At 44.0% G+C, this 72089-nt stretch overlaps 3 protein-coding genes and 1 pseudogene across 6 annotated transcripts in view; all 4 read right to left on the reverse strand.

Moving 5' to 3' along the window:
- Positions 1 to 14048: 14048 nt before the first annotated feature.
- On the reverse strand, positions 14049 to 14897 carry LOC103716991 (thiamine thiazole synthase, chloroplastic pseudogene; annotated as a pseudogene).
- Positions 14898 to 32308: 17411 nt separating this feature from the next.
- Positions 32309 to 46685, reverse strand: LOC103721234 (serine--tRNA ligase-like). Its single transcript, XM_008811356.4, has 10 exons — positions 46454 to 46685; positions 46281 to 46351; positions 46030 to 46191; positions 45824 to 45929; positions 44968 to 45161; positions 33562 to 33665; positions 33275 to 33458; positions 33006 to 33185; positions 32640 to 32843; positions 32309 to 32552 (listed from the first exon to the last, which is right to left on the reverse strand). Exons 1-10 carry the CDS (start codon positions 46584 to 46586, stop codon positions 32535 to 32537), a joined length of 1356 nt encoding a protein of 451 aa, XP_008809578.3. The 5' UTR covers positions 46587 to 46685; the 3' UTR covers positions 32309 to 32534.
- A 13885-nt stretch (positions 46686 to 60570) lies between these two features.
- On the reverse strand, positions 60571 to 61413 carry LOC148703430 (uncharacterized). Its single transcript, XM_088722977.2, has one exon. It carries the CDS (start codon positions 61411 to 61413, stop codon positions 60571 to 60573), a length of 843 nt encoding a protein of 280 aa, XP_088579103.1.
- Positions 61414 to 61684: 271 nt separating this feature from the next.
- The window catches only part of JAC1 (J-domain protein required for chloroplast accumulation response 1), a 20964-nt gene continuing 10559 nt past the window's right edge, over positions 61685 to 72089 (reverse strand). For 2 of the 4 annotated variants that reach the window (XM_039116079.2, XM_039116078.2), the window contains exons 6-10: positions 69057 to 69133; positions 64275 to 64340; positions 64111 to 64188; positions 63461 to 63637; positions 61685 to 61932 (exon numbers count right to left, since the gene is read on the reverse strand). In XM_039116079.2, coding sequence (XP_038972007.2) covers positions 61894 to 61932; positions 63461 to 63637; positions 64111 to 64188; positions 64275 to 64340; positions 69057 to 69133 — 437 coding nt within the window. In that variant the 3' untranslated portion in view covers positions 61685 to 61893. Of the gene's footprint in view, positions 61933 to 63457; positions 63659 to 64110; positions 64189 to 64274; positions 64341 to 69056; positions 69134 to 72089 lie in introns of those variants that run through there. The other 2 variants (XR_015987036.1, XM_088721735.1) reach the window with 2 other exon arrangements.

Genomic DNA, 72089 nt, shown 5'->3' on the forward strand with positions numbered 1-72089 from the left:
CTGTGCCAATCGTTCTCGGTTTGGACCACCAGCAACAATAGTATTTTGGATAAGTTAAGAAGTCTGCATGAACCAATGTCTGAGACTCGAGTCGACTCCCGAGTATCACGAGTCGACTCCAAGCATATCAAGTTCACTGGCACGAGCTCGAGTCGACTCCAGACTAGTACGAGTCGACTCCGACTGAGAACAGAAAGAAGAACAGAAAGCCTCATCTCAGAACCTGTCAACGAGTCGACTCCTGAAGTGCGCGAGTCGACTCCAATGTTCAACGAGTCGACTCCAGGGTAGTAAGAGTCGACTCCAAGAGGTACACAAAGAAAAGTCAGAGAGCAGTTTTCGGGTCTGAGATTCGAGTCGACTCCAGTGGAATGCGAGTCGACTCCGATGGTTGGCAGGTCGACTCCAAAGAAGGTAAGAGTCGACTCTCAGCGGAACACAAGGAAAAAGTCAGAGAGCATTTTTGGGACTCTGATATTCGAGTCGACTTCCGCAGTACATGAGTCGACTCCGAGACTGAGCGACCATCAACAGACAGAAGACCATGTTACTGCCTCTGAGATTCGAGTCGACTCACAGACAGCTCGAGTCGACTCCAAGACAAGCTTCACGTCAAAAGGCAGAAGACCAACTTTCGGAAACTGAGAGCCGAGTCGACTCCAAGGAGGTTCGAGTCGACTCCAAGACTGGATGAGCCAAACGACAGAGAATCGAGAGTTCGGGCTCTGAGATTCGAGTCGACTCCCAGGACAGTCGAGTCGACTCGAGTGGACAAAATTCAAATTTGGATCCACGGACTTCAGTGGATGAGCCGACTCCAAAAATTGCCAGGTCAACTCCAGAAGTTGGCGAGTCGACTCCAGGTCAAGACGAGTCGACTCCCAGTCAAGACGGCAACTTTAATTCAAATTTGGAACAGTTGCCGAGTCGACTCCGGAAAAGCGTGAGTCGACTCCTGCTACAGACGAGTCGACTCCTGATCGCGCGAGTCGACTCCAACCCACCAACGGTCATATTGTCAGGCTGCGCAGAGTGTGCAGAACGGCCAGAAAAAGCAGAGTAACGGCTAGTTTCCGTGGGGGTTGGCATAAATAGCCACAGAGGACTGTAGCAAGGTAGAGAACAGATATTCCACTCCAAGCATTCAAGTTTTCAAGCTCTCCAAGTGCACTTAAACGAAAAAGGGGAGATCTGCATTTACTGCTCCAACAACTTCTTCCCAACAATCAAAGCTTCCTCCTCCTGCATTCAAGTCGACCACTCTTTCAAGAGGAGACCGGAGTTCCAGAAGCCATACCTCTTCACCAGCTTAAAAGCGTTTGAGGGCTTCTAACTCCTTTACGATTATATTGTCTTAAATCTGCTTTTTGAGAAGCTATTTTCTGTTTTCTTCTATCTCTTGTATTTACTTGATTCAATCGGGGGATTGAATCAAGGGGTTTAAGGTTGGTTGGTGAGCCAAGTTAAAACCAACGTGTGTAAGGGTTTGATTGTGAGCCCGGAAAAACAATCGGGGTTGGTTCTAGTCGGTGAGCCTGGGAAAACCGACCGAGTTCGTTGTGAGCTCGTAAAACAACAAGTTTGGTTGTGAGCTTGCAAAACAACCGGCTGTAATCCAAGGGGGTTATAGTGAAATTCCCAAGTGAGACTTGGGGAGTGGACGTAGGAGCAAGGGTTAGCTCCGAACCACTATAAAACTTTGTGTTTGTAGTGCATTGTCTCTCATCTTCTTCCCCGCACATTACTCACATCACTAGGCTTTAATTAAATAACTTGCTATAGTTTTTAATTAATCATCCACAAAGTTTTAATTAGCCAAGTTATATTAAAAACCCAATTCACCCCCCCTCTTGGGTTGTCTATCTGGGCAACAAGTGGTATCAGAGCCAAAAACTCTTCCACTCAAGAGTTAAAAGATCAAAATGACAACCCCATTTGGATCTTCTCACATTGAGGGTCAGTCCACCCAAAGACCCCCTTTCTTCAATGGATCCGACTACTCATACTGGAAGGCTAGGATGAGAATATTCATCCAAGCCCAAGACTATGAGATGTGGACCATTGTAGTGAATGGCCCATACATCCCATCCACATATGTAGAGGGTGTTAAGGTACCCAAATTAGAAAAGGATTGGGATGAACATGACATGAGGAAGGCACAATTAAACTCTAAAGCTATGAATGTGCTATATTGTGCCTTAGACCGTAATGAATTCAATAGGGTCTCTACTTGCAATTCTGCAAAAGAGATTTGGGACAGACTTGAAGTGACCCATGAGGGCACGAATCAAGTGAAAGAGTCCAAAATAAATATTTTGGTTCATAAATATGAACTATTTAAAATGGACTCTAACGAAACAATTACATGCATGTTCACTAGGTTTACTGATATTGTCAATGGCCTAAAAAGCCTTGGCAAGAACTATACTAACAGTGAACTTGTCAGGAAAATCCTTCGGTGTCTACCAAGGTCGTGGGAAGCTAAAGTGACGGCAATCCAAGAAGCTAAAGACTTGAACAAGCTTCCACTTGAAGAGCTCCTTGGATCCCTTATGACGCATGAGCTTACCATGAAACAACACAACGAGGAAGAGTCCTCCCATAAGAAAAAGGTAATAGCTTTAAAATCTACTTCTTCTAACAAGGACTTGTCTTGCAGCAGCAGCAGTGAAGAAGAAGAAGATGAGGAAGATGGTGGTGAGGCTCTTCTTGTGCGCAAGTTCAAGAAATTCATCAACCACAAGAAGTCTTATCATCAAAGGAGAGGCCCCTCAAATTCCTACCGCAAGGACAAAGGTAAGGAAAGGGAAAGTGAGGGGATCGGATGCTATGAGTGCAAAAAGCCGGGACACATCCGAGCTGAGTGTCCCTTACTAAAGAAGAGCAGCAAGTACAAGAAGAAGAAGAAAGCCCTTGTCACCACCCTATCGGACTCCGACGCATCATCTTCATCATCGGATGAAGAACAAGAAGAGAAGGCCAATTTTTGTTTCATGGCCAACGAAAATGAGGTAACTTCCGATACACACTATGATTTTTCACTTGATGAACTTTATGATGCGTTTAACGAACTAATGATTGAATATAAGGATGTTAATGTTAAAAATAGGGAACTAAAAGTAACTAACCAAACTTATATCCGTAAGTATGATTCATTAATTAAGGATAAAGATAATCTTACCAAAGAAAATCTAGAACTTAAGACAAGCAACCAACTCTTAATTAAGAAGACTAACAACTTAACGAAAGATAATGAAAAACTAACTAAGGAACTTTCAGAACTTAAAAACCATAAACAAATCTTAAACAAGGATCTCACAAAAGAACTAAATGATTTAAAAGCAGAAAATCAAACATTAACTAAAGAACTTGGAAGATACAAACCTTTAGTTGAAAGGTTTACATATAGTTCTGAAAAGTTAAATATGATACTTAATAATCAACGAGCCGTATTTAATAAAGCGGGTTTAGGATATAAACCAAGAAATAAACAAAAACTTCTCAGTAACTTCTTTGTTAAAGCTGGGAAAACTAAAATTAAGAAAATAACTTGCTTTTGTTGTGGTACAGTAGGTCATAAAGCAAATGTGTGTAATTTTAGGAAAAGTAAAACTAAAAGAAAAATTAAAAAGGTATGGGTTCCAAAAGGAACCAACTTGACTAACCATGAAGGACCCAAGAAAACTTGGGTACCTAAGATGACATGATTTGCTTGTGTAGGAGTGTCTTGCAGCCAAGGTCAACAAGAACTGCTGGTATTTGGATAGTGGCTGCTCAAGGCACATGACGGGTGATAAAGACCAATTTTTCACCCTTGAAGCTAAGAAGGGAGGTGCTGTGACGTTTGGAGACAACAACCAAGGTCACATCATTGGTATTGGTAAAGTTCAAATCACCCCTTCTACTTTTATAGATAATGTTAGATATGTTGATGGTCTTAAGCATAACTTGTTAAGCATTAGTCAATTATGTGACAAAGGATATGATGTTATGTTTAAACCATCACTATGCATTATAACAAATACTAATGATAATAGTTTAGTTTTTAAAGGGATTAGACGTGGAAATGTATATGTGGTAGACCTAGAAGACCTTGCAAAACATAACCAATGTTTAGTTGTTAATGAAACTAAAGATAATGATGCTAGTTGGTTATGGCACCGTAAGTTAGGTCATGCAAGCATGGACACAATAACTAAATTAGTTAAAAGAGATTCCGTGATAGGTTTGCCAAAGTTAAAATTTGAAAAGAACAAAATCTGTGAAGCATGTCAATTTGGCAAACAATCTAGGAATTCTTTTAAACCCATAAAATGTGTCTCTACCTCTAGGCCTCTAGAATTATTACACATGGACCTATTTGGTCCAACTAGAACAACAAGCCTAGGTGGAAATAAATATGGTCTAGTCATAGTAGATGATTACTCTAGGTACACATGGGTCATGTTTCTAGCACATAAGGACCAAGCATTTTTCATGTTTAAAAAGTTCCATAAGGAAGTAACAAATGCTAGAGAGTCTTCAGTCATAGCCATTAGAAGTGACCATGGTACCGAATTCGAAAATCAATTATTTGATGAATTTTGTAGTAAAAAGGGGATAATCCATAATTTTTCTGCACCTAGGACACCACAACAAAATGGAGTTGTGGAAAGGAAAAATAGAACACTAGAGGAAATGGCTAGAACGATGTTATGTGAAAGTAACCTCCCTAAGTACTTTTGGGGAGAAGCCATTAATACTTCTTGCCATATATTAAATAGAGTTCTATTAAGACCCATCATAAAGAAAACACCTTATGAACTGTGGAAAAACAGAAAACCAAAGGTTAACTATTTTCATGTTTTTGGATGTAGGTGTTTTGTACATAATAATGGAAAAGATAATCTAGGGAAATTTGACCCTAAATCTGATGAAGGAATATTCTTAGGTTATTCTACAACTAGTAAAGCCTATAGAATCTTTAATAAAAGAGCACTAGTTATAGAAGAATCTATACATGTTGTATTTGATGACTCTAGTGACATCTCCTCTAGTAAGAAAGCCAATCTTGATGATGATATTGAAATACTTGAAGAAAAGATAGATGAGGTGGGATTACAAGATGGTAATCAAAAGTTGATTGAAGGAGAATCGTCAAACCAAGGCCTATAGTGGATCATGGGCTTGCTAAAGCTTGGAGGTATGCTCACGGGCATCCTAAGGAACTAATTCTAGATGATCCATCACAACCGGTTAGGACTAGAGCATCCCTTAGGAATTTGAATAATCATCTAGCTTTTGTTTCACACTTTGAGCCCAAACATATAGAAGAAGCCGAAAATGATGTAAATTGGATAAATGCAATGCAAGAAGAACTAAATCAATTTACTAGAAACAAGGTTTGGGATCTAGTGGAGAGACCTTCTGAATATCCAATTATAGGTACTAAATGGATATATAAAAATAAGCTAGATGAAAATGGAATTGTTATAAGGAATAAGGCTAGACTAGTAGCAAAGGGTTATAATCAAGAAGAAGGCATAGATTTTGATGAAACCTTTGCTCCCGTAGCTAGACTTGAGGCGATTAGACTTCTATTAGCATATGCATGCTCTAAGGACTTCAAGCTATATCAAATGGATGTAAAAAGTGCTTTTCTAAATGGGTTTATTAATGAGGAGGTGTATGTAGAACAACCTCCTGGTTTTGAAAATCATCAATATCCTAATCATGTGTATAAACTGAACAAAGCGCTTTATGGACTAAAACAAGCACCTAGAGCATGGTATGAGAGACTTAGTAAATTCCTATTAGAACATGAATTCTCTAGGGGAAATGTAGATACAACATTATTTCTGAAAAAGAAAAATAAGGATATGTTATTAGTACAGATTTATGTTGATGATATCATTTTCGGTGCTACTAACAATCGCCTCTGCGAGGAATTTGCTGATTTGATGCAGAGTGAGTTTGAGATGAGCATGATGGGAGAGCTGAACTATTTCCTCGGGCTTCAAATCAAACAATCTGAAGGAGGCATCTTCGTCAATCAAGCAAAATATATCAAGGAGATGCTCAAGAAGTTTGATATGGAGGGAAACAAGTCAATCAGCACCCCCATGAGCTCATCATGCAAGTTAGACCAAGATGAATCAGGTAAATCTGTAGATCAAAAACTTTATAGAGGTATGATAGGTTCTTTACTGTATCTTACTGCAAGTAGGCCTGATATTATGTTTAGTGTGTGCATGTGTGCTAGATATCAGGCTAATCCTAAAGAATCACACCTAGCTGCAGTTAAGAGAATCTTTAAATACTTAATTGGAACTAAGAACATAGGGCTGTGGTACTCTAAAGAATCTAGCCTAAACTTAATAGGGTACACAGATTCAGACTTCGCTGGATGTAAGCTTGATAGAAAAAGTACCAGCGGGTCTTGTCAATTTCTAGGAGAAAACCTAATCTCATGGTTTAGCAAGAAACAAAACTCGGTTGCATTATCCACTGCAGAAGCTGAATATGTTGCAGCCGGGAGTTGTTGTGCTCAAATCTTATGGATTAAACAACAATTAGAAGATTATGGCATTAAACAAGATAAAATTTCCATTAATTGTGATAACACAAGTGCCATAAATCTAACTAAAAAATCCAATTCAACACTCAAGAACTAAACACATTGAGATAAGACATCACTTCATAAGAGATCATGTATTGAATGGTGATGTGTCACTCCAATTTGTGTGTACTGATAATAAATTAGCAGACATTTTTACAAAACCCCTAAGTGAAGAGAGGTTTAGTGTGCTTAGAAGGGGATTAGGAGTGATTGATCCATCCTAGTGGGAGTTTCCACTAGATTAATTGATTTTGATGATTAGAATGTGGTTAAAATAGAGTTTCTATTCAATGATCATCAAATCAGATCCCAATTAGGTGATTTTCCCTCATTTGGCACGGTTATAGCATGATTTTTAGGTGCGTGCCAAGGTTAGAGACGACTCGAGTAAGTTTCAGAGCCGGCTCCTAAGGGGGAGTCGACTCGCGCATTTGCGGGAGTCGACTCGCAAAGATGGCAGCTGAGGGGGAGTCGACTCGCACACTGTCGGGAGTCGACTCGAAGTCTATATGCGCTAACAGAGAGTCGACTCGCGCATATTCTGGAGTCGACTCGAGGTCGAGTCGACTCGCGACTCAGGGGAGTCGACTCGCAGTCGGGATCCGACTTTTTAACCCTAGGTTTGTCGTTTCGCAAACACTTTTCCTCAAGCCGCCACTGTTCACAAAGCCCTAGAGCCGACTCCTAGGTCATCCCCGATCGTCTCCAAGCCCTTTTCCCGTCGATTCTTCGCCGGACATTGAGTTTCCGTCCGTTCCTAGGTCATTTCCGGTCCGTCCCGAGCTTCCTCTGTCGGTTCTTCACCATCCTCAGGTATTTTTCTTCCCGTTTAAGTCAAGATGCCTCATAAGACCGTCGTTAGGAAGAGGTCCCGTCCCGACGCCGGTCCCGAGCGACGCTCCAAGGCGCGGCACGATCCCGCGAGGCAACCACCTCCGGATCGTTCCCCGCCTAGGGTGGTTCTCGTTAGGCCGTTGGCCGGGAAGGCCGTCACCTCCGGGAGGTTTGTCGATTTCGACTATCTCTCCCGGGAGGGGTTCACCATAGGCGATAGGCTTAGAGCCCAGGGCCTAGAGTACTTCCTCACCTTGGACCTTCCCACCTATCCTGGCCTAGTTCAAGAGTTTTACAGTACCGTCCATCGGGGAGATGGAGGTATCGAGGGTACGGTAGTAGGTGTCCCGTTGCGTGTCACAGAGGACCTCATTGCCCATATCCTTCGCCTTCCATTAGTAGGGGTGGCTCCCGCACACCCTGAGGATAGAGTTGCGGCCCTTACGGTCGTCTTAGGGCATCCACCTCAGTCCCCCCTAGATGAGGTATCTGCTAGCTCACTTCCTATTGAAGTGAGAATCCTTTTGAGCATTCTGTCCAGGTCCATCTTCCCTAAGACAGGGAGATTTGATTTTGTGAATGAGAGGGACTTAGCTATTATGTCTTATATCCTTCAGGACACCCCGATCAACTTCCCAAAGCTCATTTATAGGTATATGTGTGAGCCCCTAGATAGACCTAGGCTCTCACTCCCATACGGGATGTTATTCACTCTTCTTTTTAGGCAGTACGAGATTCCCATTCCTGAGAGGGAACCCTCTCGTGCCTTGCGATGGACTGATCGCTTGTGTACGGGGACTATGCACAGGATGGGATTTCGGAAGAGAGAAGGGATCTGGGTTAGAAAGTCTACTCTCACTGCTCAGACCACCAGACCATCACCTAGTCCTGAGCCAGATTCAGACTACCCAGACCTTCCAGACCATCCAGACCTCCCATCCTCTCCTCCTGCTCCTACCACCTTTCCCGGACCTTCCTCCTCAGCTACACCATCTATGGAGGTTCGGATTGATCCAGAGCAGCTCCGGGAGCTGCGGCAGGAGATCGTCCGAGATCTGAGGGACGAGCTGCTTCGGGAGCTCCGAGGTACGGTGCCTGCTCCCACTCCTGCATCCGTATCTTCTCAGTTGGTCCCTTTCTTGACAGCCGTGACTGACATGACGGCTCATGTACGGGAAGAGATCTACAATATCCGGAGTTTGGTCCAGGCCCAGTTCCAAAGCATGAATGAGGTCACGAGCTCCACTCGACAGATGCGAGAGGAGATAGGTCGTGACATGCACACCACCACCGAGGGGGCCGAGCGCTTGTCGAATGTACTCATCGACAAGCTGGACGCACTACAGACATCGGTGACTAGGCTTCAAGCGTCGGTGACAGAGCTCTCCACTACACATAGCAGAGCCACCACGTCTATTATCACGCAGCTCGGACATGTGACAGATGCAGTCACCCTCCTCATGGAGCAGAGCCAATTGAGAGGAGGAGCCACATCCTCGAGAGGAGGAGCCACATCCTCCAGAGGAGGAGATGCATCCTCGAGAGGGGGAGCCTCATCCTCGAGGAGGCCATAGATGTTTTTGTGTGATGTATTGTTTTACCTTACTTATTGTATGCTCAAATGTGTTCACATTCATATCAATACAATGAGTAGACATTTTATCTTCAATTATGTGCCATTTGATGTGCCATTTGTTGATTGTGCCATTGATTGTGTGTGATTACCTCCTTTTTGGTATGATGACAAAAAGGGGAAGAAATATGTATAAAATATGGTAAAATATGTAAAAGGGAGAAATATGTATAAAATGTGTAAAAGGGGAGAAATATGAAAAAATATGTAAAAGAAATCAATGGAAATAAGTAAAAAGATAAACTCTTAAAAACACACTCAAATTTGTTCTAAGTGGATTCGGTACCTCGAGGCTCATTATCTCTCTTTTGGGGCTCCTAATGGAGTAATCTCCAGAATCTATTCAAGAGATATTCGGAGATTAGCTGAATCCTACTCAAGAACAAATTGACAGATTTTCCCTCTAAAAAGATAAAATTCAGTTCAAAAACTTCAAAGCATTAAAAGGAAATTCAGAGAATCAAAACATAGTTGAATGCATATGTTGAGGGGGAGAATCTGAATTTTAATCAAGCTAAATCATTAATGACATATAAGCCAAACAATTGATTGCATAATATGAAGGCTTATATAATTCCCAATGAAAGGGGGAGCTTTAACTCCGAAATTTAATGTTTCACTCCTTTCAAACTTGGATAAATTAAATTATCAGACATTTGAATTCATTTATGGATTTTACTTCATTGTTTTATGAGCAATTCATTTTACATATACTCAAAGTTTTGTCATCATCAAAAAGGGGGAGATTGTGGAGTGATTGATTAAAACCCCATTTGATTTTGATGAGCTCAAAGCATTTGAGTATATCTTGTGATTACTAATGAATTCAATTGAGTGTTTCAGTGAAAAACCTGTCCAAGTGTTTCTAGACTTGGTTCATAGTATTTTGGATAAGTTAAGAAGTCTGCATGAACCAATGTCTGAGACTCGAGTCGACTCCCGAGTATCACGAGTCGACTCCAAGCATATCAAGTTCACTGGCACGAGCTCGAGTCGACTCCAGACTAGTACGAGTCGACTCCGACTGAGAACAGAAAGAAGAACAGAAAGCCTCATCTCAGAACCTGTCAACGAGTCGACTCCTGAAGTGCGCGAGTCGACTCGAATGTTCAACGAGTCGACTCCAGGGTAGTAAGAGTCGACTCCAAGAGGTACACAAAGAAAAGTCAGAGAGCAGTTTTCGGGTCTGAGATTCGAGTCGACTCCAGTGGAACGCGAGTCGACTCCGATGGTTGGCAGGTCGACTCCAAAGAAGGTAAGAGTCGACTCTCAGCGGAACACAAGAAAAAAGTCAGAGAGCATTTTTGGGACTCTGAGATTCGAGTCGACTCCCGCAGTACACGAGTCGACTCCGAGACTGAGCGACCATCAACAGACAGAAGACCATGTTACTGCCTCTGAGATTCGAGTCGACTCACAGACAGCTCGAGTCGACTCCAAGACAAGCTTCACGTCAAAAGGCAGAAGACCAACTTTCGGAAACTGAGAGCCGAGTCGACTCCAAGGAGGTTCGAGTCGACTCCAAGACTGGATGAGCCAAACGACAGAGAATCGAGAGTTCGGGCTCTGAGATTCGAGTCGACTCCCAGGACAGTCGAGTCGACTCGAGTGGACAAAATTCAAATTTGGATCCACGGACTTCAGTGGATGAGCCGACTCCAAAAATTGCCAGGTCAACTCCAGAAGTTGGCGAGTCGACTCCAGGTCAAGACGAGTCGACTCCCAGTCAAGACGGCAACTTTAATTCAAATTTGGAACAGTTGCCGAGTCGACTCCGGAAAAGCGTGAGTCGACTCCTGCTACAGACGAGTCGACTCCTGATCGCGCGAGTCGACTCCAACCCACCAACGGTCATATTGTCAGGCTGCGCAGAGTGTGCAGAACGGCCAGAAAAAGCAGAGTAACGGCTAGTTTCCGTGGGGGTTGGCATAAATAGCCACAGAGGACTGTAGCAAGGTAGAGAACAGATATTCCACTCCAAGCATTCAAGTTTTCAAGCTCTCCAAGTGCACTTAAACGAAAAAGGGGAGATCTGCATTTACTGCTCCAACAACTTCTTCCCAACAATCAAAGCTTCCTCCTCCTGCATTCAAGTCGACCACTCTTTCAAGAGGAGACCGGAGTTCCAGAAGCCATACCTCTTCACCAGCTTAAAAGCGTTTGAGGGCTTCTAACTCCTTTACGATTATATTGTCTTAAATCTGCTTTTTGAGAAGCTATTTTCTGTTTTCTTCTATCTCTTGTATTTACTTGATTCAATCGGGGGATTGAATCAAGGGGTTTAAGGTTGGTTGGTGAGCCAAGTTAAAACCAACGTGTGTAAGGGTTTGATTGTGAGCCCGGAAAAACAATCGGGGTTGGTTCTAGTCGGTGAGCCTGGGAAAACCGACCGAGTTCGTTGTGAGCTCGTAAAACAACAAGTTTGGTTGTGAGCTTGCAAAACAACCGGCTGTAATCCAAGGGGGTTATAGTGAAATTCCCAAGTGAGACTTGGGGAGTGGACGTAGGAGCAAGGGTTAGCTCCGAACCACTATAAAACTTTGTGTTTGTAGTGCATTGTCTCTCATCTTCTTCCCCGCACATTACTCACATCACTAGGCTTTAATTAAATAACTTCCTATAGTTTTTAATTAATCATCCACAAAGTTTTAATTAGCCAAGTTATATTAAAAACCCAATTCACCCCCTCCCCCCTCTTGGGTTGTCTATCTGGGCAACAGAGGATCCAATTCTCCTTACTATCAAAAGCTTACTCATTGAGAGCAAGGGCTCAGGTTGCATCTACATGATCATTAAAAACGATGAGGATAGTGTAAATACAATGCTCGATGATATGAAGCGACTCCTTGAGGAGTTTGATAATTTGTTACCTGAAGAGCTTCTTGTTGTTCAGCCCCTTATGCTTCAGATCCAGCATGTGATAGACCTCGCATCTAGTGCCAACTTGCCAAATATGTCGAGTTGGATAATAACAGTGCGGAGTTCCTCCTTCACTAAGCAAGAGCTTGTGCTAACACCAGGGTGTGCTATCACACTAAACGGTCTACACTAGCAAGCCACCTTATAAGCACTATCAGGGATAGAGATATGAATCACGTGTATGATGTGAATCAGATGTATCAGCTTACAAGTGATCCCTTGACCTAAATGGCAGGATATACTACAAGATTCAAAGGCCTTTAAATTTTTTTTATAGCCAAACCCATGTATTAACCATAATATCCTGGATTCTATCACTAATAACGAATATAGTAGTTTACTGGATTCAAATATGAGTATAGGTCAAGTTGTCCAATATGAAAGCGATCATCATAGCATAGGGTCTGCATTAGAACAAAGGCATTTTTGGGCATCCCACACATATAACTTGAAAGAATTTTTAAAATAATTATTTAACAAATTATTATAATGAATAATTAATTATTTTTAAAAATAAAGTTTTGTGGGAGTAAGCTTCATAAAAGGATGTTTGATATGATCTAGGGTTCTAATGGGCCATGAAATTATATGACTAGATGTCTGACAATGTTATATTCAATGGTTATATGGGGACATTAAAATGATGGGGGCCGAAATTGCAGAAGGTGAGATGAACTAGTTTCATTTTACTAACCAAATAATGCGATACAGACTCCATGCTCTCATGTTGAACCATGCGGATGATGTATAACTAAGCGGATCTAAAAGGAGTAGTCTTTGGTGAGTAGGAACTTTAGTTGCCTTATCCCAACAATGGATCTAAATTTGTCATTTGTCTCCTATTCAATTGGAATTAGATTCCAATCCAGAATTCTCTCATTAAGATACAGATTTGATTGAAGAAGAAATAGGATGAAGGTATTAATCTGAATATAAGAATCGAGCTTGGTTAGATCAAGAAATACCTACCCTAAGCTAATCAAGATCAACTAGTTTGTACCCAAGTGCAAGCCGACCAACTTAGGCCGACTTGCCCCTGCCTAATGGGTTACCTATAGCTGGGGCACCATCTTCTAAAGAAGGGAGTGGCCATCGTTATCAAGCTGCCACCCACCCCTTTCCTCCCTAAACTCTAAGTCCTATAAGGACTTAAGAAAGGGGGCGGCTAAGATAAGGATGCTACTCTCTCCATTCTTGTCTCCTCCTAGCTAGAGTTCGAATAGGACTTTGGGGAAGAAGGCATGAGCATGATCCTCTTCTATATAAGGGGGTATATGCCTCCTCTTTGAAATTCAAGGTTTCTATTTAGGGTGTGCCACACTCACAAGAGGAGAGATAGAGAGAGAAGAACAGGGTAGGTTCTTCTCCAATAAAGAAGAGAGAGAGAGAGGAGAAAAGTTTGTTAGACAAGTCTTTCCAATGGTGCATTCTCTTGGTTTGTGATTTATGAAAAGGAGCCCGGTAGAGCTTTGAAAGACAATCAAGTAGACTAAAGTAACACAAATAGTAATTATTAGAGAGTCATATGCTTTCGCAACCTCGCTAACTCCTCAAAATGCAAAGATCAGCCACAAATCATCACCATAGGTAGGTATAATATGTTTTAACCCTTTTACATATTTCTTTGTATGGTGATATCATGAGCAAAAATTCTTATATTCCATCAAGTATTCTAATAATTCCAAAGAGTCCATCAATCTCCATAGGGTTATTCTGATGATTCCCAAGAGTCCATCAATCCATAGAAGATTTTTAGTCAAAATGAAAAATTAGGATTCTAAATAACATTGCATGCTTGATTTTTCTATGATTTTTTTCCAATTTTTTCTTAAATTTTGGAGAGGGTAGAGTTTTCTCCCTCCTATCCTTTTTAATAGGTGTAGAGGGTTGAAAATTTCTTAATCCATTTTTCTTTTCCTTTTTAAACTTTCAAAGCTAGAAATATGAATATATGTATCTGACATATCATTTATGTACATATATGTACATAGAGAGGAATAAATATAAATATATTAAGCATCAAAATTTCATGATATATATAAGATGAATAAACATATTTAGATGTTAATTAAGTAAAACACCATCCGATGAGGCCAGTAGCATTTCCAGGTGGACCCTCTCCGCCCAAATGGTCTTGTCCACTGGATTTGGTTTTCCCAACACCTTCAAAACTAGGTATGTTGCCAGAGTCTTGATATCACCATCACCACAAATGTCGACCCTTGTAATGTAAAACCACATCAAGAACGCTTAGATCCACTCACCCTTCAATAATCCTACCTCTATAAACAAGAACAATAAGAAGCAGAGTACAAAGAGAAATAATCAATTTTTTCCAAATTTTGAGAGCGCCATCAATCTTGGTGACCTCCATGTCAATGACGATCATCTCGAGGACAATCTCCTTTGTGAGGCGGACAATTGCATCCACCATCGAGTTCATGTTGAGCGCCTTCATCTCGGGGACTGAGTCAATCATCCCAATGTCCTTCAATCGCTTCACTCTAGTGGCTACAAATAGTTCATCATGCTCGCAAGAGCCCACCACTGACTTGGCCTCCATCGGGTTCGGATGCATGCATGATTGAGTATTATGGTTGATCGACACCAAGGCCTAGTTAGTCACCATGCCAGCAACTCTCTTTCACTATGAGGTCCTCCACCACAATGGCATTGAAGAGCTTAACATTCGGAGGGTGAGGAGGTGACTCATGATGGTGGAGGTGAGGAGCATAGCATGCTTGATGACGACCAAAGTGTCTTGCTTGACATAGGAAATGCCGAGCTCGTTGAGGAAGAGGACGACATGGTGAAGAAGAGCTGCCCAATAAGCCAAACCACCACCAGGGGAGACCGGGAGATGGACTGCTCCACAACAGCAATTTGGACAGAGGAGTCATTGGAGATCTCATATGTGCAATATTTATGAGTATTATAATGATATTATTATGGCACTATTAATTTTATAATACAACATATAATAGCTTAGTAATATGTTATATCATGTTATCATGCAATTAGTATTATCATTTGCCGTATGTGCAATATTTATGAGTATTATAGTGTGTTGTGGTTAAAATTTGGCCTGAGGGTGACCACGCCGAAGGAAAACAAGAAGCCTTAGCCAAGACGGAGAAAGAGAGCTACCTCCTGCGCTCCAAGGTACCTACACTAAAGATTAGGTTCGGGATTATTAGAAGAATTTTTTATGGAAGAAGAACAAGTTGTTTCTTTGATCTTCCCAAAAACAACTTCTTTTTCGGCTGGAAATTCTGGCGAAGGCCCTCTGATGGCTAAGTTAGCAGAGTTTTTGGAGTGCCCTTTTCGAAAAAAAGTTTCTGAGTGTTTTTGATATGGCTTATTTATAGTTCTCAAAAGGGTGCCCAGGTGGCTGCGGTATGGTCCATCCTCATCATGGGAGGAGATGGCCTCGGCCAAGTAGCATGTGGCCAAGACCAGGGCTCGCTTAAGGCACACGGTTTGGGCAGTCCTTGTGCACGGCATGGTATTAGCCAGTGTGGTAGGGTATGGCCCTTGGCAGGTATGGCAGGGTATGGCCCTTGACAGCAAGCATATCCTGGCGTGGCCAGCAAGCAATGGTTCGTGGAAAGGGGCTGGCTGGGCTGGGATGTTCGGCCACATGTGCAGGTGTGGGGGGGCGCGCGAGTGCGGCTGCGGGCGAGATCAGCTCAGCCTTTGGCGGGAGTTGAGGTTGGTCTGGCCTCTGGTCGAGGTCGGCTCGGCCTTCGGCGGGGACTGAGGTCGGTCTGTCTCTCAGCGGGACCGAGGCCTAGTCTGCTCGGCTCTGAGGTCTGCTCGGCAAGAATTAAGTGGTTCCATGCTAGAGCAGGACGATCCATTTTGCCTCCTATCATAGTGATATTACTATGACATTATTAGTTTTATAACACAACATATAGTAGTTTAGTAATATGCTATCAAGTTATCATGCAATTATTATTATCATTTTTACCAATATAGCATATATAATAAAAAATATTATTTGAGTTTTCTATTTCAACATATATTCATAATATAATGTGCAAACAATACATAGTATATCTTTTTGTTATTAATTATACTATTATTGAAAAACAATGCATACTATTATGGTATTATGGAATTTATGATATAGTATATTAGCATAATATAATGAAAAAGTATAATGATATATAACTATGTATTATAATGATAATATGTTGTATATATTCTTTGATAAATGTTAATGATGTTATGTACATAAAAGTTGATGCATATTGTAATGGCATAGCTGTCTCAATTATTTGTAAAAGGGCAACTTTACTAGAGCAGTTGCGGGCCTCCTGAAACCGCAATGGCACTTACAATTGTTAATTGCAGGCGTCCAAATGAAAAAATAGTTTCCATTATCTGCAATTGCAGGCAAACCAAATAAATACCAACAAAAAGAAATATGATACTTTCACTCAGCAAATTCTGTTGAGACAAGTGGAATCACAAGCAATTAAACAACCTCTAAACACACAGAAAGAGCTGGTACTGACCCTGTGAATTATAAAATTGTATACATCTTAGCAATCCTCACATTATTTCTCCATCATTTTGTTTTAGATAGCACTTCCACACCTTTATTGTTCGAGTTTTAACTTAAAAAAAAATAATTTTAAAAATTAAATATGCTAGCTTTATCTTCTAAATTTTAGATGGTTTAAAAACTTTAAAACTCTTATCCTTTTCCTCAGACGCTTCTTTCAAAAAAGTTACAACTCTTTTGAAAAAAATATTAGTTCTAGTTTCCATAGAGATACAATATTTCTGAAACATCGCAACTTCAAAAATACCGTATCATATCGGTCACTGAACAGAACCTATAAATAGGCTCTCGGTCCAGTGGTTTCAAAAAAACTCAATACACATTACTACTTCTCTACTTTCTGAGACGAAATAGAAAATTCTTCTTTTCTCTTTTTTTTCTCTTCTTCCAAACCATTTTCAAGTTTTCCTTTTCATATCGGCAACTGAAAGAGTCAGTCGGGTTAAGCCTCTCCAGCGATCGTGCTCGTTAGAGAAGGATCGAGCTGAGCTGAGTTGTTGTACCTTGAGGACGAGTTCGCCGCAAACCTACACGTATGGAGTGAATCACGCTCTTAGGATAATGAATATCATACGCCTTGATCTAAGCAAGCTCTTTTCAATTTTCTAATTTTATTTTAGTAGATTATTCCTTTATAATACTTCTATAAAATAAAGATATAGCAATTTGTAGGCAAAATATTTCCAACAGTCTAAAAACGTAAGCTTGATTATAGTAAAACTTGTTATATATATATATAGTTATTTATCAAAATTTGATTTGATAGCATAGAATTAGATTTAATTTTAGTGTATAGAAACTTTAAAAGCTTTAACTTCATTCGGAAGGTTGTTTTTTTCACAAAAAACAGTCTTTTAAAAAAGTCATATTGCTCTGAAAATTATGCAAACAAATTTCTGCAATTTTAAAAACCATATATCAAATTTTCTGCATAATTAAAATCTTTGCAGAATTTTCTGAATCTTTAAAAATAGTGCAGCAATTTTCTGCAGACAAAATGAGTATAGAAAAATACTGGAGCTTTAAAATCCATATAGATTTTCTACTGTGCAATCTATTTTCTACAATCTTTAATTTCTGTGCAGAATTTTCTACATCTTTAAAATTTATGCAGAAAACTTCTATATTTTAAAAGTTGTGTGGAAATTATTGTTGCTTTAAAAGCTATGCATATTATTAGTTGTTCTCAAAATAGATATTGTTGCTTTGAAAAACATGCAGAAATTACAAAGTTATGTTACTCGTTATATTTTTTAGTATGATTTTTTAATTGTATTGATATCATTGCTCTTTATTGTACTTATTTCAAAATCCAGAATCTAATTCAAAATCTAACGAATCAAAATAGTACTAAGAAAAAGATAAATCGAAATATCCAAATTCATCATAAATTTGTAAGACAACTTTAAAAGAGTAATATCATTTTCTTGAAATTTGTCAAGTATGTCATGTACGAGAAAAACTTGGCAAATAAATTAACCAGAAGTTTGTCTAGGAGTGAAGTCCTAGAATTATCAAGGGAATGGAGCTTAAGCCCACTATTTGGTCATCGACTGTGGATACCCAACCTTTGTGATTGGAGATCTCCTGAAGAAGGTTCAATGTGATAGAAATGAAACCGACTGAGCGATCGTGTTAAAACATATTTTTCGGAGTATATCTCCTTCCATTCCTATGATGAGTGCTATTATCAATCTAGAAAGGTTGAGTTATACTCTTAATAAGTCCAAAATAAAATATCTACAAGGTATTAGGTCACAAAGACCCCCGGAGGACTTACCTATATGGGATTTGTCATATAGGCTATGACTAGGGTTTTGGGCTAACCTTAATAAAATTCTCATAAAAAATCAAGGCACTAAGTGCGAGGCCATTAAATGGCGCTGACCGCATAAAAACCCAATTAATCCATACAGTCTAAGTCAAAGGACCTAGTTCAAGGTCTAATCTATTGTGGTTCTTTCAGACAGATACTATGAACACTAAGTGAGGTTCAAGTCTACGAGACACCTCACCCATTGCACAATATAAGTTGCCCAGATTTTCTTCCATATAATTTTTCTAAATTTAAATCTTTTGTGGAAGATTGTTAGAGTTTTAACTTAAAAAATAATAATTTTAAAAAATAAATGTACCGGCTTTATCTTCTATATTTTAAATGATTTGAAAACTTTAAAACTTTTATCATTTTCCTCCCACGCTTCTTTCAAACGAGTTGCGACTCTTTTGAAAAGAATATTGGTTTCGATTTCTATTAGAATGCTGTTACGGGGGAACTTAGCCACCATGCCCCACGTGACCGGCACGCGCGCCCAGGAAGACTACGGCTGCCCCTTGATCCAGCAATCCGACCTCGGGTCGGATATCTTCGGCTCCGCAGCCCGACCCCGAGTCGGCTGCCCCTTGATCCAGCAATCCGACCTCGGGTCGGATATCTTCGGCTCCGCAGCCCGACCCCGAGTCGGCTGTCCCTTGATCCAGCAATCCGACCTCGGGTCGGATATCTTCGGCTCCGCAGCCCGACCCCGAGTCGGCTGCCCCTTGATCCAGCAATCCGACCTCGGGTCGGATATCTTCGGCTCCGCAGCCCGACCCCGAGTCGGCTGCCCCTTGATCCAGCAATCCGACCTCGGGTCGGATATCTTCGGCTCCGCAGCCCGACCCCGAGTCGGCTGTCCCTTGATCCAGCAATCCGACCCCGAGTCGGCAATCTCTCAACAACAACAGACTGTTCCTCTGAGGCACGCCGCGGCCCCCTGCTCCACTACTCCCTGCAACGGCCGTATCCGGCGCTGCCCCACGATCCCCTGTAACAGCCGTACAAAGCGGAGCTCCACTATGCCCTGCCATGGCTGTACCCAGCGCTGCCCCACGACGCCCTGTAACGGCCATGTCAGTGGCAGCCCCATCGTGCCACACGATGACGAATCCCCGAAAAAACCCCCCAGCCTGATATATATGAGGCTGGGGGGGAAGGGGGAGGGTAAGATATATCTTCCAGAGTATCATCTCACCTGCTACCTTCTCTTTCTCCTTCTCCTTCGATCTCCTCTGACTTGATCGTCGGAGGGCCCCCACTACCCCGGTGGTGGTGCGAGGCTTGCTTGCAGGTTTCACGGCGGAGGGCGGAGCGCAACCAAAGCAACTCAAAGGGAACCCCGTTCACACCGCTGTGCCAATCGTTCTCGGTTTGGACCACCAGCAACAGTTGGCGCTAGAAGGAGGGCCGGATCTCAGAGCGATCGTAATGGCACGGCGAGGTGGTCGTGGAGCTTCCAATGCTTCTGGTCGCGGAGCCTCTCGCGCCTCCGGCCGGGAGGCCGCTGCATCTCCAACACACTCTCAGCAACACTCCACCACCCCACCGCCCATTCAGACGGTCGAAGCCGCCCAGTTCGACCAGCTAGCCCAGCAGGTTCGCACCCTCGCGGAGGCGGTGCAGAATCTGCAGGGTGCGATGTCCCGGGCGCCGCAGCGGGCTCAGGAGCCACTGCTCCCTGAGCGCTCGCCTGTCCTCCTCAACCCGCGCTCCTTCCTCTCCCATGGGGAGGAGCGCCGGCGCGAGGAGGATTCTCGAGCACGGTCTATTCTGCCGGGACCTTCCCATCGGAGCTGCGCGGGATACGAGAGGCGGGCCCGGGCGCGTTCCCAGACCCCCCAGTCCTCGAGGAACCCGCGCTCCAGTCGGTCCCCCACTCGCCGCTCCTTGTCTCCCACCCACCGGTCGCGTTCCCTGGACCGGCGGGTGGACGATCTCCACCGACAACTCCAGGTCCTGAAGGGCCATTCCAAAGATCCCTCGCCGACTTAGAGATCTCCTCCCAGCCGGCGCTTGCCTCGAGGATCCTGCGGACCCCGAATCCCCCGGGGTTCAAAATGCCGGCGATCGAGCCCTATGACGGGGCGGCAGACCCGCGGGATCACGTCGAGAGTTTCAGGACCCTTATGCTCCTCCACGGAGCATCAGATCCCCTTCTCTGCAAGGCCTTCCCGGCAACCCTCCGTGGCCCGGCGAGGGCGTGGTTCGCCGGGCTGGAGGCTGACTCAATCCGGTCTTTCGACCAGTTCACTCGCCTCTTCATCACTCATTTCGCCGTCAGTAGCCGGCGGCGACTGGTCTCCGACTCCCTCTTTGACGTCCGGCAAAACGAGGGAGAAAGCCTGCGGGATTATCTTACCCGCTTCAACAGGGCTACGCTGGAGGTCCGGAACCTGAGTCAGGAGGTAGCTCTTTCAGCCCTGAAGCGTGGCTTCCGGAAGGGCAGGCTCACCTTCTCCCTAGACAAACGCCTGCCGCGGAGCTTCCCAGAGCTGTTGTCCCGGGCGAACCAGTATGCGGACGCCGAGGAGGCGGCCGCCCACCGGAGCAAGGAGGCTGCCGAGATCCCTCCAAAGCTTGGGAAGAAAAGGCGGAAAGAGGCACGCCAGAGGAGGAGCCCGACGCCCCAGCGTCGGCGCAGAAGCCCGTCGCCGGCGAAGAACCACGGCGCCCCACGCCCTCGTTCTCCGCCCCGACGTTTCAACCGGTACACCCCTCTCCTGACTCCCCGGGCCCAGATCCTTATGGAGATCAAGGGGCGGGAGGACCTCCCGGCCCCGAGACAGATACGAAGGATCCCTGGAAAGATGCCCTCCCGGGCGTACTGTGAGTACCACCGAGACCACGGCCACGACACAGAGGACTGCTTCCAGCTTCGGGACGAGATCGAGGCTCTTATTCGTCGGGGGCGTCTCGGTCGATATGTGAGCGACCGACGTCCCCCCGCAGACCCGCATCCGGCCGACCCGGCTCCTCCGGAGCCTCGGGAGCAGAATCGACCCATTGAGGGCGTGATCCACACTATCACTGGGGGCTGCTCTCGGCCCGTGAGGAACGCAGGGGGCTCGACGGAAGCGTCAGGGACGGCCGTCGTAAAGAGGCAGAGGGTCGGCAATGTAATCACCTTTTCTGATGAGGATGTAAAGGGGGTTCAGACTCCCCACGATGACGCCATGGTGATCTCCCTCACTATGGCAAACTATGATGTAAGGCGTGTTCTTGTGGATAGTGGAAGCTCAGCTGATATTTTGTTTTACGAGGCCTTCCAAAAGATGAGCTTGTCCAGACAGTTGTTGCACAAAATGTCCACCCCCCTCGTAGGATTCACCGGTGACGCTGTCCCGGCGGAAGGTGTCGTTGAGCTGCCTGTGACTGCGGGCGTCGCACCCGCAGAAGCCACGGTGCGACTCGGGTTCTTGGTCGTCCGTGTTCCCTCGGCCTACAACGCTATCCTCGGGCGACCCGGGCTGAACGCCCTTCGCGCGGTGGTCTCCACGTACCACTTGCTCATGCGGTTCCCCACGGCGGTCGGGATCGGAGAGGTCCGAGGTGACCAACCGACCGAACGGCAATGTTTTCTAGCAACCCTCAAAGGGAAGAAGCCCGTGGAAGCCCTAAGCGTCGAGTCCCTTGATGCCAGAGACGAGGTGGCCTTGCGGCAGGGGGAGCCGGCCGAGGGTGTGGTCGAAGTCCCCCTCGAGGAAGGCCGCCCCGACCGGGCGGTCCAGGTCGGCGCCAATCTCGATCCGGGAGCTCGGGCCCGGTTGGTGGAATTCCTCCGAGCCAATACCGATGTATTTGCCTGGTCGGCGGCCGATGTACCTGGGATCGACCCGGAGGTCATTTCTCACGCCCTCAACGTCGACCCGACCCACCGACCAATAAAGCAGAAGAAGAGACACTGTGCCCCGGATCGGATCCGGGTGGTCGACCAGGAGGTAGACAAGCTCTTGGAGGCAGGATTCATAAGGGAGGTAAGCTACCCCGAGTGGCTGGCAAATGTTGTACTTGTCCGGAAGGCGAGCGGGAAGTGGAGGATGTGCGTCGACTATACCGACCTGAACAAGGCGTGCCCTAAGGATAGCTTTCCGCTTCCGCGAATAGACCAACTGGTCGACGCGACTTCCGGATATCAGCTGCTGTCTTTCATGGACGCCTTCTCCGGTTACAACCAGATGATGATGGCCCCACAGGACGAGGAGAAAACTGCCTTTATAACAGACCGGGGGCTGTACTGCTACAAGGTAATGCCCTTCGGTCTGAAGAATGCTGGCGCTACTTACCAGCGCCTCGTCAACAAAATCTTCAAAGAGCAAATCGGCCGGAACATGGAGGTGTACGTGGACGATATGCTGGTGAAGAGCCGCCATGCAGACCAGCACATCGCGGATTTGGAGGAGACTTTCACCACCTTGCGGAAGTTTCGCATGAAGCTGAACCCAGTGAAGTGCGCCTTCGGCGCTTCGGCCGGGAGGTTCCTCGGTTTCATTGTCAACCAGCGGGGTATCGAAGCCAACCCGGACAAAATCAAGGCCATCCAAGGTATGTCCCCTCCGACCAAAGTAAAGGAGGTTCAGGAGCTCGCTGGAAGGGTCGCCGCGCTTGAACGATTTGTGGCAAAATCGGCCGAACGCTGCCAACCATTCTTCAAGGTGTTAAAACGCCCGAAAGACTTCCTCTGGACGGCCGAATGTCAAGCAGCATTCGACCAGCTCAAGGAATACCTGGCGTCTCCTCCCCTACTGTCCAAGCCGCAAGAAGGGGAGATGCTCTACCTCTATCTGGCGGTCTCCCCAACCGCGGTCAGTGCGGTGCTGGTTCGGGAAGAGGCAAAGCTCCAGAAGCCCGTGTACTACATCAGCCGGGTCCTACGGGATGCCGAGACGCGGTATACGAAGGCTGAGAAGATCGCCTTCGCGCTGCTGACCGCGACCAGGAGACTCCGCCCCTATTTCCAGGCCCATTCTGTCACCCTCTTAACTGATCAACCACTACGACAGATCCTCAGCAACCCCGGAAATGCGGGACGGCTGGTGAAGTGGGCAATAGAACTCGGTGAGTTCGACATCCGCTACCAGCCTCGACCCGCCATCAAGGCCCAGGTGCTCGCGGATTTCCTCGCTGAGTGCACGGTGCAGGAGGCGGAACCTAGACCGCCGGAAACGCCCAGCCTCGACCTCCCGACCTGGACGCTTCACATCGATGGGTCGTCGAACCCCGAGGGTGGAGGAGCCGGGCTGGTCCTTACCAGTCCTGATGGAGTGATAGCCGAGTATGCCTTGAGATTTGGATTTCCAGTGACCAACAACGAGGCGGAGTACGAGGCCCTAGTCACGGGACTCAAACTCACCAGGAAGCTCGGCATCCGGCGTTTGAAGGTCTTCACCGACTCCCAGCTGGTGGTCGGGCAGGTCCGTGGGGAGTTCGAGGCCCGGAGCCCGACCATGCAGAACTACGTCCGGAAGGTGCAAGCACTCATTTCCGATCTCGGCAGTGTCGACATCCAGCAGGTCCCCAGAAGCGAAAATGCTAGGGCCGACAGGTTGTCCCGCTTGGTGAGCGCAGAGGCGCACAACTTGTCGAGGGCAACTACCTGGAGACCCTGGAGGCCCCGAGCATCGGCGAGGCTAGAGCGGTGATGGCGATTGATCCGGAGCCGTCTTGGAGGGACCCGCTCGTCGCCTACCTCGCCGAAGGGATCCTCCCTGAAGACGAAGATCAAGCTCGGCGACTTGTCAAGAAGTCCGCCCACTACGTACTCTATGAAGGGAGGCTGTATCGGTTCTCGTTTACCGCCCCCCTCTTAAGGTGCCTCCGCCCCTCGGAGGCGGCCTACGTCCTCGGCGAAGTCCACGAGGGCGTTTGCGGATCGCACTTGGGGGCTAGGTCCTTGGCGCACAAGATCATGAGGCAAGGCTATTATTGGCCTACCTTGTTGGAGGACTCAAAGGATCATGTACGGAAATGCGACGCCTGCCAGCGCCACGCCAACGTCCAGAGAGTCCCTCCTGTCCCCTTGGCACCAATCACCGCACCCTGGCCCTTCGCACAGTGGGGAATGGATATCCTCGGACCATTCCCCGTCGCTTCAGCCCAGCGGAAATTCTTGATTGTTGCAATCGACTACTTCACCAAGTGGGTGGAGGCAGAGCCGCTGGCCACTATCACGGAGGCGCAAGTCCGGAAGTTCGTGAAGAAAAACATCATTGTCCGATTTGGGGTACCCCGAGTCCTCATCTCGGATAATGGTCGACAGTTCGACAACAAGCATTTCCGTGATTTCTGCGAGGAGTTCGGGATCGAGCATCGGTTCACATCTGTGTCGCATCCCCAAACCAACGGTGAGGCCGAGGTCACAAATCGGACAATCCTCCAAGGAATTAAGGCGCGAATCGGTCGGACGGGGCAAGCTTGGGTCGAAGAACTCGAGAATGTCCTTTGGGCGTATCGGACCACGCATCGGACCCCTACCGGGGAGACACCTTTCAGCCTAACCTATGGCACGGAAGCGGTTGTTCCCGTGGAGCTCGGACTCCCCTCGCCCCGGGTGGCCGCGCACCGACCCGAGGCCAATTCGGAGCAACTCCGAGGGAACCTGGACCTCTTGGAAGAAGCAAGAGAAATGGCGCAGGTTCGGATGGCGATGTATCAGCGGAGGGTGGCCCGATATTATAACTCCAAGGTCCGACCGAAACTTTTCAGAATCGGAGATCTGGTGCTAAGGCGAGCCAAAGCATCTCAACCCGCGGAAGGTGGGAAGCTGGCGCCAAATTGGGAAGGCCCGTATAGGGTTCGCTGGGTAAACCGACCTGGCTCCTACCAGTTGGAGGCCCTAGATGGTCGAGAAATTCCGAGGAGCTGGAATTCCGCTAACCTGCGGGCGTATTACCAGTAGAACGACAAAGCCAGGAAGACAGTTCGAAAAATGTACAATTCTTTTCATTTCAATAATTCCTGGTTACAACGGTGTGTTCGTGTGATTACAAAGAATTCCCAGAGGGGAATTGGGGATTAAAGAAAACAAGGAAGAGGTGGAGACTCCGTGGAGCTGAAGATCTGGGATCCCGAACCCTCCATCCGAAGCAGCTGCAATCCCACCGGGCGTGGGTGCTTCCCCCCGGAGGCGCCATCGACGCCTCACGAAAAAGATGAGGAGCCGCCGCAGAAGAAGTTCCCGCTGCCTCCAGAGGAACGCCACCTCCAAGAGATATTCCGGTCCTCCCCAGGAGAAGGGGAGGGAAGGAATACAAGGGAGAAGAGCGCGAGGAGGCGCGATCCCGGATGAAGCGTCTGGCGCAGAGCTCAATCGGGAGGCGGGGCTGAAAGGAGGGGGGATGTGATCCCGGATGAAACGCCTAGAGCGGAGTTCCGCCGGGGAGAACCTCCTTGTTGATCCCAGATGAAACGGCTAGTTGGCGGAAGTCGCGAGGGGCGCACCTCCCGTTCCTCCGGCAGGAGTTTCCCAGCCACACGCCGGAGAGGAGGTCCACGATCCATGGCAACCTGAATAGCTCCGGCTTGGGAGGCTCCACCGCACCTGCACTTATATTTATAGCCAAACTGTGGCCCCCCGGTCGTTCCGATGCGGGTGGCTCCAATAAAGGCGGGCGCACCGGATCCGGAGCCGTTCCAGCTCTCGAGGCGTATCCTCCCACGATCTCCTAAGCATCGTTCTCCTTAATTGCATTCTTCATGCAGGACACTCCGGGCGGTGTGTATCCCACGGCCCACGTATCTCCGCTCGCGCCCAGGCCGCATCCGCCTCGAAGAGCGCGCGTATCGCGGCCGCTTAACTGACACTCCTTGCAAGCAGCAACTGGCGATCCGATTTTCCAGGTAACGCCTCAATTAGCATTTAATACCCTTCTGGTGTTCCCCAGGCGACGCTTGGAGAATAGGAGAAACACGATCGTAGCTGGCCACGGAGAAATCCCGTCGAGCGGCAAGCGACAGGCGCGTGGCCAACTAGCGGAATTTCTCGAGGCTCGGCCCTCGGATGCCAGGCTAATCCGATGATCATCCCGGGAGCAGACTAGCCTGAAGCCCCGACCGGTCACCTCGGCTTGCGCCAGCCTTGGCCGACCAACGAGCGGAATTTCTCGAGGCTCAGCCCTCGGATGCCAGGCTAACCCGATGATCATCCCGGGAGCAGACTAGCCTGAAGCCCCGACCGGTCGTCTCGGCTTGCGCCAGCCTTGGCCGACCAACGAGCGGAATTTCCCGAGGCTCGGCCCTCGGATGCCAGGCTAACCCGATGATCATCCCGGGAGCAGACTAGCCTGAAGCCCCGACCGGTCACCTCAGCTTGCACCAGCCTTGGCAGACCAACGAGCGGAATTTTTCGAGGCTCGGCCCTCGGATGCCAGGCTAACCCGATGATCATCCCGGGAGCAGACTAGCCTGAAGCCCCGACCGGTCACCTCGGCTTGCGCCAGCCTTGGCCGACCAACGAGCGGAATTTCCCGAGGCTCAGCCCTCGGATGCCAGGCTAACCCGATGATCATCCCGGGAGCAGACTAGCCTGAAGCCCCGACCGGTCGCCTCGGCTTGCGCCAGCCTTGGCCGACCAACGAGCGGAATTTCCCGAGGCTCGGCCCTCGGATGCCAGGCTAACCCGATGATCATCCCGGGAGCAGACTAGCCTGAAGCCCCGACCGGTCACCTCGGCTTGCGCCAGCCTTGGCCGACCAACGAGCGGAATTTCCCGAGGCTCGGCCCTCGGATGCCAGGCTAACCCGATGATCATCCCGGGAGCAGACTAGCCTGAAGCCCCGACCGGTCGCCTCGGCTTGCGCCAGCCTTGGCCGACCAACGAGCGAAATTTCCCGAGGCTCGGCCCTCGGATGCCAGGCTAACCCGATGATCATCCCGGGAGCAGACTAGCCTGAAGCCCCGACCGGTCACCTCGGCTTGCACCAGCCTTGGCCGACCAACGAGCGGAATTTTCCGAGGCTCGGCCCTCGGATGCCAGGCTAACCCGATGATCATCCCGGGAGCAGACTAGCCTGAAGCCCCGACCGGTCGCCTCGGCTTGCGCCAGCCTTGGCCGACCAATGAGCGGAATTCCCCGAGGCTCGGCCCTCGGATGCCAGGCTAACCCGATGACCATCCCGGGGGCAGACTAGCCTGAAGCCCCGACCGGTCGCCTCGGCTTGCGCCAGCCTTGGCCGACCAACGAGCAGAATTTCCTGAGGCCTAACCCTCGGATGCCTGGCCTAGCGCCGGAAGAATTTCCTGAGGCCTAACCCTCGGATGCCCGGCCTAGTGCCGGAAGAATTTCCTGAGGCCTAACCCTCGGATGCCTGGCCTAGCGCCGGAAGAATTTTCTGAGGCCTAACCCTCGGATGCCTGGCCTAGTGCCGGAAGAATTTCCTGAGGCCTAATCCTCGGATGCCTGGCCTAGCGCCGGATGAATTTCCTGAGGCCTAACCCTCGGATGCCTGGCCTAGCACCGGAAGAATTTCCTGAGGCCTAACCCTCGGATGCCTGGCCTAGCGCCGGATGAATTTCCTGAGGCCTAATCCTCGGATGCCTGGCCTAGCGCCGGATGAATTTCCTGAGGCCTAACCCTCGGATGCCTGGCCTAGCGCCAGAAGAATTTCCTGAGGCCTAACCCTCGGATGCCTGGCCTAGCGCCGGATGAATTTCCTGAGGCCTAACCCTCGGATGCCTGGCCTAGCGCCGGAAGAATTTCCTGAGGCCTAATCCTCGGATGCCTGGCCTAGTGCCGGAAGAATTTCCTGAGGCCTAACCCTCGGATGCCTGGCCTAGCGCCGGAAGAATTTCCTGAGGCCTAACCCTCGGATGCCCGGCCTAGTGCCGGAAGAATTTCCTGAGGCCTAACCCTCGGATGCCTGGCCTAGCGCCGGAAGAATTTCCTGAGGCCTAACCCTCGGATGCCTGGCCTAGTGCCGGAAGAATTTCCTGAGGCCTAATCCTCGGATGCCTGGCCTAGCGCCGGATGAATTTCCTGAGGCCTAACCCTCGGATGCCTGGCCTAGCGCCGGAAGAATTTCCTGAGGCCTAACCCTCGGATGCCTGGCCTAGCGCCGGAAGAATTTCCTGAGGCCTAATCCTCGGATGCCTGGCCTAGCGCCGGATGAATTTCCTGAGGCCTAACCCTCGGATGCCTGGCCTAGCGCCGGAAGAATTTCCTGAGGCCTAACCCTCGGATGCCTGTCCTAGCGCCGGATGAATTTCCTGAGGCCTAACCCTCGGATGCCTGGCCTAGCGCCGGAAGAATTTCCTGAGGCCTAATCCTCGGATGCCTGGCCTAGTGCCGGAAGAATTTCCTGAGGCCTAATCCTCGGATGCCTGGCCTAGCGCCGGATGAATTTCCTGAGGCCTAACCCTCGGATGCCTGGCCTAGCGCCGGAAGAATTTTCTGAGGCCTAACCCTCGGATGCCTGGCCTAGCGCCGGAAGAATTTCCTGAGGCCTAATCCTCGGATGCCTGGCCTAGCGCCGGATGAATTTCCTGAGGCCTAACTCTCGGATGCCTGGCCTAGCGCCGGAGGAACTTCAAGAGTCAGGAGTCGGCGAGGCGCTACCGAGAGTTAAAAAGAGGAAGGATGAAAGTGAAATGAGGAAACACTCTATTTGCATTAACTTTCGTTGCACCAGGACCGAGCTCAGACCGACGTTCACCAAGGCATCCTCGGAAATAAGGCGGGCCACCGGGGGAAGCCGGCCCTCGGCAACCAGCCCCCTCAAGACGGCAACGCCATCGGACTCCTCCCTCGACAACCTCGATAAGCCGATCGGGGACTTCATCGGCGTCTCCCAGGTTGTCCCGATTCCCCAAGAGGGATCTACGTCAATGAAAAAGAAATGCTCCTTCCAGCCGTGAATGGAGGAAGGAGCATCCTTGACGAGGCCGCACCCTCGCCGCGCCGCGAAGCACCACCACCCTCTGTCCCGGGGGTGGCCGTTCAGGCCGTAGCATTCCCAAAAGACATTCAGGGTGGCGGGAACCTCATGCATGCGGCAGAGAACCTGGAAGGCCGTCAGGGTGCGCCATGAGTTCGGCACCAGTTGCGTCGGCGCCACTCTTAAACCCCGAAGCACCTGCACAACTAAGTCCGAGGGGGGAAAGCGGAACCCAGCCCGAAGGATGTCCTCATTGATGGCGACCTTCCCTGGAGGAGGATGGGACATCCTCTCCTCAGGCCCCGGGAGCGTAATGTTGCAGGCTTCGGAAAGGTGGTACCGGGCCACGAACCTATCTAGGTCTTCAGGGACCAGCTCCGACTGAATGCGGTCCGCCCTTACTTCGTCCATCCCTAATGGCCAGTGAACCTACGGTCAGGACGGGGTCAAGAGGGGGGAAGGCACCGGAACGACTGGAGTACACTAACACGAAAGGAGAAAGTACGGAGAGCCCTAAATTGAAGAGTGGGGCAACTCACCGGAAAGGAAGGAAGAACGGCTCCGAGAGCGTCAAAGGAGGAGCGAACGAACAGTTCGGCGGCAACGGCAGCGGCACAAGGGAGAAACTTGAAGATGCCTGTGAAGAGAAAGGCGGACGGGGGAGGGCCCCCGGTTAAATAGGCGGAAAGGCGGGTGACGCCTCGGTGACGCCAGAGGACGCCTGGCTGCCGAAAGTTTGTTCGCGCCCCAAAGGCGAATCGACGCCATTAAGGAAGGATGTCCGCCGAAATCCGCAGACCGCCAGATCAGCGACAACTGCCATACGCCATAAAGAAGGCGGGAAGCTCGGAGCGCGCGCGCCTTTCCGAGGGATGGCGGCAATCTCGAAGCATCACTCCCTTCACCCGTTCCCCTCCTGGTTCCAGGCTCGGGAGTGGGGGGCTACTGTTACGGGGGAACTTAGCCACCATGCCCCACGTGACCGGCACGCGCGCCCAGGAAGACTACGGCTGCCCCTTGATCCAGCAATCCGACCTCGGGTCGGATATCTTCGGCTCCGCAGCCCGACCCCGAGTCGGCTGCCCCTTGATCCAGCAATCCGACCTCGGGTCGGATATCTTCGGCTCCGCAGCCCGACCCCGAGTCGGTTGCCCCTTGATCCAGCAATCCGACCCCGAGTCGGCAATCTCTCGACAACAACAGACTGTTCCTCTGAGGCACGCCGCGGCCCCCTGCTCCACTACTCCCTGCAACGGCCGTATCCGGCGCTGCCCCACGATCCCCTGTAACAGCCGTACAAAGCGGAGCTCCACTATGCCCTGCCATGGCTGTACCCAGCGCTGCCCCACGACGCCCTGTAACGGCCATGTCAGTGGCAGCCCCATCGTGCCACACGATGACGAATCCCCGGAAAACCCCCCCAGCCTGATATATATGAGGCTAGGGGGGAAGGGGGAGGGTAAGATATATCTTCCAGAGTATCATCTCACCTGCTACCTTCTCTTTCTCCTTCTCCTTCGATCTCCTCTGACTTGATTGTCGGAGGGCCCCCACTACCCCGGTGGTGGTGCGAGGCTTGCTTGCAGGTTTCACGGCGGAGGGCGGAGCGCAACCAAAGCAACTCAAAGGGAACCCCGTTCACACCGCTATGCCAATCGTTCTCGGTTTGGACCACCAGCAACAAATGCGATGTTTCCGAAACATCGCATCTTTGAAAACACCACACCATATCGATCACCAAACAGAGTCTATAAATAGGCTCTAGTTTAGTGGTTTAAAAAAAACTTAATTCACATTACTACTACTCTGCATTCTAAGACGAAATAGAGAATTTCTCTCATCTTTTTTTCTCTTTCTTCCAAACCTTTTTTAAGTTTTTCTTTTTATATGAGCAATTGAAGATGTTGGTTGAATCAAGCCTCTCCAGCAATCGTGCTCGTTAGGAAAGAATCGGGCTAAGACAGATTGTTATATCTTATAAATGAGATTGTCGCAATCCTGCATATAGACGACAAATCATGTTCTTAGAGCAGTGTATATCATACGCTTCGATCTAGATAAGCTCTTTTTAATTTTTTGATTTTATTTTAATAAATTATTTTTTTATAATACTTTTATAAATAAAGATATAATAGTTTTTAGATAAAATATTTTTAATGTTTATTGCCATGTATAAGAGCTACGACGCAAACCATCGTAAGACCATCCCGTAAAATGACAGGGTGGGTTTGTCGGACAGAGAGTCCACGCAATCCAGCCAATTAAGCTGGGTTTACTAAAATTAAATAAAAAAAAACGACGTTAATACTAGGATTCAAAGTTTAATAAAATTATGTCAGAAAAAGATATCGATACTAGGATTCAAACCTCAGTATAAATCAATGCAATTAAACATATTTCATATTCGGTTCTTTCCATAAAAAATTACTTTTTTTCTCTTTGTTGTAAAATTAAAAATAAATATACGTCGTCATATTTTTTATAATATTTTCAAAATTTTACTGTTTAAAATAAGTTAAAAAATTCACAAGTTCTACGGTTCTTTACAGTGACCCAAATCTTGACCAGGTTGGTCTCCAATCCGTAACCATGCGCCAGGTCTACTTTTTGCATGGCCACCCTCCACATGAAGCCAGCCTCAGAGATCTCATTTCAGCAGCCTTCATGTCATATGAAGGCCCCGTTTATGATTTATATTATTTCCCATCAAAATCACAAGCATCAAGATTTCCTATCACATATGCCAAATTATAGGGTATTACACCCAACTACGCTCCGACATCCCTTCTTTACAAGATATGCCACCTTTCATCTAGTTCTTGCTCCCACTAAACAAGCAAAAAATAAGAAACTTTGCAGGCCAGACGCAAAGGTGCAGCTATCCAAGATAAAAAGATCAAACTTGATTAGATAAGCATCCCATCCATCCCTGCTCTCTCATTTTCAGGTGCACATTAACTAGCCAGCAACAAGTTAAGTAGCTCACCTTTTAAATGATATGTAAAGGCCTCATCCCTCCCAAGAGGGAGAGTAGGTAAATTAGACAAAGATAATTAAAATAAGATAACAAAATAATCAGCATGGTTTCTTTCATAATCATAAAGTTCAATGCTCCATAAAGTTCAAACTTCAACCCTCTATAAAGTTCATTGTAGACAGTCAGCATGGTTTCTTTAATAACCATAAATAGTGAACAAAGGATATCAGCCAAAAAATGCAACATATTTCTTATGTCGACATATAGATCGTGTCAATCCCCTGGATGAGTTGTGTTTGCTCCATCCCTTGTCTTATGAACCAGCATTACCCTGCCCAATCATGTCCAAAAATAAAAAGTTGAGCCAGTTTTATTGGCCATTTAACTGAATTCAGTGAAGAGTTGGGGAGAGAGAAACCTTAGCTTTAGTCTTTTTAGATTTGGCTTCTGGGCTCTGCTTGAATGGGAGAAATTCTTGGCCACCCATGAAGGGTTGCAACACTTTTGGAATTTCAACTCCATCTTCCCTCTGATAGTTTTCGAGAATGCAACAAATGGTCCTTTCTGTTGCTGTTAATGTAGAGTTCAGCATATGGACAAACTGCTTTGCCTGTTCATCATTCTGCATGGGAACCAACAGAAAAACTTGAATTACTTCACTATGTGATGAAACCCAAGATGAAAAGCTAAGGATAGCCACCCGATGATCATTTATTTTACTCTGGAATGCAGAATCAACATTTTTTGATAAAATAAAAAAGGCAGTAAAAGTTGAAATTCTTGCCTTTTTCTGGCCATATCCAATTCCTAATCTCCTTGATTGGTAATCCGTGCAATTCGAACAGGAGACTAGTTCCCTGTAGGTCTGTGATGCCGGAAACCATCCTTCCAAGTCATACTTCTTGGCTGCTGCATCATTTAAAGCACCAGAAACAATAGCCACGACTTGATAGGGAATGCTCAGCTGCGATATGTTAGTTCCATAAATACATTTATGTACCTAGCAGGCAATAATAAGAAAAATGACAAGGCTTCCAAGTTCCAAGAGCACACCTCCTTATAGAAGTCCTCCGAATTTTTTATCATTTCCTCATGCATCTCCCATGAGTCACTGTCATTTGGACTGGTAATACAGAATTGCTCTACTTTTTCAAACTGATGGACTCTAAAAATGCCCAGTGTGTCTCGACCATGTGAACCAGCTTCTTTCCGGAAGCAGGTTGAATATCCAGCATATCTAAAGTACATACAGATACATTACTAATCACAAACTAAACCAGGGTGATAGTATAGAACTCATAGATAAAATTACCAAAACAAAAATAAAGGAAAACCCATACTGTATAGGTAGTTCAGAAGGATAGATTCGATCATTTAGATGATAAGCACACAATGGCTGTTCTGCGGTCGCAATCAGATATTTGTCATCCCCTTCGCCTGTCACCTTTTAAAGATCAACTAATATCATAATCCTGGAAAACTTGAATTTAAAATTATTTAATAGTTGTAATTAGCAATCACATAAGCAGCTGGTAAGTATGCGCACAGCAAACTTGTCTATCTACTATATATAGCATGCATCATGGGGTTTCAGTTTTGAACCTCATGCGCTTCACCACCTTTAGATACCATTTGAGAGACTGAAATCCCATCCATATCACTACCTATCAAATCATGGCCTTCTGTTAGATACCCTTCCCTCTTGAACCAACCACGCACACTACATTTGCTGAGAAGCATCAAATTTATCTACAGAATCACCACCAACCATCAACAATATTCCACTTTTAGTTGTGAATGCATGTATGCTGTAATTATTCAGCAGTTGAGAAGATCATCAGCAATCCTCTGGAATTAGTCACTTGCATTACATGGAAGTTCAAGTCTGCACACGTGGATGCTTTTGTGATCACCTTCTGTTTGACCTTAATTTCTTGTAACATTCAACCATCTCTTGGCTTTTCCCACCAGCCACTTGAGCACTTAAGCTGCAATTTAAAAGATGACGCTTGATCACTTGAGCTGTACCCAGTTAAAAGTTGGCAAATACTTAGTCTATTTAACCATTTGTTAGTGTTTTCTTAAAGGCTTCCAGTGACCGCATATTTGGTTTGAAACAAATTGCATATGCAATGTTAAATTTTTCATTATTAGTCTAGATCTTAGTAGCTGGCATCTTCTACCTAGGTTAACAAATCTGCTCCACAAGCTTCCTAGAATCTCCGACCTGCACCCGCTTCATAGGAACTTCCCTAAGTGTTTATAAAATATCTGCTCCGCAACCACACCGGCTCCCACATCTGCTCCCAATTCTAGCAATTAAGGTTCAGAATAAGAAAATATCCTATATGCTATCCAAAATGATATGACAATTATAATGTGCATATGTCTCGCACAATGTTTTCTTTTAGTGTAACTTGCAACGTAATATGCATTTCCAGCAAGTAGTTACCTATAAGACAACTTGAGCTCGAACCAACTCTCTCTTGATAATCCTATCACTGAAGGAAGGTCCTCCTTTCCTCTATTTATCAATCTCTTTTACTTTTTGCCTTTCCAACTTTAATTGTACACTATTGTATTCTTTTGATAACTCCCCTGATTCCCTCACATTGATCTTCTGCTACTAATATTATTTACTACTAACACCACCATTATTGTTGTATCTTGATACCTGCTAATAGTCATCTTCCCTGGTTTTATTCCTATAGTTTATATGATTGTCCATAGTGTTTAATAAACAAATTCTGAATCATTTTTTATAATTAAAACTAAAAGAGTTATTTTAGGTAAATTTAACTTGTTATATAATTTATTAGTCATTTAACTCTACGAAAGCCCTTTCAAGCACATAACACAACATCTAAAATACTGCATATAATGCAAGCACAGCACATGCAGCATGTCATATCCATGTCAACCCTTACATATAAGGAAAGATATGCAAGTTTGTAAAGGGATTCACAACCAACAAGCTAAGATACACTACTCCATAATATAAAATAATATTTTTTTCTTAAAACTGAAAAGACCAAAAAAAAACTGTAATTGACTTTATCTAACAGTCGATATAATAGAATACAGCTAAACAACAGCCATGTTTAAGTGCCAGTTATATGGATGTGCAACATAATGAGGGGCCTCTTAGACCATTTACAATTATAATGTTATGACAGATGTTGCGTTGACAACTAAAAGTGTTCTGTCTCTGTTCAAAGCTCTTCAAACATCCATCTGGCAGCAGCAAATTCCTAACATTTATACATGGTTTCACAGGTTTCAGATCTGTGGCTTTGAGATAGTGCAACCAATATCTCTTCCACTCTGCTAACTCCACACCCAAATCATTGTCCAAATAAACCCCACCAATGAAATACTCTCTCTCATCCCCCCCCCCCCCCCCCTTCTTCTATAATAGATAGAGGAAGATAAATAAGTTTAGGTTGCTTAATCTACTCATCGCTTAACTCCAAAAAAACAAACTTAGCAACCCAAACTGCACTACTCCATGCATCTCTCTCACCTCTGCTCTGATATTAGACATCTCTGAGTTCCAACCTGGCTAATAGTCATCCATGAGTGGCTTAGACTTGGGAATTGGGACTGCAAAAAAACAAAGACAATCGAGAAGCTACAAATAGTATAGAAGGATTCTATATGAGAACATGGTGACCAAAGTGGAAACTTGAGAGAAGAAACCAAAGAGAAGCCTTCGACTACGTAACCAAAATGGTTTTGCTCTGAAAGTTGTTAATACAATGCTAATTGTGGCTCTAAGCTTTAGTCTTAGCAAGGGACATAAAGGTCTTAAGTTTGCAAGTTTAAAATGTTTTTGAAATTACAAATGCATAAAACTCTAACCTTGTTGAATTGTATGCTAATATTTTGCATATTTTAGCCAAAGCATTAGGTTTCATATTGTGTATACTTGCATATGAGTTCAACTAACTTTTAGAGACACCATTAAAAAGCATGTAGAGTATAATCAACTTTTAGCTTTTCAGGTAGATGTTTTCCTATTCGTTTGCTTGAACAAAGAACATCTTTTCTAGTCGTTCCACAAAATACTCTTGAACATCTAACATTTGTTTATGCTTGTTATATGTCCAATAAGTTTCATTCCAATGACCTTTCCCAAACCAAGTAATAAAATAATTGCAAAACACAATCGAAAACCGACAAGCTTTTAGTCCTCTAGAAAATATAACTCAAGTCTTAATCCCAAATAGTTGGGGATGGCTACATAAATCATTTTCCTCCATCCCCCTTGGTTTAGGGTCATACTTTCTAAAAGATATTGAGATATCAAATCCTTCTACATCCTATGTGATTTTTATTCTACCTCTACCCCTCTTTCCTTGTATGTTTATTAAATCACTTCTTTGTTCTAGCACATCCCTTAGCCTACGTTATACATATCCAAACCATCTAAGTCATCCTTCTCTCAATTTGTCCTCAATTGATGCTCCCTCCATCTATTATGAATGACTTCATTCCTTATTCTATCTTTTCTTCTATTACCATACATCCATCTTAATATTCTCATTCGACCACATTCATCTTTTGCACAAATTATTTTCTAATTATTCAATGTTCTATACCATAGAGCTTAGCTGGCTGTATGGATGTCCTAAAAACTTTTTTCTTCAACTTGGCAAGTATCAACAATCACACAATATCCCAAATGCATTCTCCATTTTATCCAACATGCTATATTCCAATGGATAACATCCGCTTCAATCTCCCCTAATGAACAATCGATCCTAAACACCAAAATTGATCGCTCTTAAGATATACATGATCCTCAATTTTTGCACCATCTTCATCTCTATTTCAATTTTTACTAAAATTGCATTTCATGTATTCCATCTTGGTCCTACTTAACTTAAAGCCTTTGGATTCTAATACACTCCTCCATAATTCCAACTTACAATTAACCCTAAGCTTAGTTCATTCACCAAGCCTACAACATTTGCAAATAGCAGGTACCAGGAAGTATCATCCTTAATAATGCCTGGCACGCATATCCATGACTAGGACAAAAAAAAAGACTTATAATAAATCCTTGATGGAAAACTATTATAATTGAAAATCTATTGCAATTGGAAACTCACAAGTATTACCACCGGTAGTTCTTACACTAGTAACCGATCTAGTATATATATATATATATACACTTAATCACATTAATATATCTAATGGGATCTCCTTTTCTAACTCCTATCATAAGATCTCTCTAGAGACTCTATCTTATGCTCTGTAAATCAATAAAAATCATATAAAGATCTTGTCTCCTTTATACTTCCCCATTAACCTCCGAAGGAGAAAAATAGATTTCATAGTCAACCTTGCTAGCAATAAACCAAATTAGTTCTCTGATATTTTTGTATCCACCTCAATCTATGATCAATCACCCTTAAGGCTGCTAATGGGTCGGGTTGATTAGTGACCCAACCCGACCCAACCTGCTTAGACCCGACCCGCCCATTTTGAAGGACCCATGCGATCGGGTCGAGTTCTAAAATTGGACCCGTTCCATTTTTCGGATCGGATCTGGATTTACTGAATTCAGACCTGATTCCAACTCAACTCGATCTATTTGAAATTTGGATAATTTTGACAACCCGACTCGACCCGACACGATCTGTAAAATTATTTGGATGGATTGACTGGAACCGGACCTGACCCAGATCCGAACCGGATCTGACCCGGATCCGAATTTTTTTGGTTGGGTCCGGATTATACATGGACCTGACCCGACCCGAATGACCCATTGGGTCAAAAATTATAGCGGTGGACCCGACCCAATCCGATCTTCTATCGGATCAAGTTTGGGTCCAAAATTAGGACCCAAATAAGAAATTGGATTTGGTCGACCCATTTGCACCCCTAATCACCCTCCCCCAAAATTACATAGTATAGCTCATACGTTTAACAATATGATGTTAGAACAATTTTGAGTATCACTTTCATTCTTATAAATCAATATTATAGTACTCTTCCTCCAAATTGAAATCATCTTCTTGGTCTTTAAAATCTTATTAAATAAAGTAATCAACAAAGTTACTCCCACACCACCTAAATTAGGGTCTGTTGTGCCGGTATCGGGCACCGTGCCGGTTGCCCGGCCGCACGAGTCGGTATGAGCCCGCGTCATGCCGTGCCAGGCCTGTACTGATACAGAAGACCATGGAAAAGAGAAAAAGAAAGAGCAAGCAAGGAAGGGAGGGAGAGGGAGAGGGAGGGAGGCTAGCGCTGGTGCGGGCGGCGGAGGCTGCGGCCGAACCCCTGTTTCGAACGAAATAGGGGTCCAACCGTAAATATTTTGCGATTTTTAAGTAAAGTCGGCAATTTCGCTTGCCCGCACCAGCGCCGGCCTCCGCTGGCCCTCCGCCAGCCTCCCTCTCCCTCCCCCGCTTGCTCTCTTTTTTCTCTTTCCTTTTCGTTCTTCTTTTTCTCCAGCACGGCATTTCGGATTCTTTGTCGGAACCGTCCCAGTAAGCCGCCGGTATGGCTTGAGACACCCCGAACCGGGCGGTTCGGAACGGTTCCGCCAATCTTGACCTAAACACTTCTAAACCTCGATAGGAATTTCATCAGATCTAATAGATTTTCCTATGTAATCTTTTTAACAATTTTCTGTCTCTGATACTCAAATTCTACATACACTTACTTAACATTTGTATCCTCAATATAACTTGTAAGGTCTCCTAAATTTTCTATATGATTCCCATAAAATAGCTTATTAAAATAACTTTTCCATCTTTCTTTGATCTCGTTCACCTCAACCAAACTTTTTGATCTTCATCTCTGATCCATTTAGGTTAAGTCTCTAGTTTTGCTATATGTTAGTCTTACAATTTTATGGTATCTTTGTCCCCCTTTTTAGTTTCTAACTTGCGATATAACTCTTCATATGCTTTGAATCTAGCCTTTTGTACCACCATCTTCACTTCCTTCTTGACCATCTTATAACTTTCATACACTTCTCTACTCTGACATTTAGGTAGTCTTTCATAACATTCTTGTAGCCTTAACCGCCAATTGAACTTTCACTTTCCACCACCAAGCTTTCTTATTGGATGGCCTTTTTCTCTTTGATTCTCCAAGTAACTCTATAACCACTTTCTTAATATTTTTAGCCATCTTTACCTATATGGTTTTGATTTCCCTATCTAGACCCTACTTTCCTTCCTTCAACACTCCATCCTTAAAAGTTATTAGTTTCTTTCTTGCAAATTTCACCACTTAGTCCTCCAGTTCTTATTTTATTTAGTTCTTTTCCATTTCCTAATACATAAATGCAAAACCACCAATCTATGTTGGGTGGTTAAACGCTCACCCAATATAACCTTATAAGCTTTACACAGCTTGAACGGCCTTTTTAGTAAGGAAGAAATCTATTTGACTAATATTATATCCACTTTAGAAGTTATCAATTGAGAATCTTTTTTTAAGGCAGGTGTTAGCTAATATTGGGTCATATGTCATTATGAACTACAAGATGGCATTCTTTTCCTCATTTCTATCCTTGAAACCGTAACCTCCATGCACCTTTTTAAAACCTATAACTATATTTTTCCCATGTAACAATTCAAATAATCCTACAATAAATATCTTTTCTGCACTAGGAATCTCATGTATTAGTCCACTATATTCTCCAAAGAACGTTGCTTTGTAGCATTATCTAATCTTGCTAAGGAAAATAAGCACATTGATGATACTAATAAACTCCTCTCTTAACGCCAATTTTATCGAGATTATCCTATCTCCTATTCTCTTAATGTCTACAACCTCATATTTTTAAACTATAATCTACAATAATTCCTACTCCATTTTTAGTCCCACCTTTCCCTGTATTCCAACATTGATAACATGTCTTACCAACTTCCTTTGCATTTTTTCCTATCCACTTAGTCTCCTGCAAGCTGCAGGCATGCTATGTTAACTCTCTTCCTGGCCATTGTATTTGCTAATTCCATCAATTTCCTTGTTACCAGTCATATATTCCAAGTTGCTAAATGTATCCCACTTTCCTGAACTTTTTTTATCCACATCCATCTATTAAAACATGAGAACTATAAAATGCAAGTGTTAAACCTTGCTAATCTGACCCTCTTAAAAATATAAAATCACCATCATTTTGGTTTATGGATTGCCCACCATGTAAGAGTTTAAGAGAATACATCAAGGAAAGTGTCTACAGTGTAAATCTCCTACTACTACAAATATAATAATGTAAAATTCAGGAAATATGATGGATGCCTTTTTAAAAAAGCAAAATTGAAAATATCTCCATTTAATTAAAGGAATGATACGAGCAAGAATGGAGGGGCCTACAAACAATGTTTTGAAAGGCATCTATGGTTCGCGAGCAGTCAAAGGACCGCATATGCAGGTGCATATGAAGTTACTTATTTTAACTATTTAGAAATAGATACAATACATTCAATACAATAATAACAACAATAATGATGTAATATTTTTTTGGATGGATAATAGCAATATTAATAACAATAACAACCAATAATTAGATCCTATTTCTTAGTACCTAACCAGATAGCAATAATTATAACATAATCAGTATTTTAATATTATCAACATCCATATCAGACCTACCTCTAAAACACAGCAAACCTAACCATCAGTTTGAAACCACTTCATCTACATAGGTCTAGATAAGAATGGGTTGTATATGCAGCTATGGAATGCTAAACGAGCTCAAATATGCAGTCACAGTACTAAATAGGCTGCATAAGCGGCTGCAAATGCTAAGTGGACCACCTTTTCGATCCATATGCAATATGACCACGTATAGGCAATAGGTGCAGTACGATGCAGTCAAGGAACACTATACAAGACAACAACCAAGCCCTTTAAATAACCAAAATTGGATATTGGAAGCCCAACTCTCCCAATAAGTATGGAGTCCTTTATGCCCCTAGTCCATGCACAGAGCCGGCCTAACCCTTAGGCGACTGAGGCGGTCGTCTAAGGCCCCAGCCCAAAGAAGGCCAACTACAGGAAAGGCCTTAAAGACAAAATGGAAAGAAAAAAGGCCCCCCTGTAAGTTCGCCTTAGGCCGGCCTACTGTAGGAAAAGCCTTAAAGACAAAACGGCCTTAGGCCCCAAAGACATTGGGCCGCTTCTGCCCATGCACATGTTTTATCAACCTCACCCAAGTTTTCCTCTAACCAATAATGGTTTACAATCTTGTGCATCATGGAAGAGGTTTTGGTTAATAGACATTGTTAACACATGGAACCCTTCTTAACAGTTTATTGAGATCTTAGTACCTAGAATCTTCTACCTTGGGCAAGGCGCCAGCTTTAGAATCTTCATAGAAACTCAAACTTGAACTTATTTCACAATTGCTTCCTTATTTAAAGTGCTTCTAAAATATTTTCTTTCCCCATATCCACACTCACACCACTCATAAATCTAGCAACTAAAACTGAGATCAAATAGGAAGGCATGAATCGACAACCTATGAAAAGTTTATGAAGCGGCTTAGTCTGACAGCAACTATGAGTTATACTAAATCTAAGAGCCATGAATGTCTATTGGAATTTTTTTTTCATTTTATATATAATAAGGTCATAATTATGATTTGATGTCTTAATATCAAGCTATTGCCCTTGAAAGTTGTTGTAAGTAAACCAAACAATGTAGACAATAATTAAAATTAGTTCTAAAGTGGGCCTAGCAATGGGCACCAACCAGCCTGAGGCTTGTCGAGTCAAGCCAAGTTTAAGTAGCCCCTTGGCTTGGCCAAGGCCTAGCCCAGAAAATGAGGCCAATAAAAAATTTTTAGCGATAAACATTTTTTAATGTACATGCATATATTAAAAATCTTGAATGTTTTGAGAGGCCATGTGTTCTCTCCATGTGTCACGGCCTTTCCTTTGGCAGCAGGCCACTACACGATATCTCCCTTCTTAATTTTTTTCTCCTCCAAGCAATGGCTCTCACACTCCTGCTAACATATATCGACCTTTGTGGCATTATCCCCATAGAATTCTCATCTCCAGAGGAGTCCTTCATTGTTGTCACCTCCATGATTGGAGTCGGCATCTAGTTGACCACATTGACTGCCATCATCATGAAGGTTTCTATAGCTCAAGAAGACCTAGTAAAATCAGGCCTAGTTGATCCTTCAAGCCTAGCTTGGGTTTGGGACCTAGCTTTTGGTGAAGTTTTCAAGCTTAGACCCGATTCAAAGGTTGAAGATTTTTTGGGCCAGGTTTGGGCAAGGGGTGGCTTGATCAACTAAGCCCATTTCCAAACCTATTCTAAAGTAAATGAATCATGTAGCACTATGCTACTAACAAATCCTACACTAGCTCATATGCCTCTGCTACATAGATTTCATTTTCAAATCTTTTTTATGACATGTGCTCCCTTGCAGAGTCCTTATATAGGAATCCCTTGCAATCAAACAACTGGGCAATTACAGCCTTTGATCATTCATTGATGGTGCACAAGGATGGACCTACAAGATTAGCAAGCAACGGATCTTCATATCACAAGACTTGAATCAAGCAAATTCAGATCAATCATCTAGTACTTACTAGTCCACTTGTTGATCTTTGACAATTGAATCTTTGATGATGAGAACGCTAGCTGACAAGTTAACGAACAGTTTATCCAAAAAAGGGAACAAAAAAACTTAATATACAAATCTTTGCTTGCAGGCTTCTCAACAAGAACTTCAATAATTATTTTATTAGACTGATTATCCTTAATAATGGTAACTGAATCTGTAAACAAATTCAGATCTTTGCACAAAAAATCTAAAAGAGCAATGTGCTCATGGGTTGATCAAATACATGAATAGATAAAGGGAAAAAGAAGGAAGAACTAAAGATCAAAGGAAATGGAAGAAGGATTTTATTTTCTTCATCAAAAATTTTTCATCTTACCAGTAGCCTTTCCCCTGCATATAGAGGTCGTTGTCACTTAAAGAAATCGAGACTTTGTGTTCACTATTGATTCATGTAAACATCTTAGACCCTAAACTACAATGATAACCTCAAAAAAATTGCATCCTAATCCTATTTTAGCAATTACAATTCATAGGCAATTTGCAAGGAATGTCCAGTTTACTGCATCTAATTCATCCAAAAGATGTATCCTGTTGAGAAACCACAAAGCATATATAATATGAAAAAAACAGATCATGGAACTCAGTTTACAATCCCTGATAACTACAATTGAAATTGATTAAGAAATATAAAATGAATCAGAATTAGGTTCATAACATAAGGATACATCTAATCATATGCCACTAATCCTAGAAATTATGGTAAATCTTGTTAGGTTGTCTAGCTCGACTCACCATGCATGTCACTTACGCAATGTATGATAATCATCACTAACCCCTTCTTATATTCACCTTATTGCTCAAAGCCAAAAAAATCTATTGGATACAAGGTTCGCCGTCTCGGCACCGAACCTCGTACTAGTGCCACACTAGTACTATATCGGTACAATACGGAATGGAATCTTTTCGGCATACCAAGTATCCGTACGCCATCCATACCGGATACCAATACGGTACGATACACCCCGGACCATCTTTCAGTTCGGTATGGTGAACCATGATTGGATATGCTCTAAATGTAACTGGTAGCAAGGAAGAAACATAGAAGAGTACACTCCCAAGAAAACCCAGCCTACCATTAATTTTGTTCAGCAAAAATATTCAAATCCAATAACCTTTTCCAGATAATTCAAAACCTAAACTTTTTCTAGCAAAACCCTCCACAAAAAAAAAAAGAAAAAAGCAAAATCAATGGCCTCATGTAAGAGGGAACTCAGCATACTTTTTCCCTCCCCTTTCCAATATCCCAAACCTCAGAAACCTAAATAAAACATGTTTTTTTTTTCTTTTCCTCTTCCTGCTTACCAATTTTTTGAAGCAGAAATTCTCCTTTCCCAAGGAAAAAACTTCGTTTTTCTTTACCTACTTTGTAGGTTTCTCTCAACAACTAAACAGACCCTAGAGGATGGAAATTCTGTTTTCAGATGATTTATTGGTGGTTTATCACATTAGGTAAACATTGTTCCCATTCCAACACTTGTTTTTCAAGCTTAGTACTAAGAAACTTCTATCTAGGGTGGCACACCTGCTTCGAAAACTCTCAAGAAACTTGCTCCTAGACCTGCTTCTGAAGTGCATCATTGTCTTTGATATTTTTTTGAGAGATCCGCTTTCTCATATCCTCACGCAATCAACTTCCACATCATCTCTTCATTTAGGAAAATAAGTTCGCGTGTTACAAAACTAAAAGAATAGTTTTAAGCTCTCCTTTTTCTTCAACTGAGAACAAGTTATGAAATTAAGGATAAGGTCTACAGAGTGGTATCATTATGTTACTGCAACATTCCAACACTTGCTAGTTAAGTAACAAATTAGAAAATCCGTCTTCAAGGTTTACCAGGTTTTGGTTACTATAAATGAGATTCATTCAGAAAATATATGGTAATTTGATGAATGGAAATAAGTAGATCCCTTTAGTGTTACAAATGTCATGCTTTAAACAGAATACCTCCTTAAGCAGAGGTAACTCAGGTCTTTGAATATAACAATAATATATACGATCATCCTGAGATCAATCAATGCTCAGATTTCCTACTAAACTAGGAAATAACATTGTCTTGTGGAACATGTACAGAAAATCCCAAAACATCAGCTGCACTATGAAAAACAAACCAGAGAATACAAAAGGACATTCAATACTTACCTTGTAAAGTTCCTCATCAAATTGGGCCAGCTGCGCACATTTTGCCATTATGTCCTTTCTCATGAAAAATGGAGTCTGCATTGGTTGGTACTTTCTTTTCTTCAGAAATGCTAATCCAAAGTTTATAAGTGCCATATTTAAGAGGACTCCCTCACCCTTCAAATAGAAACCTCTCCCACCAGCTACATCAGCACCTATGTGCACCAAAAGCATGGCATTTACATGTTAGTATCAGTTATGGGTGCCATTAAAACAAGGTATGAACTTAAAAAAAAATATGATAGTGACTTAATTATCAAAATTATTCTTGAAGTATTCTCTTATGATACTATTTACAGATCAAATGCTTTCTTGATTGAAGAAATGGTAAGTGAAGAGCACAAAGCAAGCAAGTCATGCTGAAAGTACCTTTCCTTAGAAAACCTACTATAGTGAAATTCCACAATTTCTGTGAGGCTATAACATATCATAGAGCTGGTTTTCAGCAAAATGCAACAAATATGGCAACATAAAATTTCTTGACATCTACAAGGCCACACATTCAACTTAGTATGAATTCAAGTTACATATAATGTGAACTTTTCCATCTATCGATTCAGATCTTCTGAGGTAAAAACAAAGTGATTTACCAGAAGAAGCCATAAAGCTAAGCATTTGCTAACCAACTTCAAGCACAAGATATTTTTCATCAAGAATAACTTTACAGATTCTTAATATACATATATAAAGGAACATTCTACTTGATATCAGGTCAGCTCGACATCATTGAGCATTCTCAAAATTTCTTCTCAAATAACAAAATAAGAACTAGAAATGGTACCATAATAAACAATAAGCAATCTAATCTAGAGGATACCCTTTTCTGCATCCACAATATCAAGCAGCTTGACAAGGTCAACATGATTCCTCAACTTTCCCTCCATCCGCCGCTCCCCCCATGTCCGAATCACCTCATTGTTGGCCTGCAAACCAATTCCATGTCTATCTACAGCCGTTATCTTCCGAAATAGAGCAATTACAAAGAAAAATAATAATAATAATCCTGCACGAGGGCGCTGAGACCTCATCATTGCTGACGGGGACCGAGTCATGGACGAGGTTGCCGACGATCTCGAGCCTAGCATCCAGCGCGACCTTTGCTTCCTGGACCTCCACCTCCTTCGCGGCCGTCAGCTTCTTGTTCTCCTCCGTGCTCTTTATCATCCCCGTCGCATCTTCCTTTGCCTTCACCAATCCAGAGAAGAAACTTGGATCGATCCCACATCACTGAAAGAAGCGGTTAAGAAAACAAAAACGAGAGGAGAAGAACTCACGATCTTGAGGCGGGCAATCTCCTTGTTGATGCGATTGAAGTCCTTCCTCAGATTCTCGAGCTCGAATTGCCCTGGAGGATTTAAGTTTAAGGGATCTCGTGAGATCGAAAGAACAACAAAACGGAAAAGAAAAATGGAATTTTTTAAGTTTTATTCTGAGAGCGGATTATTACGCTGGCGCCATTCCTTGTCGAGGTGGATGATCTCGTCGACGATCTCGACACTGGCGAAGCGGCGGCGCTGGGACTCGCGGACGCCCTCGGGGTCAAACCCCTTTTCAGCCCGGAATATGTTGATGTCCAGCATCGCTTCTTCTTCCTTCGGGATGAAGTAGATGAGGACGAGGAAGGTGAAGGCGGAAAGGAACGACGAGGAGGGTTTTATGAGGAAAACCGGCTCGTTTGGTTCGCGGGAAGTATTTTCCATCCTAGAAATATAATTCCTGAGAATCATATTTCTAGAAAGAGGATATCTAGGAAAGTACTTTTGGCATGTTTGGTTAACCATGGGAAAGTGACAAATTTCTAAAGTGCTTATGTTTGGTTGACCATCCACTTTCCTAGGAAAGTTATGTATAATTCCTATTATGCCCTTAATAAAAATTAGGTCTTTAATACCTCTTTAATGCTTCTTTAATGCTGAAGGGTCTTTTTGGGAAAAAAATAAAAAAGGAGTGATTCCCACCTCATGGGAAAGTTACTTTCCCATATTTCTCATGGGAAAGACTTTCCCATGAAATGTGGGAATCATATTCCCATAGGAATACAACTTTCCCATCTCTCTCCTTTGAAAACTCCAACCAAACAAGAGGCATTTCATTACTTTCCCATTGACCACACTTTCCCCCCTCCTTTTCCTGCGAACCAAACGAGCCCTTAGCCGGAATATGTTCCTTTGGCACCATCATCATCCCCATCTTCCTTTTGAAGTCCCCAATTGCATGCTAACCCCCGCCTTTTCAACTTATTACATCACAAGTTTTTGGAGTTTATAATCTCAGCAACCATAATAAAAATAAAAAATAAAAATAAAATAAATAAATAAATAAAAATTTCATCACATGGTGCTTCGTGGTTTTTATTATGATTCTGTGGCGTGTTGCATGAATCTCACTTAATCTCCCGAGCGATGTGCCATTTTTTTTTCATATATAAAAGTAGGGGTGCAATCGAGCCATACTGAATTGAGTAGCTAGATGCTCGAGCTCAACTTAATTCAAAATACTCGAGCCCAAAACTCGACTCGAAATCGATCAAACTTTAATTTCCAAGCTTGAACTGAACTTGATATTAAAAAAAAAAAAAGTAATACTTGAGATCGACTAGACTTAACATAATCAACCGAGCCATATTCGAGCTCGAATTCAAGCCTTAACTTAATTAAAAAAATATGGTAAAAACAAAATATAAACTAAGCTGGATAGGACGTTCGTTTTCATATTTTCTTTCCAAAGTATTTGTTGAAACTCAAATTTGTTGAAGGAGGAGGAGATCTCTTTCACCTTCAACAGGACTTCAATATTGTAGGATCTCGGGCTTCATACACTCCTCAGACCTGATTAACGACCAAGAATCACTACAGGGCTTGAGTGGTTGCCCTAATGGTAGTCCAATGATCAATGCTTCGTACTCTGCTTCATTGTTGGATGTTTTGAAATTAAACCTCAGGGCTTACTCAACCACAACGTTCTCAAGACTGATGAGGATCAGCCCAACTTTGCATTCTCCTACATTAGAGGACATGTCAATATAGAGTGTTCAAAAAGATTGTACCTTTGATTAATGTTGCTCAGACTCCACTTCAGCTTCTATTTGGTCTTCAAGCTTAGCTTCCTCCGGCATAGTACACTCAACAATGAAGTCGGCGAGGCTTATGCTTCAATGGTAGACCTAGGCCGATAATTTATATCAAACTCTCCAAGCTCAACGGCCCACTTGGCCAAGTAGCCAAAAATTTTCAGCTTCTATAATACCTTCTTCAATGATTGATCAATCATAATATGATAGTATGAGCTTTAAAGTATGGTTGCAGTCTCCAAGCTGGATGACCAAGCATAGGTCATTTTCTCCATTCTTAGGTACCTTGTCTCGACATCCTAAAGTAGCTTGCTCGCATAGTAAATAGGCTTTTGGTTTTCAAGCACTTCTCTAAAAAGAACCAGGCTAATTGTGAGAAAGATATGGTCATGTAGAAATGCAGATTCTTCCTGACCTCGAGTTTAGTAAGGAGGAGACCTGAGGTATTGTTTTAACTGATTGAACGCTTATTGGCATTCCCCGATCCATTCAAAATTTTTGCATTTCGCATGATCTTGAAAAAGGAAAGACATCTTTCTGCCGACCTAGACACCAATCTACTTAGAGCAGCTATCTGTCCAGCAAGCCACTAGACCTCTTTAACCGTCTTCGAAGCAGTCATTGCCAACACTACTTGGATCTTCTCCGGGTTGGCTTCAATTCCTCACTGGGTCACCATAAAGCCTAGAAACTTTTCTGAGGTGACTCTGAATGCATATTTATTCGAATTAAGCTTCATATTATATTTTCTCAGAGTCTAAAAAGCTTCATAAAGGTCGATGACATCAACATTATGGCTCTTCACGAGTAGATGTCCACGTATACCTCCATAGTTTGGATGATCTATTCCTTAAAGACTCGATTGACCAGTCGTTGATATGTAGCTCTGCATTCTTCAAACTGAATAGCATCATGTGGAAGCCATATAATCTTTTGTTCGTAATAAATGTCGTCTTTTCCCTGTCCTCGAGGTACATCTTGATCTGATTTTATTTCGAGAATGCATCTATGAAATGAGAAGCTGGTGACCCAAGATACCATCAACAAGTTGGTCGATCCTCGAAGTGAAAAGCTAGCTTTCGAGCATGCCTTATTAAGATTAGTGAAGTCGATGTAGACTTTCCAACATCCATTGGCCTTTTTTTGACGAGCACCATATTGGCTATCCATTCCAGTTAGTCAACTTTATGAATGATCCTAGCCTTCACGAGCTTACCAACCTCTTCATCAGTGGCTTGTTGTCGCTCAAGGGTGAAACTCCTATTTGTTTTGATATACCGGCCGATGCTTAAGGTCTACATTAACCTGTGCATCACAATAGAAGGATCTATACCTGTCATATCGATGGCCAATTAGTTAAACATGTCAGTGTTGCAGCCGAGGAACTGGATTACTCAATTTTTCATTTTCTTATGGAGCAACAAGCCAATCTGGATTGTTCTCTATCTCCTCCTCTTCTTCTTCTTTTCTTCTTCCTTCTTTTCTTCTTGAAAAAATAGAGAATGAAGGAAGAGGGTGGACCGATGGTTGTCATGGTCATAGTCCAGCAAGGGTGCAGCAGGCGCCGGTGGCGGCTAGTAGAGGGTGGCCGGTTGGATTTAGCCCAAAAATAGGGTCAAACAAGGGGTCTTGGCTCGGTCAATCTTGGGTCCCAATCCGCTTGTCAGCAGCTGGAGGCTCTGACATTGGACAGAGGTCAACACAGGAGAGAGGCCAAGAGTCTCGGCAACAAGTGTCGATGGTGACGGTGGTCGAAAAATAGAGAAAAGAGAACCGAAATAGGGGTACCCTGTTTTGAATGCAAATTCGGCGATTGTTGGCTCTAAAAAGGCCATGTATAATGGCTAGAAGCCTAAGAAAAAAAAAGAAAACAAGGCGGAGAATTCTCACCTTGGTCCAACGAGGCTCCGGTGGCCTTTTTTCGGCGCCGATTCGAAGAGGAGGCTCGGAGAAGAAGCTTGAAAGTGGCGATGATTCCCTGCGATTCTGGCGGTGGAAATCAGAGGGGAATGAGGGGGATTAAATAGGTGAAGTCTCCGAGTTCTAGTTGACCTTGGAATCCCCGTTTTCCACCAAAAGTGGAGAAGGAAGAAGACTCCTTTCTCCGCTTCATCATGCCACAGGGCATGATAAGCTTGGGCGGGCCTCTTCGGGCCGGCCACAGGGCCAAGAAGACTAGGCTATTACATTCTCCCCTCTTAAAATAATTTGTCCTCGAAATTAACATACTTGAGACTCAACTTTGAAAGTAATCAACCATCATATCATCCTTGAGCTTTCCAATAGTCTCCCTCTTGGAGTACCTACTCGTAAGATTGGACATAAAGAATCATGGCATCTTAAACTTGATCCTTTCCATCTACAATACATAGTAGGTTCTTTTGATCTTCTTCAAAAGAAGACAACATCTCAACCTTGGATTTAAATGCATAGAGAGAGATAGAGAGAGAACTACATCAGATCTTACCTTCAATGGAACGGAAATGAATAAAATTTTTCATGTTCCTTCTTCTATCTTCACATGCTAGCCTATTCATCCCACCCACCTAATTTATATTACATTGTATTAAATGCTATTGTTTCTAACCAATGCAACAGTAACATCAAGCTTCTTTAGGCATGTTATTCCCACATCAGAAGTTCTTCTTTCTAAGAGCATTCAAGCCACAAAATCATACAGCAGAGGTGATGGTTGCCAAAGAAATTTGGGGATTAGTACTCCACCAAGCACTTATTGTTTTTGGATAGCTCAAATGATGGAGCCTATATGGAGATCACTTAGAACAAGGAAGTACCTTCATAAAGTTTTTATAGCCTCAACCTCTTTTGAAGACATATCGACCAGAGGAAAGACAAGCCAGGAAGGCTTTAGAGTTCAAAGAAAAGGGTACTGAAGGGAATTACCTTGATGAGTTGGACCTTCATAAAACTTTTTGAAACATTCTGAGAAGGTAAGAAAAGGTCCCTCCAAGCGGGCATATTAGAGACTAACTAGATGAGCTTCAGGAATGTCGGTTGTAGTTGGCCGGACTTCATGGAAATAGGTATACAGCTAAAGTTGGAAGATCCATGAAGGGCCTCCACAACCTCAGGTCTCTAAACTAAGTACCCGAAGGCCTTGATATAGATAGGCCAAGACTTTGGGGGGCAAGGCTATAAGCCAATCGTCAGCCAAGGCTGCAATCAGTCAGAGATGTGATTTCACAATCTTGATTGAATGAGAAAAGAGGAGACTTGCAAATCCAAACAAGAAAAGAAATGACAAATTCTTGTGTCGAAACTGGTCTGGTCTACTAGCTAAAGGCCTTCATATAAAAGCATAACTAGCCTTCTTATCCAAGTCCGACACTATTCATCTAGGTGTTCATATTGAACACCTCATCGATGGGTTGAAAGTTCAAGAGAACCCCTAAATTTAGAAGACTGACCCTGGTAATCTTGTGATTTAGATACAGGATGTTAGTTGAAGAAGACTAGAAACAAAAGACAGTATGGATGAGGGATTGGTTGGCTATAGGAGGAGATTTAGAGAGAGATAAAATAACTAAGAGGCTATTGTCCTCCTATATAGAATCTTTGTATTGGGAAACATGAGCCAACAAGAGATCCCAAAGATCATTCTTGGTTGGCCGAGACCAATGGGAATTAGGATTTTTCCAAGCCAAAGATTCTCATTAGAATGACAGATCAAAGATAGATGAGAGGATGCTGAGAACCCTAAGAGGAAGCTAGAGGAATCACGGATGAATACTTGTGATTGTAGATCTAGGATTCCTTGAACGCTCAAGTTCTTGTCCTTATTAAGCAACGTCATTGAAAGCAGTGTGCAGATTTATCTTGTTTAGAAGAATAAGCTAGTGAAAACAAGGACAACGAAGACAAGCTTTAGAACTGGGGCTTGATGAGGTCGGAGGGTATCCTCCGAACCCCAGAGCTCAGTCCCCACCGGGCTTAGACAGGACCTCTCCGCTATCTAGTCGATGTGGGACTAAGGCCCTGTTTGGGGGAGCTGTTGGAAGTAGAGCTGTTGGAAGTAGAGCTGTCTGAAGTAGAGCTGTTATAAAAAGTTGTTTGCTGTTTGGTAACTACGTTCGTAAAGTGCTGTGATATTTTGTTTTGTGTTTGGTAAACAAACTAAGAAAGTACTTTTATATGACAAAATTACCATAAAGGACATTGCATAGTATTATACAACATAACATAATAAAACATAACATAAATTAATACATAAATATACGATATAGTATAATATTATTGTAATATAAAATAATATTATGTTAATATAGCATAATAGTAATATAATTATTAGAGTAAATTAATATTTGGTAATATAACATAATATTAAATTATTTAACATAACATATTAATGTATTATGATATAATGTAATATATATTATATTTATAGTATAATACAATAATAAAAGTATAAAATATTATAATTATTAGTATAAATTAATTTCTCATAATATAACATAATATTAAATTATTTAAAATAACATATTAATGTATTATAATGTAATGTAATATAATACAATATTTATAGTATAATACAATAATAAAGGTATAAAATATTATAATTATTATTATAAATTAATTTTTCATAATATAACATAATATTAAATTATTTAACATAACATATTAATGTATTATGATATAATATAATATGATATTATATTTATAGTATAATACAAAAATAAAGGTATAAAATATTATAATTATTAGTATAAATTAATTTTCCATAATATAACATAATATTAAATTATTTAACATAACATATTAATGTGTTATGATATAATATAATATGATATTATATTTATAGTATAATACAAAAATAAAGGTATAAAATATTATAATTATTAGTATAAAATAATTTTCCATAATAATTTCCCATAATTTCTCATAAAATAATTTTCCGCGGTCCAGGGGCTCTTCTTCGTGGTCCACGCTCGAGGAGGACCTCAGTGTGGGCCACGAGGTTGATGATAAAAAAAAAAAACAATAGATTGATTTTGGAAGGTATGGAAAAGGATTAAAATTTTTTTCTTCTAAAATGTGGTTCAAGAGATGCATACAAAAATTGAAAAGAAAAATACCTTTTCTTACGGAAGGGAGTCTGACGGCTTGGGTTCTTGGCTCCAGCAGATTTTTAGGTTTATACAGGGATAAACTATGTAATTATGTTATTTTAATATGGGCATTTTTGTCAAAAATACAGCTTTCCGAAAAAGCTGAAACAACTTCCTCCCAAAAGCTCCAAATTGGAGCTTCCTCCCAAAAGCTGTTTTCAGCTTCCCGCAAAAGCTGAAACAGCTTTTTGAAAAATTTACCAAACACAGTTTTTCATCTAAAAGTACTTTTGGAGGGACAGAAAGTGCTTTCTAGCCCTCCAAAAGCTCCCCCAAATAGGGCCTAAGTTCGGACTCTTTATTCCCACAACAGGGCTCAAGGAAGGGTGAAAGAAGACGATCCTTAGTTATCCAAGGCTAGCTCACCGCACCAAGGTTTACCCAAAATGGATCCTAATTGATTGCGATATCTCAAAGGGTGATCGGATTACACTAGTTATTTAGAAGAGCCGATATTGTGCGAACACATGGTCATTCCCTATGGTCAAAGAGTAGTGGGTTGCGTTATAAATAAGGGATAATCCCGACGAGATGCAGAAATCTCGATAGTTGGATATTTGAAAAACCTATCAGGCACTTAATTAAGGTCACAGATATGGCATTGGGTATATCCCATCACCATTCTGACTGTCAACCAATGGGATGTTAGGAGCATTATTGACACCATATCCTAAATTGTAGTGCTAGTCCAAAGACCAGTTTGATAGCGGTCACATGGGAATCCTAGAAACTAAGTAATAACAAGCTCTAGCCATGGTCATGAAAGGGTGGCTAAGCATATAGGTTTGATTTAACAAGATGAGTGTAAAGACTATTGAAGGGAGGTGTTAGATCAACATAAATGATTTCATAGACCGAGCAGGCCTATCAAGTTACCATATGGCATCACGTAAGATAAACCAGGCAACGTCTAACGAAGGCTGATTGAACCAATCAAGTGACTACTTGAGCCATTAGTTGAGTCCTGAAGAGGGCAGGATGTTATGCTGAATCGGAATATGGCCTACCGGATAAACAATGTATTGACTTAAAGGCCGATCATGACTTATGCTAAGACCTCAGCCTAACACTGGATGAAGTCTCGCAAGCAGAATGTAAGAGGTGGAATTAAGTACTGAAATATCATGACATAGAACATAGAGATATGGCTAGAATCCATTGTGGCTATTGTTATAAGAAAGTGGATAAAGTGATGGTAATAGAGAAAGACAGATGTCAATGCTAGAAGAGGCCAGCTACCAAGTAGTAACAAAGAATGTGTGTAAATATTTTATAATTCTGAAAAGAGATTCTTCGCCAATCAAATGACTGGTATTTTATTTTATTTTTCAATTATTTCTTTAACTTTAGTTATCCTTTAGCTTCTAGTTATTAGCATAGTACCCTAGTTACTGCTCCCTTTCTCGAGAAAGCGATACTCAAATAGCAAAAGTTTTTTGAAGGTCCAGATAGTAGAACCTACTGCTGTCCATTCTTTCCTATTCAAACATCCACGACATGCCCACATATCATTCCATTCCAAACCGATTATCTTTTTTTATCCTACGCCAGGAGGAAAAGAAAGGAGCAACAATAGTACGTTAATGATATTTTATATCTTTATATTACTAGTTACATAATTATCACATCATAATATATTATCCATTATTGAATTATGTTTTAAAATTATAATAATATTACATTTTGAAAATAAATATAATAATATTATAGTGATAATAAAAGCTCTGCAAGTAGATATTATATAATAATATAAATCAAATTTTTATAATAATAAATATAATAAAATTATTATTTATATAATGTTTTTGAAAATAAAATTTCTCCATTTAATTCTTGCTAAGAAACTTGAACTATAGGAAAGTTCAGGCATCACATCCCTTACATTTAAGAAAATGACTCAAAGATTTGAAATCAGTGGAAACAAGTATTACAATCATCTTACTTTACTTGCGCCATGCTTCAAGCTGTTCCCTTTTAACTCCAAGTCTTGTTTGTCAGGACCTTCATTTGTTTTTTTTTTTGCTAAAACCGATGATTCATACTATTCGGGTACGAATGCACCTAGAAGAGTCAGCATACAAAATCTCCCGGATAGCACCAGGTAAATCACCCTCACCGACCCATAGTGAGCCGCCTGAGTGGCACGCAACAAACGCCGCCACCCAGTCTGCCGCACCATTGGCCTCCCGATATACATGCCCTGCTCGAAAGAGCACCCCCCCTCACCATCAACCATATATCCCGGAGCAGTGGGTGAACTGCCCTATCGCTATACGGGCCCTTCCGGACCCAACTGATCACAGTGGCCGAGTCTCCCTCCAGGATGATGGAGCTCGCCCGCAAAACGGATCGCGCATATCGCAACCCCATCCAAGCTGCCCGCAGCTCTGCCCCTGGAACTGAGATGTCGAAGATCTGACAGCCTCCTGCTGCCACCAAGCGGGAATCCGGGCCCCTGATGACAAACCCAGCACCTCCCCTCCTGCCGCCATCCTGGACTGAGGCATCAAAATTGACCTTGAGGAAGCTCGGGGGTGGGGGCTCCCAGGTGAAAAACACTACATGAGGAGCTGCCGAAGCAGAGTGGGGGCCCCAGATGTCCCGAGCTATCATAGGTCCAAGGTATGAGTCAACATGGAGGAACTCCGCTGCCTGCGCCCGAGCCCGCTCCATCACAAACCACGGGGACAGACTGATATCACCAAAAATACGGCCATTTCTGGCCAACCAAATCTGGTAAGCTGTACATGCCGCTCTAACGGCCAAACATCGCATCGGTGGGGATCTAGACCAGCCCCGAACCTCCTCCAGAAAGCCGTCCCTCCGGCTCCAGACACCCTCCGAGAACCCAGACAGCCTCCAAGTCCTCCTCGCCCAGCCACACTGGAAGAGTACATGATCCACTGACTCGTCCACCTCGCAGAGCGTGCACAAGGGGGAAATGCCGACCCCCCGTCGACTCAACTCTGAACTAGTCGGCAGGCGATCCTAGGCCACCTTCCAGAGGAACAGTGCCACCCTCTGGTGTAGGCCAAACCTCCATACCCAACCACAGTCCCTACTCAGCTCAGACTCCTGCTGAAGAACCCGAGAAACATCACCAACACTGACTCTGGTCCTACAAGTGGTACTCCAGACCCTGACATCCGGACCAGCTGACCCCGGGATGGGAAGAGCCCGAACGCGCTCCACTAGGTGCTCCCCAAATAACTGACCCAGTCTGTCCTCATCCCACTCCCTCTCGCCTGGCACGAGGAGGTCACATACCCGGAGTCCCACAGCTAACTCAACTCCAATCATCGTCGGCCACAAGCTCAGCGGGAGAGCATCCACCCATGGGTCCTCCATAACATCAATGGACCTGCCATCGCCAGTCAACCACCTGGAGTGTGCCTGAGCCATAGGCAGATACCTCCCAATCTCCCGCCACATAAAGGAACTCCTCCGGCTACCCCTCACCTGGCCCACTAAGCCTGCTGGACCATATCTCGCTGACATGACCTGACTCCATAGTCCATGTGGCTCCAGAACAAGCTGCACAGCACGCCTCGCCAAGAGTGCCTCACGCCTAGCCAGGAGAGACTGTACCCCTAGGCCACCCTCACTCAAAGGCGTGCAGACTCTCTCCCAGGCCACTAGATGAACTCCATGGCCCCTCCCCAAAGAGCCCCACAGGAAGCTCCGCATCAGCCGCTCAATCCCTACCAGCACTGTCTTCGGCACAACTGTGTGGGCCATAATGTAAACCGGCATGGAGCATAGCACTGACCTGACCAGCGTCAGCCTGCCCATCATAGAGAGGGATGAGGCCCTCCAACCCTCAAGCCTACTCTGTACTCTCTGCACCAGTGTGGAACACTCCGCCACCCGCAACCTCCTCCCAGTAATGGGAACTCCCAGGTAATCTAGTGCCCCCTCCTGCTCCTGCATCCCCAAAATCACCCTGATCTCCCGTCGCACCCTCCGCTCCGTGCTCGGACTGAAGAATATGGCTGACTTTTGGAGATTAATCCTCTGGCCCGACGCCTCACAGTAGTCCGACAGCACTCTCTGGAAGGTGCAGGCCTCACTAGGTCTCGCCCTAGCAAGCAGAAGGCAATCGTCTGCAAACAACAAATGAGAAATGGGCCGGGCGCCAGGGGCTGGACTATAGGCGGCCAGCCCCTGGTCCTCACAAGCAGCATGTAGCCAACGAGAGAGAACATCAGAGCAAATAATGAATAAGTATGGGGAAAGAGGACATCCCTGGCGAAGCCCCATAGTAGCTCTGAAGAAGGGAGATGGCGTACCATTGACCAAGATGGAGAAACTAGGCCCTTGCACACAGCCCAGGACCCAGTCAATCCAGATCTGATGGAAACCAAAGCTCTCCAAAGCACACCTGAGGAAGTCCCAACGAATCCGGTCGTAAGCACGCTCCATATCCAGTTTCACAGCCATCAAACAACGCCTCCTCGATGCGCGCTGTAGATCTCCCATCATCTCCTGGGCTAGCAATATATTATCGGAAATGCTCCTCCCCCCCACAAACGCCCCCTGCTCCATACTAATCAAGCTAGGCAACAAGGCCCTCATTCTCCCAACCATGATCTTCGCTACTACCTTGTACAAAGAGGTGCACAAACTAATGGGCCTGTAATGACCCGGCTCCGCCGCATCCTGACGCTTCGGGACCAAGGTTATATAAGTAGCCTGCCAGGCATCCGCCATCACCGCCCGAGCGAAGTATAACTGCACAGCCTCCACAACTGACCTCCGAATGATGCTCCAATATCTACGAAAAAAGAACGGCGGAAATCCATCCGGACCTGGAGCCTTGTCCTCCCCCAGGGACCACACTGCCTCCTGCACTTCTTTATCTGAAACTGGCTGGATCAATGCTGCATTCTCTGACTCCTCAACACGGACTGCCGGCCTGGGAAGCTGATCCGATACATAGGGCCCATCTACCTCCGTCCACCAGGATCTGAAAAACTCTAACAACACCTGTCTCACTGCAGAGTCCTCCACCACCCACTGGCCCGTCCCAACCCTCAACGATCGAATCATATTCCTTTGCCTCCTGATGACCGTCGATCGATGGAAAAAGCTAGTGTTCCGATCCCCCTCCTTGACCCACTGGACCCTCGACTTCTGCCTCCAAATTGTCTCCTGTTGATGTAGCAAGGAATGATGGGATGCCAAATAGCGTCGCAAATCCGACATCTCACCCTCCTCCAACTCCCCACCATAGTCCTCCCTCCCCTGAAGATCTGCAATCCTGCCCTCCACCTCCTCTAGTTTCCGGAATATGTTACCCACTACCTCCCGGTTCCATCTTCGAAGACGACGCTTGGTGAGCTCCAGCCTCCGCGACACCCTCTGCATGGCATCACCCTGAACTGGCATGGCCCAAGCCTCTCTGACTATTCCCCAAGATTGGGGGTAAGACAACCACAGCTTCTCAAAACGAAAAGGGCTGTGGTAGCTGGAGCTCGAAACTGTAGAAATCAGAATAGGACAGTGATCTGAGGCAATCCGAGCAAGATGACTAACCTGATAGGAAGGGAACCGCTGAATCCAATCCGGGGAGGCAATGGCCCTATCAAGCCGCTCCCACACCCTCGAGCGACCAGTCTGATTGTTGCACCAGGTGAAGCGCGGCCCAGTGAACCCGAGATCCACTAAGCCAGCCCCATTCATAAACTCCCGAAACTCCCTCCTGTCCACCGAATCCGAATAAGCTCTGCCTCCACGTTTCTCAGAGGGGGCAAGGATACAGTTGAAGTCACCCACCACCATCGTCGGCACCCCCTGGGACAACAACCGAGACAGCTCACCCCAAAGAAGTCTCCTAGTGCGGTAATCCGTGCTGGCATAGACCTCACACAGGACCCATGGGGGTTCATTCGGTTCAGAGATGACCATCACAACCTGCTGCGGGCAATTGCAAAATGCCTCTATAGAGGCCACTCCACGTCTCCACAGCATCATAATACCACCAGACAATCCCTGGGACTCTATCACAAAAGATTCCCAGTCAACGGCCAACCTCCGCATCACCCGGCACAAGCCTTCTCCAGAGACTCGCGTCTCACAAATAAAACAAACCTCGGGGCAATGAAGTTGAACTAATCTCTTGAACGACGTCAAGAAAGACGGCTTGGACGCCCCTCTACAGTTCCAAGCTAGTATTCTCATTTAAAAACTATGGGATGAGGATGAGGCATGCCCCTGACTTGGGCTACCCCCACCATGTTTGGATGAGTCCCCAGACTCCACCCCAGCATCCTGAATCACCGCCCGTAACAGTTCCACCACCCTCCCGTGAGCTTGAATGGGGGAGCTGGAACCCTGATCAGACTGACCCGGGAGGCCTCTCAGCACCACATTCGTTGAAGCACCAGGGGCTGGCTCCACCGGCAACCTCGAGAGCACCTCCTCTACTCCCGACGCCGACCAATCACTAGTTTGCAGGTCCGGTGGCGTCTCCCCACACTGCATCGGCAGAACCGGAAGTCCCTCCACCACCTTGCCGTCCGAGGCCATACCAGCTGATGTCACCTCGACGCCTCCTGCCACTGCCACCCGCTGCAGAGGAGTCGGAATCGCTGCCACAGGATCGCACGCCGGAGAAGAGGCCACCGGAACTGGCACCACGGGTCCCTCACCCGTTGGGGCGACACCAGTCGCCGGCCGGCTCGGGGCCCTAGCTGGAGGCAACGAAGCACTCCTGAAGTGCCTCCTACCCTCCACCCTCCGTCGGTGCTGCGGATCATCGAAGGAAGATGAAGAAGAGGACCGCGGGATCTGAGACGGCAAATTCCGTCTCGCCTGCAGTCCCCTGAAACCCCTTGCCGGGCTGCGGGCCCGCTTCATAGGGCTTGGGCCCTGTCCACAATCCCTCCCAGAGTCGTTCTTCTGGCCCATTCTAGCCTGGCCCGTACTCACTTTGGGTAGGATCACGGATGGCCCAGGACCCGGCCCGCTCGCCTCAACTCGCCCAGTTGCCACTCGGCCTGCAGTAGATGCCGAGTTCAACCCGGACCCCGAGTCAAGAGGAGTTGACTCAGTGATCAGCTCCCCACCCACCGCTTCCTTCTCCGGCGACCTCCTCCTCGCCACTTTAGAGGGTTTTTGCCACCCCTCCGTGTCCGTGGGCGACGCAGCAGAGGGTATCGCCGCTGAAGGGGACCTCGGCCCCGACCCGGAGGCCGCCCGGACCGGCGAGAGAGCCCCTTCCGAGACTGCGGTCTGCTTCCCCTTCGGCTTGCTCCCCTTCGGCTGCCACATCTTGGAGGTGGACAGCCACGGGCCAAAGGGCAACCGGCTTCCCAGGCGGTCCCCCTCCTTCAACTCCGCCCCCGGCTCCTGAGGAGGAGGGCCACCCTACACACCAGCCCCCACCGGGGATGTGGACGGGAACGGGCAAGCGCCCTCACCGTGCCCGATCCTGGCACACCTGAAACAGAACCCGGGCAGGTTCTCGTACCGGAATGCCTGCCAGAGGGAATCAGAGCCTACCTGGATGAAGGTCCCCGGCCGGAGCGGCTCGCACACGTCCACCTCGATCTTGACGCGGGCAAATCCCAGCTTCCGGCCTTGATCGGTGAATTTATCCAGCGCCAGAGGCCGACCCGCCTTCTCCGCAATGTACCAGATGAGCTCCTTAGTCCAGTACTCCGTCGGCAAGCTCGGGAGTCGAAGCCACACAACCGCCCGCCTCAACTGCTCGGCCCCCGGAACGAAGTTAGGCCGCCAACGCTCCATCGCTAGGAGCTGCCCTGCCACTAGCCAGGGACTTGCCTCCATTGCTGCCTCCCGGTCTTTCTCGCACCTGAAGCGGAAGACGAAGGACTCCTCTGCCATCGTGAAGCCCTCGACGTCGTAGTCGAGCTTCCCGGCCACTCGCAGTTCCCGGCAGATCCACTCCACCGGCACTCTGCGCCCTAGGCTTCGCATGATAACAGCAGAGTCGCGCCAGGCCGCCCTAGCCAGCTCCATCTTCTCCGGCGGGATCTCCACCACGTCAGTGAATCGGAGCTTCAGGGACTCCAACTCTGCGGCAGAGATTTGGTGATTGGACCATAACGGCGCCTTCGGGAGACTCTTCGCCACATACGGAAGGCCCTTCGCCACATCCGCCCATGACCGGCTCTTCTCGCCCGGACGTTGCTTGTCCCCCATGGCCGCCTCTGCATCCTTGGGACCCGGAGTCCCCTGCGTCGCCATCCCCCCTCCCCCTCACAGTCACTCACCAGATGTTTGAGAAAATACCCCACCCACCGCACGAATTTTAACACACCCAGGCACACATCCCGAGTCACTCCTTCTCTCTCCTCTCCTCTCTCTCCTCTTCTCTCCTTCATTTGTTTGAGATACATAATAGACAACACTTACGACAGCCACAACCTAGTAACAGGCATATACTAGAACCTGACAACCTTCAGTAGTAAAATTTTTGTTTGCAGAACTAGTTTAGTGCCAACGTGACCCGAAGTAATAGGATATCAATAGTATGGATCTTATTCAGTATGACTAACAGTTCTCTAGGCAAACAATATGATAATCTTCTAAAACATAATTCTTGCTCTGGATATCACACACCTAAAATCCTCTCTCTCATGGACAAACATATCAGATACACTCCATGACACTAAAGTATTTATTTTAGGTTTTGAAACAAGCAGCCAAATGATGACCATCTCACCATCAAAGTCCACTGACTGAACTGAACTGAGTCCATGCCTCCTACACAAGAAATAAAAAATTTAGTATATATAAATATAAATATGCATTTTAGTCAACCAATATTTACTGTTTTGTGAAGAGAAACAAAAGCTTATCAACTTTTACTAACGAAAGCTCAAACTAATGCCTAAATGATAGGAGATAATATTTTCCGATGGCCAGTAGATTTTTGGGAAGTATCCCATAGTCTTTTACAAAACTTCACAGTTGAGCTCAAGATTAATTATTGAGAAAAAACAAGGTTCTAATCAAACTTTAACCATCTCATTGGACTCCCTGAAGCAATGTCAGCGGAACTATCCCGAACCGCCTGATTTGGGACGTCCCAAGCCGTATCGGCCGCGGACCAGGATGGTTCCGACGATGAAAACGAGACGGCGCTGGAGAGAAAGAGGATGAAGAAAAAAGAGGAAAAGAGAGAGAGAGAGAGAGAGAGAGAGAGAGAGAGAGAGAGAGAGAGGAAGGAAAAGAGATGAAGGCGGAGGACGGGCAGCCGCCGCGCGGAGGAGGGAGACGCAGAAGAGGGGCTTGCTCCGATCTCCTGTTTCATTCGAAACAGGGGTCAAAGGGGCTCCTTTTATTTTTGGATTTTTTAAACAAAAGTTGGCAAACCAATTGTCGACTTTACTTAATTTTTTTAAGTGAGCCTCTATTATTTTTGGAGTTTTTAAGTGAAAGTCGACAAACTCATTGTCGACTTCGCTTAATTTGGCTTTCCGGTGGCTCTCTGGCCTCCATCGCACGGCCTGGCCCTCCATTGGCTCTCTATCGGCCTCCCTTGCCCCCCCCCCCCCTCTCTCTCTTTTCCTCTCTCGTTCTCTCTCTTTCCCACCTCTTCTATTGTGTCGGTACAGGCCCGGCCCGACACGGCGCGGGTCCGTACCGACTCATCCTGCCGGATAACCGGTACGGTGCCCGATACCAGTTCCACCAGCCCTACCCTAAAGAGTAGGCTGCTTGGCTGCCTTGAAGGAACCAAAGCCTAATAAAATGTTTCTACAGTCAATAGGTTTTTAGGGGTTCTCTCAAAATAAAAAATAAAGGATAAAAAATTAAAAGAGTTCATATAGATGGCTTGATGTGGTATGAGGCAATAGACAAGCACTGATGTGATAGGTTTGCATTACTCTGTGCCAGAAAACTAATTCAATGCAAATGAAATAGGCAAGAATAAGGAGAGATGCAGTGCTGTTGGTTCTAATTTTTGAAAAAAAGTTGTACCAGCATGACTTTGCTGCATGCTTGTACAGAGTGATTCATGGTTTTCAGAAATGGGCTTCCTCATAGACATGTAATAAATCGCTTGAATACGCAACTGTTCTGTTAGGAAAGATTTTATATGATGCAAAAAACTATGCTGTAAGTTCTGCACTGTTTGTCAGCATAAGCACACTGAAAGAACCCTTCTTGTTTTGGATCAATATATAGCAAAAGACATCTAAGTAGTTAGGTTCCAATGGAGAGCTTAAGAAAAGCCTAACGGAAAATGTTGGCAAATGACACATAATGCGTTGGAGATTCCAAATACCTGCAAAATGTCAAAAACTTTTTCTGCAATATATTTTTGATGAATGGCCACAGCCCGTTGTTGTAGTTTATCTGGATGTAAACAAAGTAGTGCCTTTTGATATGCTCTCTTCACAGCAGTTCCTTCAATTATATCAACAAGGGGAATTGGTTTCCATCCACATTCTGGCCAGAGAACCTAGGAGAGTGGGGAAAAAAACTGAAAGAAATAAGTCATTTGAAACACTATCATAAGCATTGAACTATGTAATCGTACAAGAATTTATTAAATAAAAATAAGTTTATTGCCATGTTTTGAAGCAAGTAATATGTAAGGCAAAGTTCTTCATCAGTAATCCACAACTAATAACAGAGAGAAACTTGATGAAAGAACTAATTTCATTGACATGTTGAGATAAACTTAATAGTATGTCGACAATCTATATCATGAATTGTCTGATAGCATTTCAAGCAATCCTCAAGATAGACTAGTGATTGTGGTTACATTAACATATACACCCACAAAAGAAAAGAAGACATAGTGATACTTGGTCTTCTAAATTCATGAAAAAGAATAACTATGACTTGAAAAGGAGTCCTGTTTCTTTATGGAGCAGAAGAATAATGCTTGCGATGTCAATCTTCTTTGCTGATTATGAAAGCCATACTCACATATTGTAGAGTCGATAACAGAGAACGGATATTTCCTTCCTTTCCCTTGGACCACTCCCATATTTGAGCATCTGAAATCTGCAGAAAAGCAAATAATCCAAGTGCTGTGAGGACAACACTGTCTAATTGGGTCCTTATCTAATGGTCGATCAAGTAATAGTTACTTTGAATTGATCTTGAGGTAGATTACTCTGCAGATGGTCATTCTGTTCCTGAGACAACTCCTCTACCTGTGAATCAAGAAAACAAAATCTTTAGTAACAGGTAGTTACAAAAATAATCCCCAAAATCAGCATCACCTATGAAAGCTCTGATTGTGCAAGCTCAATAATGTGAGGATTATCCAAGTCAAGGATGCAATACAACCTTCTATTATGTATTAAAACATGAGCATCAGTTACAGCTATCATGTTGCATTTGTGCTGTTGCCAGTATCACCACTTCAGAACAGATATCAGGTGATAAAAAAAAAAAATAGAAAAAAAAAATATCAAGTTAGCAAAGCAATGGATAAGATCAAGTAGATAAATTTGCATCTTCTGATACAGTAAGCAACAGAGGATCCAGTCTGAAGTTACAGAAGCGGAAACGGAAGGGAGAATCCAAGCAATTAAATGGTCCAGGGGGTTACATACTATTCCTTGTAAGGAATTCTAGAACACGATGAAAAGAGCAGGCTGCAACACTAGCATTATCTGCCAATCATATTTTACCATTATGAGGGTATAGGAGCCTAAGGTGCTCAGTATGTCTTCTTCATTTCCCAGTGAACTTCTTGAATATAGTATAGGGATCCACTTTCCATCTTTTTCATTCAAGATATGAGACACAACATACCCTTTGTGACTCTGGGATTGCATTAAGGAGATTGGCAAGGAGTATGTTGTCTATGTGTTTACAGACAGCGATCCACAGTATAAAAGGGTAGGGAGGACTTGATGTTAGAGAAGCCACATTTCTGCTGGACCTCTTGCAGCATATTGCATATATCTAATGCTGAAGGATATCAGTGACTTGCTGAAGTTAAGTCAGTTGCGGAGAGTGGGTAAGCAATATCCAAATACATCTATAATCATACGTGCGTGTTAGCCCTAATGAGGTCAAACATATAGGGAGAGACTCTTTGGCCCCATAACATGGTTAACCTTAAAGAGCCTCCTTGATAGGAAAAGAGTCCTCATGGTGATGGTTACTTCGAAGAAGTGGGTGGTTCTCAAGTATGCAAGCACATAGGAGGGAAGTAGAATTACATTGATTATCTTGGGCTCATATTTACTTGAATAGATGCACTAAGGCCGTTAAGGCAGTGGAGCCTTTATACGTCATGTTGAGAGCAGTGGATGATGAAAAGTACCTGTAGAAGGGCATTCTTTACACTAAGATATATATGGACAAATAGAAGATTTTAGACAGAATTGGCTAGAAAAAAGATGCACCATACTTATAGAATATTGAGGATAGATGGGACACTCAAATGGGTATGGACTTGTACAATAATTGATACCTGAACCCCAACGCTCACTCATCCTTTGTTAAATAATTGATGTTTATAATCTTGTTCTTATATTTTGTATCACCCTGCTATCTGAACCCTAAGTACCAGTACAGAAAACAAATTGCTTTTGATGACAAGCTACTTCAGGCAGTGAAAAAGTGGTGCATAGGTTGGATGATGGCTTGGCTGCACAAGCTAAAAGTGAGGAAATAAAAGAGTAGACGGTGAAGATTGATGGTATTCTTGCGCATTATATTGAGATTATGATAACGTTATTGTTAACTCTACATTGACTAGGCAGGGAAAAGCTTCCTGGAAGTGGTCCCGAAGTTTTCAAGAGCAGGGAGTGTCCAAATAAAAATCTAGGATGGCGTCAGGTATCATTATCAAAACTAATTTTAGTGTTCTATTGTTCAAGTTTTCATGTAAAGCTTAGGACATGAGTTCTTATATAGCTGTGTGTTATTTGATTGTGGGACAGTGGTGGGTCCAACAAGGCACATCTGCACCGTATTTGAGAGAGATTGTCATCCCACTCCTCTCACAAACTGTCTCATTCTAGCAGATGTGAGTTAAACTGGAGTATATTAGCCTTGATCTACACCAAACAGCAAAAACACTTTATGATGAAAAGACTACATGATCTGGCCTTAACTCACTACAATATGAACTCAAGTGTATTAGCAAGGGGACTAAGAAGAAGCAAGATGACTCGTTAGAGGACAAGTTTGTCTAGGATGAGGCACTATGCTTGGTCATGTTGCAAATCAAAAAGACTAGGATATGCCAGTGCTGAATAAGCTAGCGGATCCTCCATGACAATCTAGAAATCATGGCATAGAAGACGGGTGTACCGAACACAGACTAGTGCACAAAAGAATACTTAGCTTCAAGTCACGGTGCACTCGAGAGACTGGAGGGAGTGATGGTAGACAAGGTGATTGGCAGTTTGAGGATTCTGGTCAGCCATGGACTGCAAGTGCTTAGGCCAAGGCGTGAAACACGGGTCAAGGCTATCCAGGGCACAGGGATCATGTAGGGAGCCCGGGCATGAGCAGGGCCTCCAAAGGTAGTCAAAGAGGTGGTCAGGAAGGGCATTAAGCCTACTTAGTCCAGAAAGAGAGGTGGTCAGATTGGAACCAAAAAGTCTATGTCAAAGAAGAAGCTAGTCAATGCAGGATAGGTAGTTGACAATGTACAAGTCTGGGAAGACAACGAGACTCCCAAACCATCAAATCCTGGCTCGCACAAATCATCTCACAATACCTGCAATGATGATTTAATGATAGCATGATGATGACAAGTTTGGTGATTAGGGTTGTCATGATGACTAGCATAGTGTCATAGTTCATAGGAGCTTAGACCATTCACTATGAGATATAGTAGACCCACGCCACACAGGATCATGTCCACGAAGCCAGAGCAAGAAAAAGAGCTGAGGAATAGCTGTTGTCATACAGGAGAAGGGGGGAATAGAACTGCAGGATGCAGCAAACTAGCTGGTGACATCATGGAGTGATTTCATAGGAGTTGTGGAGAGCTTGAGAGCATTCATTTTAAATAGACAAGGAGGCTCAAGAGATTGCACACCTAGTGGGTCAGTTAGCCGTCTGGGGATCTGACAGACACTCATCATCATTGCATACCAGATTTCGATCCCTTAAAGCAATGAACAAACAAACTAGACATTATGGTCCTTTTATATAATATTCGCATTACACCCTCCACATCATATCCCAAGGGATGCTCCTGCAAAGTTTTACCCTTCCTATAGGAGCTTGTTCAGAAATCATGGTACACTATTGCCTCTTATTATCTTCAGCAAAGATGGTCAGGCTCCTACTAGATATATTATCAACCACAATATCAAGAGGGTTATCTAGGACAATCAAACACAATATCAGAGATGAAAACAATATTCAAGCTAATATCATACCAATGACCTAATTATTATAAGACCCACAGGACAATTCTCTTGAACCGTGCCAAACCAACTGGTTTAGGGCATATCGAACTGGACCAATCGATTACTAGCACGGTTCATTTGTTCGATTCGAAATGGAAGTCTTACCACACCTAGAGAGGGAGAGGGAATGGAGAGAGTGAGGAAGAGAGAGAGGGAGGGAGGGAGAGGGAGAGGATGGGAGAGAGGGGGAGGGAGAAGAAGGAAGGTAGGGTGAGAGGTCGAGAGAGAGAGGGCTCGAAAACACTCATTGGAAGTTCGGAATAGGGATCTCCTGTTTCATTTTGGAATAGGGGAATCCTAATTTCTTTTTTGCCATTCTTGAATTGACATTGGCAAAAAATTGAAATCAGAAAAAAAATGGTACGTCTCGGAATGGCATAGTATGGACCTACATTGTACCATGTCAGTCACCAACCAGTACGAGCCCTAGTACCAGTTCGGCGAACTTTGCCCACAAACCCTCCAATTGGAGCTCAAAGAAAATTGGATGTTATTTCACTTACAGTTATGATTCAATTGTGCATAATATAATTGATAAGTGATGTTTCACTTATATTTATTTGTACTAGTTTGTAAATTTTGTTCGTACCACAAGTATCAAAACTAGTATCAGCAACATTCTTTATGTGGTTGAGTCAAAACTTGAACATAGCTCAACAAATCCATGACCCCCTATGTAGTCAGATGGTATTTGCAATGTTGTAAAGGTTTTGCCTAAATTTCTCCAGCCAATTGAAAGAAAACATCCGGTGCAAAAAGAAAAAAAATAATCTTGGCCTTGAATGAATTCTCCTTTGCAAGAATCTGATTTTACTTGCAATCTTTGTTGGATGGTAATTTTCGAAGATTAGAAGCTATATATGTGTGAGCCACAACATAGAAGCTCATTAGACTATCAATCAAATAAAGGATTTTTGCTTCTCAAGAAATTGCTATATTTTACAATGATGCCTAAAGTGCTTTGGTGTTGCAGGTGTCATTAGAACTGGTTTACATGCAACTAATTTCCATTTAGATTGATTTTTCGCATACTCTCTCCCTTTAAGGGAATGATAGCTACTTTCACTCATGGTCTCTTCTTATTTACATGTCCAATACTTTACCCATAAAGAAAAAGAAGGAAAGAAAAAATGAAGCATAATCCTTCTAAGTCAAAGGAATAGATCTACATACCCCACGGCTCACGTAAAGAAATTGGCGATTAAGGATGCAAAGAAAGTTTGATTATGCCGGATAAATTTGGAATCAATATCCCCAGGACCAACTATGCAAGAAAGTATCTCCAGAATTTTACGACTTATAATCCAATCAATTAAAATTGCTGAAATACCAATGTAATAATTATTTTTGCTTTATCTTCAAAGTAAGAATGTACTAAATATGGAAAATATCTCCTGCCTAGATGATGCCAAAGTTGTTGTAAAATAATAATAGTAGAAATTTTCAAGGTCACATAAATCAAGACAAGGTAGGAAATGCGTGTACCAAACATTCTTCAATATCTTCATTATGGTAATCCTCTACATTGAATATTGAGGCATCCGTGCTTTTATGAGTTGACTCTGACATAAAAGAGCAATTTATATGAGTATATATCATTGCAGAAAAATGTAAGCATCAACAATATGTTAAAAGATGATACAACTAATGTCCACAAACAATAGAATAGCTCGCAAAGGATATGTAATAGTATTATTTAGTTTGTGATATTTCATAATGACATTGAAAGCTTGTTAGATGCATCATTATTGATGTCTCAAGCTTGGACAAAATGGACGATGGAATGTCTGACAGTAGTAATTGTTTTTTCTTTTTCAAAAAGGAAGAAAGTGAAGAACATGGAAACTAGATATTTTATGAATAAATAAATTAGTTGCTAGTAGTGTGATGCATATGTGATCTGCAGATTGATGAATTCATCTTTAAACGTAAATGTAATAAAGAAATTAATTCACTGAAGTCTGTTATCATTAATCCACTGCATATGTGATCAGTTTTTTATAAAAAAATGTGGCACCTTTATGATGGTTAGATTGGGCAATTACATGGCACATCTTACCTTGCCACATAAGACCATTTATACCAGTCCATGGAAAGAAACATCCACTAGAAAAAAAGATGTGCAGCCCCCTCCCTTAAGGGGGGCAGCCATCTCATAGGAATACTTAGAGATTTTGAGAAATGGATTTAATTTTATTATCTATTTAAGGCCTGACATGAAGGTTTTGGTGATTGGGAAACAAGAAAAAAGAAGTCAATTTTCTATAGCCATCCAACAATCCTTCTTCCTATTCTCAGTCTATTTTTTATTATTACCTTTCCATTCTTTCATTTGCAAGTTTTGGCATTATTCTGCTAGCTAATCTTGTAATGGATTGGAAAATAGAAACCATAAAACCTTTCTTTGATCTATACTGTATCGTATGATTGTCTCATCATTTTTAACTAACAATCTCTTGATTTCTGCTTGAGACCTTTATTCCCGTGCATACTGGAATTTCTGGACAGCAATTAGGTTTTTCCTTACAACTCTGCTAGGGAATCCTTCGGAACATAATGCAGTGTTGCAATTCAAGCTACAAGATATTGGCATCGAGCAAAAAAATGGCAAGTATTGTTCAGTTGCAAATTCGTGAATTAGCTTAGCTCATCAATATCCTAAGACTCAGTAGTCTCTTTTGATTCTATAGTTCAATGGAGGATGTGATGTAGTACTTTGATAAAGCTCTCATGAAACACTTAATTAAGCTCATAATCTCCCTTAGTTCACGCTTTGTTTTGAAGGTTCTTACAGAAACTTGATGGATGACTGCCATATCTTCAAAAAGCAAGAGTCTTCTTTATGATTCCAGCAGCTTTATCAAGTAATGAAGGATCAACAAGGAATCCTCCTAAATGAAGCCACTGCCTCTTCAAGTTTTGAGCTAGAGAACTTTTTATGGATCGCCCTTTTGCAAGTGGATTCAATCCTAGCTGGAGAGCAATTTCCATCACTTTTTCATCACTATTTATTGATTTATTGTATATTGTCATTTATTGATTAGAAAATATAGCAAAAATAATATGCTTAACTATGAAATATCAATTCTTTATTAATTAGCTAGGTTTCATGATTCCATTTGGAAAAAAATACATTTTTCAAATCTTAGCCAAACAAACTTTTTAAGCAAACTAATCACTACTACAAATATAAACATATAAAACAAACAATCTCAAAAATAAACTCTCAAGTGGAGCAAGGTACCAATATGTGTTTTAAAATGTTGTATGTATGGGCACATCTACATATGCAGTCCCCTGACAGCAAGATTCGCCAAATTGGTACCGGAGGGTGTACCTGCCGGCAATCCATTCGGCATGGTACGGATCCGTACTGTTGCCATTCTAGAGCATTTTGACCTCCCTTTTTTATTTTCAAATTTCAAACTAAAGTTGGCAAACGGTTTGCCGACTTTCAAAATCTGTAAATAAAAAAGGGGTTTTGATGCTTTGTTTCCTTTCTCCCCTGTTCCATAGAGGATGAAAAGGGAGAGAGAGAGAGAAGGGGGGGAGGGAGGGCGAGGGGGAGATGGAGAGAGGAAGAGAGAGGGAGGGTGGGAGAGAGGAAGAGGGAGGGAGAGAGAGAAGGAGAGGCCGTTGGAGAGGGAGAGAGAGAGAGAGAGAGAGAGGAGAGAGCGGAGATAAACCTACCTAGGGGGGGGGCGGCGGCGGCGTTCAGCATTGTTGTCAAGCGTCGGGCATTGTTGTCAAGCGTCGGGGACGCAAATTAAGGTTTAGTTGTCAAAGAGAAAGTTTGAAGCCATGATCGAGGAGGAATTTTAGCCATCGAATCACTCGGAGGGGGGCAGACCGATTTTATATGATGAACTATGCTAGTAGCCGACCAGTCCAATTCAAAATGTCCCAAACCGGCCGGTTTGGAATGGTTCAACATTCATTGCCTAACGACACCACATCATCTATATATGGTTATTATATGTGGTCATACTGCATATGAGCCCAAAAAGCCATCGACTTGGCACTATATGGCCATATATGTAGCTCAATTAATATTGTGTTGTTGCATATATGACCCGCTTTGCATTATAGAGCCAAATATATGCCCTCTTAGATGGGCCTATGCAAATAAACATGTTCAAAATGATGGTCAAATCAAATTTGGGTTTCAATTATATTATAACAGTCACTATTAGTATTAAGTATAAAATAATAAGCACTAGTTGTAATATTGTCAAAGTTCGCCATCTTGGTACTGGATCCTGTACCAGTGCCACACTAGCACGGTGTCGATACGGTATGATATGGATTTTTTTGGCGTATCAAGTTTTGGTACGGTACGGTACGCCTCGTACTGTTCGATTCGAGCCGATACGGCATACAATAAATATTGTTCTTTTTAATTAATATTAATTATCCAAAAAATATTACTATTATATTTTGAACTTAATATGTTTTATTTATTCTTATACAGCTAAAAACATTAACCACAAATGCATCCACATCTGCAGCTGACATACC

The sequence above is a fragment of the Phoenix dactylifera genome, chromosome 5, assembly GCF_051530095.1.
Source record: "Phoenix dactylifera cultivar Ajwa chromosome 5, Ajwa_hap1_PhDact_Kaust_v1.1, whole genome shotgun sequence".
Taxonomy (NCBI): Eukaryota; Viridiplantae; Streptophyta; class Magnoliopsida; order Arecales; family Arecaceae; genus Phoenix; species Phoenix dactylifera.

Excerpts from the sequence above, each read along its gene's own strand:
- LOC148703430 (XM_088722977.2), bottom strand. The coding sequence starts at position 61,413 with ATGGCGACGCAGGGGACTCCGGGTCCCAAGGATGCAGAGGCGGCCATG.
- LOC103721234 (XM_008811356.4), bottom strand. The coding sequence starts at position 46,586 with ATGCTGGACATCAACATATTCCGGGCTGAAAAGGGGTTTGACCCCGAG. Across the intron at positions 33,186-33,274 it reads CGGAGGACTTCTATAAGGAG|CTGAGCATTCCCTATCAAGT; the intron begins GTGTGCTCTTGG and ends AACATATCGCAG. Across the intron at positions 32,844-33,005 it reads TTGGATATGGCCAGAAAAAG|AATGATGAACAGGCAAAGCA; the intron begins GCAAGAATTTCA and ends GTTCCCATGCAG.